At 47.0% G+C, this 69769-nt stretch overlaps 1 protein-coding gene across 1 annotated transcript; it reads right to left on the reverse strand.

Moving 5' to 3' along the window:
• Positions 1-211: 211 nt before the first annotated feature.
• Positions 212-55742, reverse strand: STUM (stum, mechanosensory transduction mediator homolog). The gene is made up of 3 exons (XM_066237162.1): positions 55348-55742; positions 11248-11427; positions 212-5697 (listed from the first exon to the last, which is right to left on the reverse strand). The coding sequence occupies exons 1-3, from the start codon at positions 55541-55543 to the stop codon at positions 5663-5665; spliced, it is 411 nt and encodes a 136-aa protein (XP_066093259.1). The 5' UTR covers positions 55544-55742; the 3' UTR covers positions 212-5662.
• Between the last annotated feature and the right edge of the window lie 14027 nt (positions 55743-69769).

The following is a 69769-nucleotide window of genomic DNA, read 5'->3' on the forward strand; positions in this document are numbered from 1 at the left end:
AGGGGAGGGGAGGGGAGTGAAGGGGGTATAGGGGAGTGTAGGGGTGTAGGGGAGGGGAGGGGAGTGAAGGGGGTATAGGGGAGGGAAGGGGGGAGGGGAGGGGAGTGAAGGGGAGTGAAGGGGGTATAGGGGAGTGTAGGGGTGTAGGGGAGGGGAGGGGAGTGAAGGGGGTATAGGGGAGGGTAAGGGAGTGTAGGGGAGTGTAGGGGGTGTAGGGGAGGGGAGGGGAGTGTAGGGGGTGTAGGGGTGTGAAGGGGAGTGTAGGGCTTGTAAGGGAGTATAGAGGGGTATAGGGGAGTGTGTGGGGGGGTGTAGGGGAGTGAAGGGGAGGAGCATGCCAGGTGGTTGGGAGGCAGTGCTGAATCTACAGACCCTGGTAAGAAGAGAGCCAAGACCAGGTGCCCCAGAGAGAGGAAATTGAAAATCAGGGCCTCTGGATGGGAGTGTAAAGGGCACGAAGTGCCACCAGCCAAAGTCCAGATGAAGAGTCCCAATCCTGATCCTGCAGACAGACTCTGTCCTGCCTTCACCCAGCAGTCAGAGGGGCTGAGTGTGCACATGAGTGTGTCTGTACTTCTGCCTGCCTAAGGGTGACAGTGTGGTGAGGGGTCCTGTGGAGTCTGGACCAGCCAGGATGGCTGGCATTTTGGCAAATCCAAGCAGGAGGGAGGGAGAAGGATTGGGGACAGATATTCCACAGGTAAATCAAAGTGAGAAACAACTTGTACCAGAAACTCAGATACACATACAAGAGGGACCCAAGTGGGACAGGATCAGGAAGGGACAGTGGAATTGGGGGCCAATGTTTCTGGTTTACTAGAAAGAGTCCCTGTGGCAGGGCTGCCATCATGCGTCCACGAGGCCTGCAGAGTAGAAAACAAGTTCTTCCCCTCCCTCTCTCTCTCCTTCCACCAGGTTGGGCTCCTCCCAGCCCTTTGCTCTGACAGAAGTGGGAAGAATAAATAGCTGCCCAGGCCCCTCCTTGTTCCCAACCTATAGATGGTTAAACTGAGGCAGAAAGTAGTAGAAGAGGCTGGAGCTCACGCTCAGGGCTTTGGGGTCACTCTGGTTGGAGTTCCCCACCTGTCACCAGAGGGCTTCATCCTATCTCATGGGATTTAGGGTGGATTCTTGAGAGTCTGAGCAGGAGTTCCCATACTTCTGAGATCCACTGAACATTTTGAAGCTCTAAGAATCTAACAGGAAGAAAACTGATATATAAAAAAAAAGATACAGAGCCTTGAGGGATGCCCACCCGTTCAGGCTGACCGCAGCCTCCCTTCCCCTGACAGCCTGGCCTCCTCCACTCTACAGGGAGGGGTCCATCCCAGTCCTTAGAGAACGGTCTCTCCTCTCCTCCCTCTGCTCACCTTACTGTGTCACCTGGGGAGCCTGGGGACTGGAATGATCCCCAGGAAAGTGGCGTCTTTGATCTGTTTTACTGAGGCCGTGCCCAGAACTTGGCCCACATCAGTGCCCACGGAGGGCTTGCTGAACGCCGAAATACGAGGCCAGCCCCCAGGACCACAGAGGAAGCCCAGCCTCTGTTCAGCCTCAGCCCCAAGTTCCAGGAGTGGGGTGGCGGAGAGAGTGGTCAGCAGATGGCATCTCTTCAAACTGTTCCCCAAGCCTGAAGCCCCCAACCACATACAAGGTTATGGTCTCCTGGAAGGGTCAGTGTTGCTGGGGTTGCTTTAAAAGTGTTCCCCCACCTCCAACCCCTCTGTTGAAAGCCCTCCAAACCAACCGGCAGAGGGAGTAATAAAAATAACGGTACACAAGGCCTGAAGCCACCAGCTGGATAAATGACAGGTAAATTACACATTCCTGAGCAGTATACACAGTGCAGGAGGCTTTCTCTGCCAATACCACTAACAGATAAAAACAGCCAGTGTCACTAATGCCCTAGGTGGGCTGGGAGCCAATGGAGCATGAGCTCCCTGGCTGGGCCCCCACCCCGGCTCAGGCCCAGGGGCCCTGGTGGGGCTAGATCCTCGCACAGACAGTGTGACTCTCACAAACTCACTGTCTGGGCAGTGACAGTGCTTCACTAAAACAACACTTTCTCTTTTTTTTAAAGATCCTAGTTGGTCCAGAGGACACTGTCAGGTCAGCCCCTTGCTGTCCTCTGGGAGCCCCAGACCTTTGGAGGAAAACCTCTGGTCCTGAGGACTCAGTTCTGCGTTGTGCCTGCCTCAGGGCTCAGTGTTTGGGGTCTGTGTTTGGTTTTTCTTTCTGCAATCTGTGTCCCTGTTCCTCCAGGGGACATGCTGACCATGTGGCCTTCTTTCTACTCTGTACCTCCTGTTTGTACCGTCCTCCCTTCTGGTCCTCAGACCTCACCTGAGGGCTTCCCAGGGTGGTGACAGCAGGGTGCTCTGTGGGGCAGGGTGGAAGCCTTCTGCTCCTTTCTGAAGAGGTTTTTTTGTGTCACCCTATTACTTTTGAGTGGGACAGCCCCCCTAGGGGTCTCTTTCTTGGGCCCTTGTGATCCCTCCTCTGGGACAACGTCTGGACACAGGCTCTGGAGTCCGCCCCATGAGCCCTGTGTTTGGGAGCATATGGCTTTCTCTCTTGGCACCTCAATTCTGCCATCTGAAAAGTCAGCCAACTGCTATCCTCTGACAGGCTGTTGGTCATAGAAGATTACATGCACCACCTGTGCTGAGACAAGGGCCCAACATCTGGAGGCTGTACTTGACATCGAGGCTGACACTTGGGTCTAGGCAGCAGAAGGAGGGCATCTCGCTCTACGTCCCTTGCTTACCTCCCCCCAAGTGCATCCTAAGACTGGCTCCAGGTCAGGCCTGCTGCTGGTCAGGCTGCGAAGCATCTGCCTGCAGCCCCCAGCAACACGGCAGGCAGGGGCGGGATGTGTATGTGGGGGGACAGGACCAGGGGCCATCTGCCACCTGTTGTTCCACAGGGACCCTGGCCTTCCCAGCCTGAACTCCTGGCTCTAAAATGGACTTAGAGCTTCAGATCCAAGTCAACAGTCTCCATATCCACAGGACACTCCCAAGCCGCCAGGTGGCTCATTTGTGTCCCAGGATTCTACCTTGGCCCAAGGGAATTGCCACTCTGATCCTAGTGTCACAATTAGGTCCTGGGAGTATTTCACTTACTATGAAGCTCTCTGCACCCTTGTGACCCCCAAACACCCATGGCCAGGGAATATCCTGTGGGATTCTGACTGATAAAAGGCCAAACCTACAATGTGCCCTGTGACTACTGAACCCTGATCTTGTCATCAAGGCAAGCCCAGCTCTGTCACCAAAGGGCTGTGTGTCAATCAAGTGCTTGTAGGCACAAGAACCCTAATGTTCAGGAGGCTGGTGTTTAATAAATTAACTCCAGTATCTAATACTCTTGAGTGGCGAGCTCAGACTACTTTGGAGTGCACTCGCTGCTGCTCCCTATCTAATGACCATGATAATGCTGAGACCATGGTCTAATTAGAAGATGCTATTTTGAGCTGATTCTGCCCACGGGGCAATCATCACAGGCTCAGGATGTTCAGAAGACTGGCAGGGGTCTCTGTGTCCCTTCCACACATTGGTTACATAAATGGGCTTCCTCCAGAACCATGTCTTCTCCAATTTGGAGATGTCTTTCCAAGTCCACAAACCCCAGTATTAAGCCATTCTACACCGGGACTCATGGTGACACTTGTCACTCAAAAAAACAAATCCCACCTGTGTCTGGATCATGTTACTAAACATCTCTACTCCCTTGGCAGCTGCCTCCAGCCCCAGCCTGGACAATAGGTGCTCCTCTCTCACTGGGAGGGCAGCCCCCACCTGAGACCTGTTGTCTCTCCAGGGGGTCACGGAAACTCAGGTTGCTGCTGGGATGAGGGCCGTGGGCTGGCAGCCCTGGAGGGGTGGCTGGGCCATTGCTACATCACTCCATCCGCTGAGGCTATTCTGGCTGATTCCAGGAGAGGCTCTGAGCCACCGCCTCCTTGAGACCAGCTAGCCCGCTCTCTCCAGGGCCTGGAAGATGCTGTCTTCACACAATTAAAGGTCTGGCTTTCTGATCAAACCAAACCTGGTCCCACACCCTGAAAACACAGAGGCTTCTGAACATGAAAACAGCAGCAAAGGCCTGGACTAGCGTCAGGAGGAGAGGACAACGGAAGAGAGACGCTGTCAGGTGTTCGGAGGGCAGCCTAGAAACTAAAGCCCAAGGTTGGTTGAGTGGCTGAAGGGTATGATAGGTAGTTGTCCAGGCCACAGGGACCCTGAGGCCTGTTTCCCCGGCAGAACTGTAATTAAAAAGCCCAGTGGAAGGGCCTGGCGGGGTTTTAAGAACAGAGACTCTGCAAACAGTGGCCCCCAAAGGGGCTCACAGTGGAGCCAGGGGACTGCCCAGCTGCAGGCTCCCTGGGTATTCCCATTCAGCATGGAAAAAAATAGCCAGACAGATCACTTCTCCAGCCCTGGCCAATTCTGACTGAGTCCCTAACAGACGGGAAAAGCCCCTCAGGGCGGAACACTTTCAATGGCACAAAGTCCAGCAGTGTTGGAAACTTGGCCTGGGGCCAGTCCCACATTTTAGCGATTCCTACCTTAGAAGGAAAACAAGAACAGGCCTGTAAATGTCGTCCTTGTCACTATCATTTTGGAACTTCCTCCTTATTTCAGATTGCTAGTGACCCACAGTTGCCTGGACAACATCTACCAGTTGCTGCCTCCTGTGGGATCTGACTATAAGGATCACAGAGGTGTCTTAAAGGGCCCGACGGTCCCTTGCAACTGGAAGAATCCCTGTGCCGCGTGTTTGATGGTGGAGAGCTGTTCCAGACTGCGGGGTGTTAGAAAGTGTAAGAAACATATCTCCTGTTCTTTTTCTCAGACCCAAATTTTCTGAATTCAGAGACCCATTCATTCCAAGGATTTCAGAAAAAGGACTGTGGGCTAGAAATGGTGTCACATGAAGAGGGAAGGCTGCCAGGCTGTGCCCACACAGACCTGTGTATAAACATCTGATGGTTCCAGCAGTTTGCCCCAGGAATGGGGTCACTGCCCTCCTTCTCTGGGAACCAAAGGTCAAAAGGCACACAGGCCTGGAAATTTCAGTGACAAGAGGTGGGGGATGTAGTAAAGGAGAACAGGGCCAGCTCACACTAATGGGACTCCATGTGTCCCCTGCCCTGCCACCAAAGCTGAAGGCACAGTAGGCCTTTCCACTCTGGGCTGGAGTCTGTCCATTCTCACTCCTGCCCTGGTGCTGCCCCCACAGAAGACCACTCTGGCAGGGGCTGGGGACTCACGGGAAGTGTCCACCACAGTCCTGCCCCTTGGTGAGCCCCTGCTCACCTGGATGGGGCACTGCTGCCTGGCCCCAAAGCACTGCTGTGCCCTTGCAGTGGGCAATGCCAGGCAAAGGAGCAGGGGTGTGTGTGTGTGAAGGGGCAGGAACATTCCAGCCTCTTTGTCAGCATCCCTGTCTCTTCCCTCCTCCCCACTCCCCTTGAGATGCTCTGGGCACCAGCATCTGCTGTGAAAAGCAGACACAATTCCAAAATAAATATCTTTAAATCTCCCCTTTCCATTCCAAACCCAGGAAGCAGAAGAAGACAACATGTAAGGTCCTTGTGCCCACTGCTGCTGGATGCAGCCTTCACGGGGCCACCCTGGACTTCTTGGGACTCTCGGGCTCACAGCTGCTGTGGGATGCCCTGCTCCTTGTAGCCTGTGAGAAAGAAGCAGAGGAGAGATGGTGAGACACCCACTTCCTTCAGGATTTCTCCATGTCGTGCCCCCAGATTAGAATCTGCTCATGAGACCCTATTCACACAGAGGTATAAACAGCTGCTATAGATGGGGTCCAGCTTTTCCTGAGAGCATTGCCTTTTTAATGGGAAACAAAAGGATGAATGGAGAACTGTGGAGCTTGGCATTGTCTGGGGATCTATGAGAGGAGGCTATCTGTGGTAGGGTATGGAAGGTTATCAACACGCCCCTGAATCCATATCCCTGCACACAAGTGGCCCTACCAGACTGGGCTGGCATGATTTCCACAATGCAGAGCCTGTGGGGAAGGTGACAGACAGCCGTCCCCAAGTGGTGGTCATCTGGTATGAGTGGACAGAGAGAAGAAATGAAGGCAGGAAGAAGACAGGATACAGATGGGAGTTCCCGTGAGTGTGTTCTACCCGCTGGACATCTGGGACACAGGCTAAGGTAAATGAGGATGTTGCTTGAGCCTTTAAAACATCGGTGATAATTATGAGGCCATTGGGAAAATTGACCACTATTGATATTAAAGAATTATTGCTAATTTATTTGGGTATGAAAGGGTTCTGTGGTTATGTTTTCTTTCTTTCTTTCTCTTTCTTTCTTTCTTTCTTTCTTTCTTTCTTTCTTTCTTTCTTTTTCTTTTTATTTTACAGAGACAGAGAGAGAGTCAGAAAGAGGGATAGACAGGAGCAGACAGACAGGAACGGAGAGAGATGAGAAGCATCAATCATTAGCTTTTTGTTGCGACACCTTAGTTGTTCATTGATTGCTTTCTCATATGTGCCTTGACCGTGGGGCTATAGCAGACCGAGTAACCCCTTGCTCAAGCCAGCGATCTTGGGTCCAAGATGGTGAGCTTTGCTCAAACCAGATGAGCCCGCGCTCAAGCTGGCAACCTCGGGGTCTCAAACCTGGGTCCTCCGCATCCCAGTCTGACGCTCTATCCAGTGCACCACCGCCTGGTCAGGCTACGTTTTCTTTAAAAAGATACCTACTGAAATATTTAAAGTTAAAATTATGAGTCTGGAATTTTGAGTAGTTACCCCCTGTTAGCCAGTGACTTAGCCTGAAGAAGAGCTTCAGTGGACTTAATTGGTTTTTTCTCTTTATTTATCATATTATTCATCAATTTTAGGTGCTAATAATCCAGTGCTAGGGGTTGGGGGAGACGTAGGGACTGATGAAGTAAGAGTGGTCATGAATGAGTTAACAATTGTTGAAGTTGGGCCTTTAGGGATTTATTAGGTTCAGCCCTCTGTGTTTGTCTATGTTTAAACATTTTCCAAAATAAAAAGCTAAAAATAGAAACCAGTTGACCAACCGACAGAGGGGGTATGTGAGGCAGTCGGGGGCGGGGCCCAGGCAGCCCAAGTGTGAGGCTGAGCACCCACCAACAGACTCACCTTGGGAAACTGTGAAGAGCGCAGAATGGGAGGCAGCATGAAGAAAAGAAGAAAAAGAAAAAAAGAGTCTGAAAACAGGACAGAGGGGCTGCCTGAAATATACAAAGGGGAGGATGCATGAAGTGGCCTGGGAGATGGAACGGGGTGTGCTCCATGTTCGCAGTGACCAGCCATGAGGCCTGCAGTTAGCCCCACTGGAGTGGGCACAGTGAGGGCTCTCCCACCCAGGGGTCACACTTGGTGAGACTGACAAGAAGCCCTCAGCAACACCCTCTTTCCTTCCATATCTCAGCCAGGCCCACTCTTCTGCTCACCTTCTGCCCCTCATTCTTTTCTTTACCCCCAACACATGATTGCCTGGAGGTGAATTCTGGGTAGACCTGAGGGTCAGCTGTAGAACAGGTTTGATTACAAGAACCTAAAGATACCCAAGTGACCGCTGGCCCCAGCTCAGCTCTGTCTGAGCCATGTGGTTCACCTTATAAAACAGGAGCCACATATATAAAATCTAATCCTTTGCTAAAGACCCAGGTCCAGGGGTGGCAAACAGATTTTCACCTTGCAGACATCTTGGATCAATTGGTAGTGACTGCCTGAAGCCCTGTTTTGAGAATGGTAAGATTGTTCAGGGGAAAGTGTCACATTAATTAGTAATGTCTGCCATGGGCATGGCAGTAGAGAGAAGTTATTGTGGAACTACCAAGTATTTATTGATCCATGACCAAGACAGGGTGTTGTTCACTGTTATGCGTGTATTATTAATGGAAATAGGGTAGCTTACTACTCTGTTTGTTGTTTATTATTAATATAAATAGTTTATTATTTATATTAAGAGTAGTGTTCTTGTAAGTTCCTGATTTTAACTTCTACTTTGATCTATTTCTCTTATTCCCCTCTTAGGAGTTGTTCTTTTCTTTTCTTTTTTTTTATGGTATATTTATAGATGACATACTCAACAATGCCATGTGAAAAATCATCCTGTATGGTTACAGCTAAAAATTTTCCTTCATTTTTATAGGAAGGGGCAGGAGTGACCAGAAAGAGCAGCCCCTATCCAACCATCTACCAGGAGAACAAGTCTATTGCGGTTATTCCTTTCAAAGTTGTCATCCTGAGACATGCACTCCATTGTTGCTCGGAGCCATCCAAGGCCATGGCACCATCTCAAGAGTGGCAATTATTCATCCTTTGAGGTGGGTTTATATTTTGGAAAAAGTTTAAAGACACCTTATTACTAAGATGGGTGAGCAAGTCTGGTGGCCAGGGAGGTGAGTTGGTAGCAGTGAGTATGGCAGATTTTCTCATGCAGAAGCCCATCCCCCAAGCAGTGTTCTAAAATGTTCAACACAAAGAGAACCATTTCTGGAACCAGTGTGGAGATACCCAAGGCACTGACTCTGACCCACAGTGGAGGCTTGGGGTGGGGACAGGGGACAGGAAAAAGGGTGGAGGTGGGGGGAAGTTCTGGCACTTGATTATTCTGCAGCCCAGTCATGGCTCCCAGAGCAGCCATAGAAGAGAGGGTATGTCTGAGTCAACAACTGAGGTGATGGAAGGGGAGGGAGCAACTGGGTCCCCATCTGTACTTCTCAGGTCTCTGTTTCCTCATTTAGAGCATGGTAAGGGAAGCTCTTTAGGTTATCTCTAAGATCCAGACCCTATGGTTCCTGGGTATTAAAGACAACCAAAGACAATAATACCAGAAAGTTCTAGCATCAGATTAGGCACCAGCACACAGAGACCCACCCTGTGACATAGGCATGTTCCATCTGAACTTACTCAAGTGCCCGGTTAGACATTCGGTATGATGAAGTGGTAAAGGGGTTGGGGCTCATCCTGGATGGAGATGGGCAGCCTGCCCAAGCCTTCTGACTGCTGCTGAGGGGTGTCCAAGAGCAGAGCCACCTCCCAGACACCCCACAGGCCCCTAGGGAAGTACCAGCCCACAGGAGGGCTGGCAGCACCTCTTTCCTGCCAGCAGCACCTCTTTCCTGCCAGCATGTCTTATACCCCTCCCCAAAAGGAAGTGGTCCACAGACATGCCCAAGGGGGGGAGCTGGATGGGCCTACCCTGGGCTCCACCTGCTCAACTCCTGATGCCCTCCCTGTTGGGCACTCCTCGGCTGCTGGCCAGGCCCGCTGTCCCCTGCCTGCTTCTCTGGCTGCCCCTATCTCCCAGCATCTGCCTAGCTTGCCTTATCTAGGATGCTCTGGTGGTCCAGCTGGCCTATTTCCAACCCATCCTCTGCTCCAAGAAGACCTTCTTCCAGGCAGCCTGTCTGACCAGTCCACTGGTTCTGCTGATCTCGCTCAGACTCTGGTACCTGCATTTCCTCTGGCCCGGTGACTTGATGGGTCACTGACCCAAAGCCTTGCCTGGTACTGGCATCTGTATGTGCCCTGGGTCTTGGATTCTCACAGGATCCTGAACTCAGTCTAAATCAGGGGAAGCCTTCTGAAGCCCTGGCTTCCCCTCCTGCCTCTGCTATTCTTTTTTTTTTTTTTTTTTTTTTAGAGAGAGGGATAGATAGACAGGAATGAAGAGAGATGAGAAGCATCAATCATTAGTTTTTCGTTGTGACACTTTAGTTGTTCATTGATTGCTTTCTCATATGTGCCTTGACCGTGGGGCTACAGAAGACTGAGTAACCCCTTGCTCAAGCCAGCAACCTTGGGTCTAAGCTGGTGAGCCTTGCTCAAACCAGATGAGCTCACGCTCAAGCTGGCAACCTTGGGGTCTCGAACCTGGGTCCTCGGCATACCAGTCTGAGGCTCTATCCACTGCGCCACCGCCTGGTCAGGCAATTTAAATGTTTTTTTTTATTTATTTATTTATTTTTTTACAGAGACAGAGAGAGAGTCAGAGTGAGGGATAGACAGGGACAGACAGACAGGAACGGAGAGATGAGAAGCATCAATTATTAGTTTTTCGTTGCGTATTGAGACACCTTAGTTGTTCATTGATTGCTTTCTCATATGTGACTTGACCATGGGCCTTCAGCAGACTGAGTAACCCCTTGCTTGAGCCAGCGACCTTGGGTCCAAGCTGGTGAATTTTTGCTCAAACCAGATGAGCCCACGCTCAAGCTGGCGACCTTGGGGTCTCGAACCTGGGTCTTCCGCATCCCAGTCCGATGCTCTATCCACTGCGCCACCGCCCGGTCAGAACCTCTGCTATTCTTATCTGGGGCAGCTTACCTTTGGCATTGACTATGGCACCTATGAAGGTTTTGTTCGGTGTAGGGCATGATGAGGATTGTGGGATGTGGATGCCCTGTTAGTGAGGAACTATGGCCTCATGAGATAGAACATGTGAGAATGCAGGGAACATGCACGGGGCACAGGGTGACATGCGTGGCTGCTTAAAATAGGTGGTGTCTGTTCTAAGATTTTGCTACGTTATTTTTTAAAAGTTAATCAAGTCATCTTTGGTAAACTTGATTCCATAAAGTTAAGCCCCTTTCCAAAACAGTTTTGTGCCTAGATCAAGTTTGTGTGAAATGATTGGTGAAGGTCATGCAATAACAATCAGGAAGTAAGGCTTTAGCATCAACAGACGAAGAGCTTAGTTTAAAGAAGGAGAAATTAATGCTGTTTTGGCTGTAAAAAGCACAGTTACAGGGTTTCCTGTGAACAAATACACCAAGTGGCCTTTCCCTTCTTTCCAGAAAGTGCATGATGGAGGGACAGGTAACGGGGGGCATAGAGGACCTGAGCTCCCTTGGGCCACAACCCTGCTACCCAGTGTTGTCAGCTGGCCTGTAGCTTTGACAAATGCAATGCCTGGTGTGTCTGAGCTCAGCAGGGGCTCCCTCCCTCTCTTACTCACACTCTGGCTTAGTCTCTGCCAGTCTACACTCAGGAGTCCCTGCAGATATTGGGAATGGGTGTTCAGGGAAGACCCCCCCTGTGCCGGCTAGCCACAGACACTAGTGAGGGAGGTTCAGGCTCAGCAGATCTCCCTGTCAAGTGCCCATGCCCTGCAGGATCACAGATGCCCAGACCATGCTGGCCCCTGCTCTTCCTCCCGCCCCACTCCCCGCATCCCGGCCCAGCCCAGCCTCCGCCCCCAAGGAGATGTGGCACCACTGGCTACTCACTAGCAAGGATGACCATGTCCATGCCCCAGAAGATGCTCATGATCCAGCCCACCATGACAATGGCTGTGAGGACCTGGATGAGGGCCGCTGCGATGTTCAGCCAGAAGACACAGCACACGTGCCTGTCCGGGAGGTCAGTGCGGGCTCCGCATAGCACGGTAAAGGCCGAGATGAATGTCCCTGTGAGAGGCCGGAGGGGACAGCCAGATTAGAGTGCTGGGACATGCGCAGCATGTATACTTGTCACCGCTGGGCCCAGTTGCCCATTTTCTGGGAGCTAGAAGAGAAGCAGTTTGTGTTCAGCATTCCTTCCTGCTTAAACCTCAGCCCAGCTCTTGTTTCTACACTAGAAAGACCACTGTACCACTTGAAGAAGGCATAGCATGCAGCTCCCAAAGTACCTTTGGGGGAACACTGATATCATGGCAAATGGTCCCTACCATTAAGGAACAAGGTACGGGGTGCCATGGGATAGGAGTGGTGTGACACAGGGGAGGGTGGAGGGTTGTGGATCAGGGCTGCTCAGGGCATCTGTGGAGGGCTTTGAAGTCTGGATAAGGGGCTCACCTCAGTCTGTAGAGAAATGGGCTCTGACAATTTCAGCAGGAGAGTGAATACAGTGGGAGCAAGGTCTAAAAAAACGAACTTGACGGCAGGGTGTCGTGTGGATTGAAAGTGTCTGAGAAAGAGGAACTCAGAGGAGGCAGCTGGGAAATGGTGGGGCCATAGACTGAGGGCTCAGCAGAGGACACAGGAACAAACAGGGGACTCAGGGATCATTAGAAAGTGTGTCCCACCATCCTATGCCTTGGCTAGCACATCATGCATGTGGGATATGAGATGAGCACGATCTGACACCATTACAAAAAGAGAACATTACTGAAGTAGAAAGATGGTATGAGATGAACAAGAGCACGTATGTGTGTGTGTGTGTGGGGGTAATTAAGTAAAAGTAACACAGGTTTCCTTACCACATACCTACAATGTGCTTTGCTGCACTACGCCCTCTCTACGTGCATTCCCTCAAATTCTTCCAACCACTGGAGTTGGTTATCAGTATCCCCATTTTACAGATGGGGAAACAAAAGCTCAAAGAGGCTAAATGACTTGACCACATAGGACAGCCCAGATGTAAACCCAGATCTGTCTAGTTTAGAAGACTAAGCTCTTCTTAGTCTAGCATGTTGTATCCTTACATGAAAAATAAGGAAATTTGCTATAGCTGCTGTGGGAAACAGAATGGTAGTTCCTCAAAAAATTAACAATAGAAGTGCCCTGTACTCCAGCAATTCCACTCCTGGTATATCTGTTGGGGACTGAAAAATAAACAGGGTATTTTGCAGTCTGGATATTTAGGGGACAGACATGTTGGGCCCAACCCCCCACCTCACCTGCCTAATTAAGTTAACGAAGGGCTGTGCTTCTTTGCTTTTTCTGACCACCCATGTTCCCTGGAAGAGACTGGAAGCTAGTTTCTTCTTGATGTAAAGTTAGATTGACCAGTATGATGGGGTTGTCTTTGAGTTGTTTTGGAAACTTAACTGAATTGCTAATGGCCTACATTACCCAGGAATAAAGACGGATGTCTTTCTGGGGGCAGCCATGTTTGGAGGCTCGAAACAGCAGTGACTGTTGGTAGGCAATGGCATCCTCCCGAACCCATCCTGTATGTATATATCTTTAAGTCTCTGTCTATCTTTAATTCAATTTCATACCTTTTCCCACTCTGAACCCTGGAATATACTCATTGCGGCTGTTGGCGCCCAACATGGGACATCAAAAAAAAGAAAGTCAAGGTAACAAAAAAACCCCAAATTGCATGCAAAGTAAGTAAAGCTTTTAAGTAAAGTTTAGGGGGGAAAGTATAATAATAAAGTAATTTGGGAGTAAATAACTATGGGACAAAAAGAGTCAAAAGTAAGGGACCTTTTTCTTTTTGTACAAATGTTTTTATTTGAGAAAAAAACTGTCTAATCAGAATTAAATAGAAATAGAGGAATGTAAATATAAAAATTTGGAGTCTGAGAATAACTCAGAAAATGAGAATATCACGGCTGTGGCCATTGTAATCTTGGCGATTCCACAGCCCTCTACTCCCAAAGACTTCGTCTCAGACCCTTGAAAATTCACACTCCAGCCAGCTTTGAACCAGGCTCTAAATACAAAGGACTATATCGAAATAAGTGCTAATATTGAGCTTTTTTGCCACAGCATTTGGGAAGCGGCTTCCAGGACAAAAGGTGCGCAGCAGGAAAGGTGCACCCCAAATACAAGGCTCCAGACGCCACCAAGTTCCCAGGCGCGCAAGCAAGAGTAGCTGGGATGGCTACTGCCGTCTTGCACCTGAGCTGCCGCCAGCGCTGGCTGGCCATTGTCACCCTTTTTTTTTTTTTTTTTTTTGTATTTTTCTGAAGCTGGAAACAGGGAGAGACAGTCAGACAGACTCCCGCATGCGCCCGACCGGGATCCACCCGGCACGCCCACCAGGGGCGACGCTCTGCCCACCAGGGGGCGATGCTCTGCCTCTCCGGGGCATCGCTCTGCCGTGACCAGAGACACTCTAGCGCCTGGGGCAGAGGCCAAGGAGCCATCCCCAGCGCCCGGCCATCTTTGCTCCAATGGAGCCTCACTGTGGGAGGGGAAGAGAGAGACAGAGAGGAAGGAGGGGGGGGTGGAGAAGCAAATGGGCGCTTCTCCTATGTGCCCTGGCCGGGAATTGAACCCGGGTCCCCCACACGCCAGGCCAACGCTCTACCGCTGAGCCAACCAGCCTCCTCTGGTTCGATTCCCAGCCAGGCCACACAGGAGAAGCGCCCATTTGCTTCTCCACCCCCCCCCCTCCTTCCTCTCTGTCTCTCTCTTCCCCTCCCGCAGCCAAGGCTCCTTTGGAGCAAAGATGGCCCAGGCGCTGGGGATGGCTCCTTGGCCTCTGCCCCAGGCGCTAGAGTGGCTCTGGTCGGGGCAGAGCGACGCCCTGGAGGGGCAGAGCATCACCCCCTGGTGGGCAGAGCATTGCCCCATGGTGGGCAGAGCGTTGCCCCTGGTGGGCGTGCTGGGTGGATCCCAGTTGGGCACATGTGGGAGTCTGTCTGACTGTCTCTCCCCGTTTCTAGCTTCAGAAAAATACAAAAAAAAAAAAAAAAAAAAAAAAGCACAAGCCACAGAACAGAGTGCCAGTGCAGGACCTGTGGTCAGCTTGGGGCCTGTGATGGCGTGCCAGGCCCAGAGCGCCGCGGTGCTAGGGCGGGCTGACCTTCATGCAGATGGGGCATGGCTCCACCTGTGCGGACCAGCCCCAGACGGCGAGGGGTGGGGGTGGAGGGGTGGGGTAGTGGGGGGGGCAGGAGCAGGGGGGTGAACAGGAAAGCCTTCCTCTCCCCGTTAAAGTAGGTCTGCCATTCAACTAGGGTTAAAATGGAGGGATCTCGACTACTATTTACAGCAGCTATTAAAATTTGAGAATGATTAGAGGATTGTAGCTAAAAATATTAAAGAAAATTAGATAATAATAAGATTTGGCTGTAACTTTAAAAAGCATCTGAGTCTTCTAATTCTCTAAACTATCACTTTGTTTTTTCCTGTTCCATGAGTAAATAGAAGACTTAAGAGTTTAGGAAAATTACAACCATTATTCTCTAACTTTCTCTAAACTGTTTCTTTCCTATTCCATGCCTGGAAAGAGAGGGTGAAGGGAACGCCTGTTTAAGTATAGCTAAACAGAATTTCATGCAGGTGCCTCAAAATTTTTTGAAAAAAAATTCTGTTTGGTTTTATCCTTCTTAGCCTCCCTCTTAAAAAATAGCTTTAAGTAAAATCAAGCAGACAACTTTTTAATATAATTATATTCTAAAATCCCAGGTTTCACTCTAATTTGTCTAATTTTTGTTTGTGAAGTCTTTATTTAATGTCTAAATATAATTTTTTAAAGCCTGAATTAAGTTCTTGCATGCAAAAATTGAAAATGCTGACTCTAATATTGAAAAAATAAAAGTTTTATCCCTAAAAATTTTTTAAATTTTTATTAAAACTTATACAAAATGCTCATTTAAATTTAAATTTAAATAAAATAAATGTGAATTCTAAAGACTTGCTAATTTGGCCAAGCTGCTCCAAGCTACTGCTGCTACAAAGCTTAAAGCAAGGTAAATTTGCTTAATAAAAATATAAAAAAAAATTTTACTGTAGAAAAATAATAAAAGTCACACTAAAATTTTCCAGCCTTAATATATTATACTATTTAAATTGCCTATTAATTAATAGAGTAAAAATGTTTTAATAAATATAGGAATATTACTTTTTAAAACATTCATATTTTATTAAAAATTAACATAAAAACAATATTTCTTACAATTTTTAAAATCAAGGTATTATAAAATATACCCACCAAATGCTTAAAGGTCAATCACAAATAATATAAAAAAGGGGGGAGTCATATCCTGGAACTCCTGCAAATCTTCTTTATCATGCTTTTTTACTTTAAAATTTTTCTTTTGAATGCTGATGTGCAGGGTCATTCAGGAGTGAAGAGACTCTGAGATCCTAAAGGAGAAGCCAAACCTGTTTCTCCTGCAAACTTGTACCCTCTTTTATTAATCCAGCTAATAATGCTGTTTTGTCTTTTCCCAGTCAACTCTAAAGATATGGAAAAAGTTTATATAGGCCAATGAGGACCCCTCATTGAAATCTTCTAAGCATGGCTTTTAAGGTCTATAACGACCAAGAGGAACAAAAAAGGCAGACAGAACCCAAAAAGAAATCAGACAAAATACCAGCTCTTGACATACACTTAAAGGCTCCAACGCCCTGAAGGGGCCTCATAAGCCTCCATCAGGGCCCTGCTTCAAAAGTGATATTAAGGAAGATCATTAAGCTAAAGTCTGCTTGGCTTCTTGGCCCCCACCAGGGACATGCCTTTGCTGTGGCAAAAAGGGACACTGGAAGGTAGGCTGCCCCCTCGCTCCTCTAAGAGAGGGTTCAGTCTCTTCCAGCCCTGCCCCAGCTACCTGTGACCTAACCTTGCTCACTCTGCTGGGACTTGCCACTGAAGGCTGAAGGTGCCCAGGGCTGTCAGCCCCATCTCACGTCACTGTGGAAGAGCCTAAGATATTTCTTCCAAATAATAGGTAAACTGATCTCATTTCTTATGGACACAAGGGCCACTTACTATGCTTTGCCTGAATAATCAGGTTTTTATTCATCCCTCGAAAATCTCTGTTATGAGTGTTAATAGTCTTATTTTCCACTACTTTGTTTAATATATAGTGTCTCCTTTAGTCCTCCTGCCTCAATGCCCTATGCCTATTTTAGGTTGAGACCTACTCCTAATTTAGAGCTCTTTCTCCTTTTTGCCATCTTCTGTTATGAATTTTCCTCTGCTACCCAACATAATGTATCCCAAAGTTCTCCTCACCACCCCATGGCTGCAAAGCTCCAGAGGAAGGCCCCCTGGGTTCATCTTTCCAGTTTAAAGAAAACAGAAGCTTCATCTCCATACATGCTTCAAATGGCTCTTCCAATCTACCTAAATGATTGCCAGCTAGAACCAATAGTCATTGGGACTTGGACTCTAGCTACAAAGTGTGGAATGTGACCACAACTCTAGTACCTTGTAGACTTTTCCTGAATGTGTGTGACTCCTGCTCCTTGGGACAGTTCTCAAACTGAAGTGGGGTTGGGTTGCATTTACAAATAATATAAAGCTGTTTACAAATATAAATATGTTGATGATGGTGTCAACATAGACTTAACAAAATTACATTAATATGTTAAAGACATTTAAGACTGTAAAAATTTTATTGAAGTTTAAAAAATACAAAAGGGGGATCTGTTGAGGACCGAAAAATAAACAGGGTATTTTGCAGTCTGGATATCTAGGGGACAGACGTGTTGGGCCCAACCCCCACCTCACCTGCCTAATTAATTTAACAAAGGGCTGTGCTTCTTTGCTCTTTCTGCCTGCCCATATTCCCCGGAAGAGACTGGAAGCTAGTTTCTTCTTGATGTAAAGTTAGATTGACTAGTATAGTATGGTGGGGGTTTCTTTGAGTTGCCTTGAAAACTTCATTGAATTGCTAATGGCCTATGTTACCCAGGAATAAAGATGGATGTCTTTCTGGGGGCAGCCATGTTTGGCGGCTTGAAACAGCAGTGATTGTTGGCAGGCTATGGCATCCTCCTGAACCCATCCTGTATGTATATATCTTTAAGTCTCTGTCTATCTTTAATTCAGTTTCATATCTTTTCCTGCTCGGGACCCTGGAATATACTCGTTGCGGCTGGGCTGCAGCATATATCCCCAAAAGAACTGAAAACAGAGTCTCAAAGAGATATTTGTACAGCCTTATTCATAGCAGCATTATTCACACCAGCTAAAACATGGAGGCAACCCAATTGTCTATAGATGGATGAATGATAAATACAATGTGATATGCACATACAATGAAATATTAGTCAGCCTTAAAAAGGGAGGAAATTCTGACACATGCTACAAGATGGATGAACCTTGAGGATATAATGCTAAATGAAATCAACCAGTCACAAAAGGACAAATACTATTGATTCCACTTATATGAGGTACTCAAAGTAGTCAAATTCATACAGACGGAAAGTGGGATGGTGGTTGCCAGGGGCTGGGAGGAGGGGGCCGAATGGTGAGTTATTGTTTAATAAGGAACAGAGTTTCAGTTTTACAAGATGAAAACATTCTGGCGATGGATGGTGGTGATGGTTGCAAAATAATTTGAATATACTTAGTAACACTGAACTGTGCACTTAAGAATGGTTAAGAAGGTATATTTCATGTTATGTGTATTTTACCACAAAAAAAGAGAATTGGGGGGGGTATTTATCTGTAATAATTGTCAGAATATCCTTGAACCTCTCCACCCTACCTTTGTCCCAGCCAGGGTCTTTCACAGCAGTCCCTGAAGCAGACAGGGCCCTGACCTGTGCCATGCAGTGTCCCTACCCAGTGGGATCTGGCTGAGACCCTGTGACACTGTCTCATTGTAGCTGTGACCTCACCTCAGTCTTCCTGCCTCAGAAAGGAAATACATTCTTTCTTAGATTGAACCATATGACATTGCCATTTTTGTAGGTCAAAAAAGAGCTGAATAACACCAATTTTGCATGGCTCAGCCTAATATGTATGTATATGAAAATGTTGAGTATGAGGAAACTCTGTTCCTGGACTCCTGGAGTTAGGAGGTCAACTAGTCCGTCTCCTGTCCAAAGACGGAATGTCATCAGAATTACTAAACTGATTAGAGGCCAACAGGCCTGTTCATGGAGCCAATAGGCTCCCATGGAGACAGGAAGGCCTAGTAAACATGCTGTTCTGCAGACATGCAGGGCTCTGTGAAGACAGCAGCATTAGCAAAGACCTAGGCTTGTGAGCTGCGCAGAGATGGGCTGGCCCACTTGTTCTGTAAATGAGGAGACAACCTTAGCACATGGTGGCATGGGAGGGACTTTTGGACACTACTCTCTCTTCTACTCATATTGCCATACTCGTGATAACTCTAAGAGGTGTATAGGAATATAAGCACATTGTATATTTATTAGCTTGTACTATATGTACTTTTATTACCTGAAGTTGCATTAAGTTAGATACATTTTTATTAATGAACTTATTAACTATTATTAATTTGAATAAATATTTTCCCTAATTAGGAAACAATGGTACTAGGTCCCTTTTGCCATATAAACTAACATATGCCACAGAAGGTGAGAATTAAGTGTATAGATTTATAATATAAAAATATCATATTGATCAGTTCAGCAGGAAATTAAAAAAATGATTTTAGCACATTTTCATATGAAGAAGTGTTAATTATTTTAAATGAGTCTTACCCGCTAAATAAAGAGCCCCGCCCAACAGCAACATGCTGGGTCCTGGGAATGCAGAGTCCAGATAGGCAGTGGGGACTCAGCCCACCCCCACCCTGGGAGCTCACACTCTGGTGGGGACACTGGGTCACAAAAGCAACAGTGACAAATTCTGTTTGCTTGTGTCAGGAGAGTCTTCACAGCAGAGTAAGTGATTGAGGGAGAGGTCTGGAAAGTTGATGGGAAGTGACCCAGGGAAGGAGGGGGAAGGTCATCCCAGAAACAATCCAGAGTGACTGTCCGGAAGTTCAGAGAGTGATGGGGGACCGAGTGGCGAAGGGCAGCTGGACACAGTGGTGAAAAACAAGGCTAGCTCATACTTAAAAAAAAAATTTAAAGAATGAGGCAAAGGTGGGCAGGGGTCAGATTGGAGCAGGACCCAAGAGCAAGGCCTCCCCTTCCAGGGAACTGGCAGCCACTGGGAAGGGTTTTCACAGGGAATTATGCAACCAAGTTTGAATTTTAGAACCAATGCTGTGACCCCCAACAGGAGGATGCTCAGGAGGGGTGAGGAAGAAGGCTGGGATGAAAGACATTGCAGAAATCCCCATGGGATGGGATATGGTGGGAAGTGAGAAATGGCAGTGGGAGAGACAACCAGAAGGACCCCACAGAGAAAGAGGGTCGTGTCCCCAGGATCAGTGACTAGGTATGTGACAGGGAAGGAGGGGACAAGGGCACAGGATGGGTCTGGTTTTCATACTACATGGTAAGGGTGAAGCCATGAACAGGTGGGAACCCCAGAGAAGCCATGTCCCTCAGCTGAGGAGAGCCAAGCTGGGGACAGGGACCTGGGAGGGGTCAAATAAGGCTGTGGAAGTCACTGAAGTAAATGTGGTCACCCCAGGAGAGCCTGGACTTCAAGGAAAGACCCTGGGGACATCAAGATCTTTGGGTGAGCAAAGAAAGTGACTAAAAAGAGGATGGAGGCCCTGGCCGGTTGGCTCAGCGGTAGAGCGTCGGCCTAGCGTGTGGAGGACCCGGGTTCGATTCCCGGCCAGGGCACACAGGAGAAGCGCCCATTTGCTTCTCCACCCCTCCGCCGCGCTTTCCTCTCTGTCTCTCTCTTCCCCTCCCGCAGCCAAGGCTCCATTGGAGCAGAGACGGCCCGGGCGCTGGGCATGGCTCTGTAGCCTCTGCCTCAGGCGCTAGAGTGGCTCTGGTCGCAATATGGCGACGCCCAGGATGGGCAGAGCATCGCCCCCTGGGGGGCAGAGCACCGCCCCTGGTGGGCGGGCCGGGTGGATCCCGGTCGGGCGCATGCGGGAGTCTGTCTGACTGTCTCTCCCTGTTTCCAGCTTCAGAAAAATGAAAAAAAAAGAAAAAAAAAAAAAAAAAAAAAAGAGGATGGAAGGGACTAGCCAGAAAAGTGAGGGAGGTATCCCAGACACAAGGAGGGGAGTCTCAGGGCAGAGAAGGGGGAAGTCAGGGCCACCTGCTACAGAGATGGTGAGAGGACCTGGTTGAATCACAGGTTTGATGAGGCCATAAGCAGGCAGTCTGAGAGAATGAATGGTGGAAGCAGGATATCAGAGGTGACAGAAGAGAATGAGGTGGATTCCGGGATATGGTGAGAACCACTCCTTCAGAACGGTCATGGGAAAAACTTAAGCTTATTTATCTGCTGAGGAGAAGGCACTCAGACCACAAGGAGCAGAACCATTTGTATCTTAGAGGGTGAAGGGGATCTCTGTGAGTCAAAGATAGTCATCCCAGAGTTCAAGGCTGTGGAGCTCTGTAAGGATAGCTGTGTCCTCATTCAGGAAGTTTTTGGTAGACCCAACATGTCCTGTCCAGCAAAGGAACTTACAGAGAGGAGACAGGTTATTAAACAGAGAGAACAGTACAAGGCAAAACATAGCTGTAGTATTTTCATCATCTTGACCACCCTCAAAATTCTTCCAAACAAATCTGCCAGTGCCTTTGACCCATATATCTGGGACCCGTGGCACAAAGGGTCTGTGAACTGTCTTCATCATTCCAAACAGCACATGATGTCCCATCAGCCCATCAGAACGCCAGCTCATACGCACTCATTGGGAAGCACATTATCTCAATGCAGTAAGTAACTTGGGGGGGGGGAGCTCCTAGTGGCCATGATCAATTAGAGATGAAGCTGTGAATTTATTATGACTTGAATCTTTCCAAGCATGCGTTTCATGGAAGAAAAATAATGACGGGTGGGCATCTGTTCCTCCTGGAAAGAGAATGTATGAGGCATCTGGAACCACATTGCCCTTGCTCCCACTGCCCCTCCAGCCCAGGTCACCTTTTTCTCTTTCCTTAGTCAGAAAGCTCAGGGTGCACCTTCTGTTCCCCCCTAGGCCTCAGACAACTGCTGAGGGGCTGCCTGGGGTTCAAGGATTGAGGAACCAGGAAAAGGCAGTAGGGGGGCGTCTTTAAACAGACAAAGGGCCTTAAAGTGAGACCTCAGTGGGGGACAGTCCTTAGTTGTTACCATGCCATGAGGTAGGCCTTAAATTTTCCAACTGAAAAGGCTCCATGGCACAAAGAATAGTGGCTGCCACAAGTAAATCTGTCACCCTGCCTTCTGAAGACAGAGGAAATGAGACTAGCTCCTCTTCTGTCCCTCTCCCTCCATGGACATCAGGCTGGTTATCCTGCTAGAGGCTAGGTTGACTGGGGCTGATAATTCATTTGAATGGTGCTGGGTGTTGCACCAGGCTACCTGTGGTTGTTAGCAATCTCCCCTGCCTTCAACCTCCCCTGCCAGACCCCTGACAAGCTCCAAGAGGTGCTCCCAGTCCTGGACGGACCATGGGGGGCAGGGGAACTGTAGACAGGGCTGCAGGTCTTCCTTAGGGGACCCCAATGAGGCCCTGGAATCTCCCCAGGATGTTGAGCCTGAGCAGAAATATAACCATGTGGACTTTCTCAGTTTCCAGTTCTGAGTCATGTCACAACAGATTCTGGGCTTAGATTAAATGCCAGAGGCTATGCTGAAGAAGTAGGGATGGGATGGGGAAGACCATGTGTAGTGACCAGGACAGGGGAGCCCGGACCAGCACTGAGGGCCTGGAGGCCGGGCTTTGTCTGCCTTCTGCAGGACAGGTGCTAAGAGTAGTCACTCAGGTGGAAAGACAGGCCAGGGCAGCCATGGTGACATTGGTTAGAGGAGACAGCACAGCTTCCATCTCCTGAGAATTTGCAACCTGGCAAGATAAAATTTTCATGGATGGCTAGACACTGAGATTAAAACAGAGAGGGGCTCTGCTCACAGCCACAGCGGCCAGGGAGCCTTTATGAGATTGCCGTGATGAGAACCTGCAACACAATCAACCTCAAAGGCACTCTCTGCAAACGGCTGCTGCGAGAACGGAGAGCAGAACCTAGAGTCCTGCATCTACCCCTTGCCTTGCAGGTGTCCTTCATCCTTGGGGGCTAGGCCGAGACCTCTAGGTTCATGGGTGACCCTCATTCAACCACCCAAATAACAAACAACATTTAGGAAGCACCTAGCATGTGCTCAGCACTGAGCTTGTTAGTGCATTGAGTCGTTCTCTCCTTATTAATTCAAGTGTGGGGACAAGGCTGCCCTGTGAGAGGCCAGATGTGCCAGGCCCCAGGTGGCGCCCATCTCTGGAAGTGCTGTGCTATGCGGAGCTGTCCCCAGGTGACCCAAGCTGTGGTCACATACATAAGCATGTGGGAGGATACCACTCTGCAGCCTGCCCCTGAGCCCCTGAGCCCCTGAGCCCCTGAGCCCCCAGCCACCAAGGCCTGTGGATGATAGCAGAGCATTTCCAATCATGCCACCTTGTCCTGGAGGCCTGCATTCCTGGGCTCAGAGTTGCTTTTTCTTTAAAATCATACCTCATTCTTTTCATTCATTCATTTTTGCATGTATTCAGATATCATTCACAAAGCCCCCACTGGGTGCCAAGAACTGGGCTAAATCCATGTGGACCCAGACAAAAAGGAGAGTCCCAGCCCTCAGGAATCCCACAGGATTGTGAGAAAGACAAATCAGGCACAGAACACAGTACTGCGTGGCCGCTCCTGCGATAGGGGGCAGAGGCCAGCTAACATGGTGGTTCCAGAGATGACCTCTGCTGTCAGAATGCTAGGGCCCAAATACTGGCTGCACCACCCATAGGGCCGGAGACCTTGACAAATGACATACTTCTCTAGACCTCCGTCTCCCCATCTTTAAGATTAGATGCTGATAGCAGCCTGCCACACAGGGCGAATGCGGCAACCCCATTAGTGCGTGGAAAGTACTTAGAACATAGCGTGCACTGAATGAAGGACACGTGGGAACAAAAGGAGGTCCCCATCTCAGACTCGGGAGGCAGGTGACCAGGAAAGTCGTCCCCCGCGGGCAATGCTGGAATAGAACCCTGGCGAATAAGGAGTTATTCACATGAATATGAGAATGAAATTGACAATCTCAATGAACTCCTGCTCTCATAGTGGCTTAGAGTCAGTGGCTCTGCTCCTCCTCTTTCTAAGAAATGTGTCATAATCAGTGAGTTCACTGTTAGCCTCATGAAGCCACAGGCTCAGTACTCACCCAGATGCCACGGTATTATGCAGCCAGTAAAAATTATAAGTAGGATAACTAGGCCGCAAGTCAGGCAGGTGGTTTAAGTGAAATTACAGAAATAGTATGTCTACTGTGCCGGCGACTATTTAAAAATATTTATGTATGTGGACAAGGACTAGTGTGTATGAAGCAAAATGAAAATAGTTATACTGTGCAGAATTATAAGTACCTTTTTTCTCTTTTTTTTCGTAAAACAAATTCTCTTTTCAGTAAAAAATAAAAAAGTGTCAGGCACTTGTGAGATTCCAACTTGGCAAGGCTGTTCATCAGACAGTTCTTAATGATGACAGAGAAAGCCAGGTAGGAGGGGACAGACGGTATGCAGAGACCTGATAGAAAATAATGTGTGTGAATATGCTGCGGCTGTGACAAAACACCCTGAACCTCCAGGGAGTGCCTCTGGAATAAAGCCCCCAACCCTAGGGCATCACTTCCAGTGAAAGCAGGCGAAGGAGGGTCTCAGCCCAATGGGGGGCGTAGGCTCACCTGCTGGAGGTGGGGAGAGAAGATGGATGCTATGGGTTCTTGATTGGCTGCCAGGAAATGACTCCAGGCCCAAGAGAACTTGAGGAGCCTTTGCAGATTCGTTCAGGTGCCCCAAGCGACGACAAGAGCAGAAAAGGAGGTGGCATGGCTGAGCTGGCAGCCCAGCCTCCCGGAGGACCAGGGAGGAAGGAGGGGAGGCAGAAGGAGGCCTGTGTGGGGCTCGTGCTCAGTTGCTCCCTATCTGGCTGGGGACTCCAACAGGCCCAGCAGAAACACCTGCTCCTTCCTGGTGCTATGTCCTGCAGGGTGGCTTGTGTGTGTACTCCTCTGCCAGGGACAACTTCCTGCCAGGGCCCACAGGGTCGGGCTCCAGGGGGCTTTCTGCAAGCAGGGCAGACGTTGCTGCTCAGGCCACAGGGCATTCCACACCTGCAGGGAGGGCTTGTCCATCATGATCTTTATTTTGGAAGCAACCAACTCAAACAGGCTTAAATAATGAAAGGGTTTGTTGGTTCACATAACTGGAATAACCCCTACCTCTCTGTGTTGTCCTGGATGTGACAGGAGGGACAGGTGCTTAGAACAGTATAGGGCACCCAGTTCGCACCACCAAAGTGTGTGCTTTAACCATTGTTACACTAGAAATGGGGTTTGCATTTCACTCCTCTTTATATTCTAGGCACCAGTGTCATGCCTTGAACATAGCAGGCCTTTAGCAAGGGCTTATCAAATGAAAGCCCAAGGGTCTGTGTGTCTACAGAACTGGACAAGCTATGTTTGTAGGTTTCTGCTGTCCTCCTGTCCTTTTTTCAGGTGTCACATGGTTGACCTTGAGTAGACTGTGTGCTCCTTGGGGGCAAGCCCAAGTGGTGGCTTACTTTGTAAGCAGCACATCTCTACCAGGCTCCCATAGTTCCCCATCCTACCCCCTTCACCCATGCCAGTGCACACACAGCAGCAGAGAAATGTGGTGCCCATGAGAACTATCTTAGCTGACAAGCTGGTTATACAAGCTGAGGGGATGATCTCCTCCCTGGTCCCTGCAGACGATGGATGGGCTGAAGTCCCATGAAGACAAATAGTCTGCCTGCACATCCTCTAAATGCTTGGGCTGCTTAGGAAACACCACATGGCAAAGGAAAGTGGAGCTGCATCCTGGCTTCCAGTCCTACTCGGCCACTTACCCTGCAAGACTTCAGCCTTCACGTCCCCTCTCTGAGCAGCCCCACTCTGGAATGTTGTTATTACTGTATTGATGTTGTTATTACTGGCACCCAGCAGAACTCAGTCCCCAGGATGCTGGGGTTGGGCACCACTTTGCCATCTGAAAATGAAAATGACCCAGCTTCCTGGGAGCTGTGCAATTTAGGAAGCAGCTTCTCATCCTGCCAGCAGGCCTGGTGGGGTCTGGGAAAGGGACAAAAAAGGGACAGCAGCCCTCAGGGGACAGCCTGACAACAAGAGACCAAAGTGCTGTCCAAAAGGAACTAATGAGCAGCATAAGGACTCTATGTCCCGGGCTGTCCCACAACCCCAAAGCGGATACAAACAAAAGACAAATCAGGAGAAAGTTCCCCAAGGGTTTGGGAATGAGACCACAACCTCTTCCCCTCAGTGAAATGTCAAACATTTCAAGATACGTGAGCAATCAGTTCACACAGACAATAGCCTCAGCGTACGTGCGTTCATTCCAGAAATGCTGTGACTGTTTGGCACACATGCTCAGCACATGAGCCCCGCTGAACACATCAGGATTCAGATTTGTAGGTTTTGGTCACAGTTCACCCTGACCTCACAGAAGTCAGAATACTCGGCTTAGTCACCCACTTCATTCACCTCCTTTGGCTGCAAATTGGCTATTTCCGGAAATGAATGTCACCCTCCTTCAGTGAGTCTTCTGAGAATGATTTAAAATTTTCAAGAGAATGTGCTGCTCACCCTAGAGCAGATCCCAAGGGACAGGGGAGTGTGCTCAGTTTGTTCTGAGCCACACAGCCCTGCTGGGACCAATGACACTCAGGGCAAGAGGATTATCCATAAAAGTGCATCTTGGAGAATGTGAACTTCCCTGAAATGCTGTGACTTCTTTTGCACCTGGAGTCAGGCCTCCCCTGCACTTCTAGACTTGGAACATCTCCTGCTGAAGTGCCCCAGCCCACCTCCACAGGGCTCCAAGCAGAATGTACAAACAGAAGGCATCTGGCATTTATGCCATACACTCTGATGGAATGTCAGGCACGCCAACCAAGGTCCTGGAGACGTCAAGGTGTATATGTAGTATAACCAGCTGATGGACCTACCACCATTGGTTATTTGTTACCTTATATCTATATTTATAATTAATGGCAGGCTTGCATCATTCCTGACACCAGTATATTAACCCTGTTTTTCTGTTTCATTACCAAAGATGGCCAGTTGGAGGGTCCAGCAGAAAAACACAGCTACTCATAGCTGATGTCTCTTAGGATGCTCTGGGCTAGAAGTCACACAAAATGAAATCAAACTAGCTTAAAGGATATGAAGCTTTTATCATCTCAAATGACACAAAGTCCAAAGGTAGTTCAGAAGTTGGATAATTAAGTAATTCAATTGTGCCACCAAGGGCCCAGGCTCTTTGCATCTCTCTGCACTGACACTTGTGCCAGAGTGTGCACAGCACTACTAGTGTAGGCTTCAACCTCAGCCTGGGACCCAGATGGCTACAGCAGCTCCAAAAAGCTCAATGTTGACATGACAATGTCTGGAAGAATAAGGATAGCGTCTTTCTGTGGCCCCCTTTTAGACCTAAGGAAATAATTCCCTGATTAATGATCATTGGGTTACCTGTCATTTCTGAACCAGTCACCTACCAGAAGTATGGAGTTCCAAGGCTGGTTTGAACTAGTCATCTTGGTGCAAAGGATGCTGGGAGTCAACGTCACTGACCACCACACACAGCTCTTACCAAGGAGCCATGACCTTCTCTCTTCACCTCTGGACACATCCCCCTACCACGCAACCAGATGCTCCAAGTCAACCCCAGAGACCATGGTGAAATGTCAAAGCTAGACATCCAGAGCTCCTTAGAACAATCATTTTTTAAATGCCCTACCCAAGTGCCCATCAACAGATAAATGGATACACAAAATACGGTGCAGCCATACAATGGAATATTATTAAGCCTTGAAAAAAGAAATATTGACACATGCTACAGTATGGATGAACCCTGAGAATATTATACTAAATTTGCATAAGCCTGTCACAAAAGGACAAATATTGTATAATTCCACAGAAGCAGAAAGTAGAATAGTGGCTATCAGGGGACAGGGACAGGAGGAATGGGAGTTATTGTTTAATTGGCATGCAGTTTCAGTACGGGATGACGAGAAAGTTCTGGAGATGGATGGTGGTTGCACAGCATTGTGAATATATTTAATGCCACAGAGTTGTACATTTTTAAAGTGCTACTATGGTAAGTTTTATGTTATGAATAATTTACTACAATAAGAATAATTACTCTTGACATCTACTAACTCACTAGTCATTGGCAACTTCTGTGAGAGGTGAGCCTTTACCTGGAAGCTCTGATTGTCTGTAATTTCTTAATGACTGAATTTAATCTCATCATGATTTTTTAAGGTACAGGAAGAATCCCTTTTTCTTCTCTGCCTTAAATGCCAAGCTGATTCAAGAGGTCCAGCCCATAGGGAGGTAGGCTGTGAATGCCAAAATCACGTCTCCAGGCCCCCGAGTGGCACTCATAGCTGAGGACCCCAGAACACACAGCGTGCCTAGCCCTGACCCTGGACCAGCTCTGTCCCTCTAGCACTGTTCCTGCAGCCACCTGGCCAGCAGCTCTAGGAGACTGTGTGTCATGCCTTTAATGAGGTGCTTCTGAGACCCGGAGTGAAACCAGACCATCAATCACCTGGCAGAGAGGCTGGGAGAGGAGCTGGGAGTTTTTCCGGGGATGCTTGGCTGATTGCTGAGCTGGGAAGAGAATCACGGGGTCAAACAGAGCGCTTCTGCGGCAGATGGGCTTCTCAAAGCAGAACTCATTAGGTGGAGGAGGCTGATCTGGGGCTTTGCAACCTCAGGCCGCTTTCCAGTACTCTGAATAAGCAGGAATGTGACAGAGGGGAGGCCAGGTGCTGGCAGGGCGGGACTGGGCCTGCCGGATGCCAAGGCAGGCTCTGGGGAGGAACTCGCCTCCAGACATGTCCTATTAGGGCAAGAAGACTGCAGACAGGAAAGCTGAATTTGTGCTAGAAGTGCCACTACAGGCCCTAATGGCCTGACAGGGGCCTGGAAATGGGTGACTGAGTGAGGCATGCGGCACTGTAGAAACAATTGGTTATTTTCTTCCTCTCGGAAATGGCACTTTTGGAAATCTTGTCCTCTGATAGATTCCCAAAACTTGCCCCACATTGGCAGGGGCTGTGTAGTCGAAGGCTGGCCCTTGCCTGCTCTCACCTACCCTGACCACAGGTCTTCATTGTCATTTAACCACCCCACTCAGTTCCCCACGTCCCAGGCACTAGCCGGGCCTTGCTACCAAGTTCAGTGCCCTGGCTCACCTCCGTCCTACATGCCTCCCACACTACCTACCATGGGTGCCCCGCTGGTGTGGGGCCCAGAGAGCCAGGCAGGTCGATCTATCTCTCCTGGAACCTGCAGCTCCCAAGTGAGGGTAGCTCCTGGCCCTCTGCTCCCCTTCCCTGAGTCTCCCCCATCCTATGTGAGCCATGGCGCAGAGTGACAACCCTCACCTTCCCTGAGGGCTTGCTCTGTGCCCTGCCAGTTCAAGGGCTCCGCCTGCAAAGTCCCCTTGAGTCCTCACAACCCCGCGTCCCCCCAAGGTGGGTGCTCCTTGCAAAGGAGGTGGTGGAACAGGGGTCAAGTGAACTATTGCTGGTGCCAGGGGGCTGAGTCAGCCTGGCTCTGCCTCTACCCTTGGGCTCCTTGGGCCCCAGGCTCTTCTTTGGTCCAATGACGGTGATGTCAACATCCCCTGCCTCACGGGCCTCTAGGCCAGCCTAGGATCAGGCTTCCATGCTGAAGTAACTCAGAGGGGGCGACTTAAACAATTATTGATTTCTCACAGTTCTGAAGGCTGGGAAGTCTGAGACCAAGGTGTTTACAGATGATCATTGTCTCATTGTGGGTTTTTTGTTGTTGTTTATTGATTTTACAAACGGAGCGAGAAGTATCAACTCACAGTTGCTTCACTTTAATTGTTCATTGGTTGCTTGTTGTATGTGCTTTGACCGGGCAAGCCCAGGGTCTCAAACTGGCGACCTCAGCGTTCCAGGTCGATGCTCTCTACCCACTGCAACACCAAGGTCAGGCTTATTGTGTTCTCACATGGCAGAAAGAGAGCTTGAAAGCCTCTGGTGTCTCTTATAAGGACATTGATCCCATCAAGAGGGCCCCACCCTTATGATCTCCTTTACCTCTTTAATTACCTCCAAAAAGGCCCATCTCCCATACAGACACATGGGGTTAAGGGCTTCAACATAGGCATTAAAAGGACACAGTTTGGTCCATAGCAACAGGCTCAAAACGATGAAGAAGGGAGTAGCTAATCCACACACAGCTCCTGCCGCAGAGCCAGCACACGGCCACATGGACAGGGAGAGTCCAGGTGTGTGCCTCAGACCTGTGCTCTCCATCCTGACTCAGGGGACACTCTCCACATGTGCTTGTAATGGTGGGACAGAGGAGACACTCCACAGCTTCCCTGCTTGCTTGTCCCCCGTAAGTGTGGGGCACACCTTTCCCTGGGGGCTAGGAGGCCTACAGCCCTGGGGCACCCTGATTCCCAGTCTCATGCCTAGTTCACTCAGGGCTTTAGCAGTCCTGTCCCAGCCCCAGCTCAGAGGCAGTCCTGGAAACATTTAGACCCCCGACTCCACAATGGATGTCTAGCTCCCCCACATCCCCCAGAAAGGTGCTCCCTGATCACACAGAGCAAAGACTAGAAGGAAGGAACGAGACTCCTGGGCCCAAATCTATTAATACTATTAATATGTATTAATACTATTAATACAAAATACTATTAACCAATATGAGTAACTAACTCCCCAAGGAAACTTCCCAATTCTGCCTCGGATTTCTATCAAGGACAATTTCTCTAAGAGGCTGTCCATTTTCTTGGCCTGCAAGCCACTCACAGCCACAATGATCACCTTCTTCTGCTCAGTTCTCTCCATTCTGAGTAACATTTCCACCTGTGACTCCCCTAGACACACATTTGTGTAAGGTCGCCACATCCCTCACCCTCTCTGGTCACCTGTTACTTTTGCCTACTTCATATCAGTTCCTATTTTTCTGGAAATAGTACCTATAGCTTCCTTTGGGACCTTCCTGTCCCTCACATTCAGGCCATAAAGTTTGGGTGGGACTAACCTTGGCACGCAACTCCCAAGGCCGCACATGATACAGGCCTGGCCAATCCAGGCATTCCACTCCCTAGACCATAGTGATTAGCTCAGAGATGGGCACATGACTCAAGCCCAGCCAATGAGATTCTGTTCCAGGACCCCCTTAGGGATCCATGAACTGGCATTGAAAAAATTTTTGTTTTTATTTCCACTAACCTAACTCAATTTTAGCATTTCCTTTTATTATGGATGTTGGCAACAACCACAATAATATTAGCAGAATACTGACCTTCATCCTGAAGAGAAATCACAGATATTTCCATACTACACTGAAGCTGAGAAGTAGATTTCTCAAAATACCATCGACACTCATCACTATTTTTAACTTATGGTACTTCTTAGACCCACTGCTGGATATCCTTATTTAATGCATTAATACAAGAGCATGGTGTTTCTAGATACAAATTTTTAAAAATATTTTGAACTGACTTCCAACATCATTGGTTTCTACTGTAGGTTTATGTATTAAATGCATTAAGAGAACATTATTCTGAGAGGGGAACAAGGCTTTACCAGACTGTTAAAGGGTCCATTGGCACCAAAACAAGGCTCAGAACCTCTAGATTTGGGCCTAGGATCTCCTCTGGGCTCAAACCTGCCGCTCTTCAAATAGAAACTTCATATAAAAACCATTTAATGGGATGCTGGGGATGCAGGTGCCGGGGAAGGAAGGAGGCAGGAGGACTGAAGAGCCTCCCAGTGAGCCTTTCAATTCACTGGTCCAAAGGAAGCCAGGTGGAGGGAGTCAGCTTAGTGACTGTCCATGGGGGAGGGACATTTTCCCCTTGGAATGCACTGGTCTAAACGAATGGCTTCTGCATGTGTTCAGGGTTCTGAGTTTTTCTACCTGTTGGGGGCACTGTGCTCAGGTGGTCTCTTCTACTCCACAGATTTTTATTGTATTGCATATAGTACTTGCAGGCATCGTTGGATGTTCTGACACCGCCAGTGTGCTTTCAGTGAGCCCGGTTGCTAAGAAACAAATCCCAGATATTTCTTTAAACAACAAGCTCCATAAAAGCACATGCCTCCTCACTCGACTCCATTGTGTCTTCTCTTGGGCCACTTAGGTTAAACTAACAAGCTTGTTTCCAAGAGCCTCAATTTAAGCCTCCAGGAAAATCTAATGAACTGCTGCAGCGATCCAAACAGAGCAGCCACTTTCCAAGCCTGGGGTGAGTGCCTTGGGCAGAGGGGGGCACTGTCCTGGCTAAAGATGCCTGCAGGTTCTGAGTGGGGGTTCGTGAAGGAGGCTTCCTAGGAGGGACCAGCTCAGGCTGAGGGAACAAGAGGGACCCTGATGTGTGAAGACACCATGAGGGACCAGAGGGCTGTGGCCCTCCAGGGGGCCCCTTTAAGGATTTCTAGGAACCACTGACCTATTCTCTCTCTAGGTTCCAAGTTAAATAGGCTTTAGACCAAAACCAACCACGTCTTCTCTCCAGTGTTCCCCGTGTTTCTACCAGGAGGGCTCTGGGGGACACCACCCTCTCCGAAAACCCTAGGACAGAGACAGCTGTACTGGCAGGCTGCCACTGGTAGCAGCCACTCCTGGGTTCCTTCTACCCACCCACCCCAGCCCCGGCTTCGGGACACCACAGAGTGCCACACACCGAGGTGCCCACAAGTTTCTCTCAAATGTTTTTTTTTAATGCAAGTTCTTGACCCCATCCCACTCCTACTAATACTAAATCAGACTCTCTGAGGGCAGGAACTGATATTTGTCATTTGTCAAGCTTCCCAGAGCATTCTAATGCATGCTGAGGTTGTAGGGCAGGGGTCGGAAACCTATGGCTCATGAGCCAGATGTGGCTCTTTTGATGGCTGCATCTGGCTTGCAGACAAATCTTTAATAAAAAAAATAATAATGTTAAAACTATAAAACATTCTCAGGTGACAAAAGACAATTGGACTTTGGGTGATGGGAATGCAGCATAAGCAAATGGCAAAATAACCTAGAGCTGTTTTCTCTGAGCATATGTACCCTGATTTATCAATGTCACCCCATCAAAATTAATAAAAAGAAAAAAGTTTAAAAATAAATAAATAAATAAAACATTCTCATGTATTACAATCCATTCATTTCCTACCTGTTCATGGCTGCGGGTGGCTGGAGCCAATCACAGCTGTCCTCCGGGACAAACCAAATTTTTATTGGATAATGTGTAATGTACATGGGTTGTTGTATGGCTCTCACGGAATTACATTTTAAAATATGTGGTGTTCATGGCTCTCTCAGCCAAAAAGTTTTCCAAACCCTGTTGTAGGGCCACTCATCAGCTATGTTCCTGGCCGGTTATTCTGTTCCTGGATGACTGAGTGCTTATGATGAGGTAGGCATTGGACCAGCCCTGGAGGTGCAGAGCTGAGGAGGACTGGTCCTGCCTGGACAGGCCCACAGTCTGGCAGGCCCACTGGTTCACACAGCATAGCTCCCCTTAACCTAATTAGGAGGATTGGCTTCACCCCAACACAAGTTCCAAGGATGATAATAAGAACATTTATTTTTTAAAATTAAAGAATAAGCAGAGAAACTGAATAGACATTTCTCCAAAAAAGACATACAGATGGCCAATGGTCACATGAAAAGATGCTCAGCATTGCTCATCATCAGGGAAATGCAAATCAAAACCACAATGAGATACCAGCTCACACCTGTTAGAATGGCTGTCATCAAAAAGACAAGAAATAACAAGTGTTGGTCAGGATGAGGAGGAAAGGAAACCCTCATGCACTGTAGGTGGGAATGTAAATCGGTACAACCATTATGCAAAGCATTATGGAGTTTCCTCAAAAAATTAAAAGTAGAACCACTTCTACTTTGGATATATCCCAAGGAATAAAATCACCATCTTGAAGAGCTATCTGAGCTCCCATGTCTGTTGCAGAATTATAATCAAGATATGGAAACAACCTAAGTGGATGAATCGATTTGAAAATGTGATGTATCTATATCTATACAATTCAGCCTTTAAAAAGAAGGAAACCCTGCCATTTGTGACAACATGGGTAAGACTTGATGGTACGATGCTAAATGAAATAAGACACAGGAAGATAAATATTGCACAATCTCACTTACATATGGAATCTTAGGGGGAAGAAAGCCAGGTTCTTGGTAATGGAGAATATTGTGATGGTTACCAGAGGCTGGGGCATGATGGGAAAGGGGGGATTTAAAAAAAAAAAAAAAAGTCTTTTAGAGCCAGGAAAAAAATATTATCCTCACTATGTTCCAAGCACTATTTTAAACACTTTATGTGAAGTTCCCCATCTAACCTTCAAAAGAGTCCTATGAAATGGGTATTGTTATTATCCCCACTTTGCAGCTGAAGAAACTGAGGCACAGAGAGGTTAAGTAACTGGCTCAAGGTCACATAGTTATCACGTAGTAGAGTGGGCTCTAGGCCAGCAGCAAAATAAAGAAGTTATACCCAGAAAATGGTCACCAGTATTTAGGGCAACACCCCAAAGATGAATAAATTAGTTTTGGGTCCCTGACTCTACTTCATCAAATGTTCTTTGCTCTGGAACCCTCTGGGGAGTATAGTAAATGGTTCTGCTTCTACTTACTGTCCCCTCCCAGAGAAGGAAATCTTCCTGTTCCTGGCAGAGGGAGTAAGGACCAGCCCTGGCCCTCCTGCACCCTGGAGCATGGAAGAGCATCTCAGAAGTCAACTCCCTGGGGCTCAGCTTCCCACTGCATCGCATGCCTGGACCTCAGGGCAGGGCCCTAAGTCAAGTGGCATGTGCTCCTCCCCAGAACAGGAGCACTGGCCGCCAGGGGGAGCAACAGGCAGAAAGACACCAGTCCTGGGGCTGCTGCCTTCTCCTCCTTGCCAACCACCAGCCCAGCCAAGCTGCCTGCTACTGATGCATTATTTTTTAAAAAGCTTTGAATTAGCCCTGGCCGGTTGGCTCAGCGGTAGAGCGTCAGCCTAGCGTGCAGAGGACCCGGGTTCGATTCCCGGCCAGGGCACACAGGAGAAGCGCCCATTTGCTTCTCCGCCCCTCCGCCGCGCCTTCCTCTCTGTCTCTCTCTTCCCCTCCCGCAGCCAAGGCTCCATTGGAGCAAAGATGGCCCGGGCGCTGGGGATGGCTCTGTGGCCTCTGCCCCAGGCGCTAGAGTGGCTCTGGTCGCAACATGGCGACGCCCAGGATGGGCAGAGCATCGCCCCCTGGTGGGCAGAGCGTCGCCCCATGGTGGGCGTGCCGGGTGGATCCCGGTTGGGCGCATGCGGGAGTCTGTCTGACTGTCTCTCCCTGTTTCCAGCTTCAGAAAAATGCAAAAAAAAAAAAAAAAGCTTTGAATTAAATGTGTGTTAAGGGAAGAGGCTGAAGCAGTGCTGCAGACACCGTTTTGGTTCTGATCCTCACTCAAGACGTGACAGTGAGCCACTTTCCGGCAGCTTTCCGTTGCCAAATTCATCTGGGATATTTTGGAGCAAAAGAAATGCCTGGGAAGCTCTCTGAGCAGCCTGGAAGGCATTACTGCTGGCTGGCACCTGGTTCTAGACAAGTCAGTCCTTCCAGGATTGCCAGTCACATCCCAATGTCCCAGGGAAGCCCCAGCAGCAGAGGTGCCCACCTTCCATCCCTTATTTTCAGTGGGACTCAGCCTGGGTCACCCTTGGAATGAGCCTTACTCAAAGCCTCACTACTCTAGAAGCACGAAATCTCCTTTAACGTCTGTCCTTCATCACTCTTCCTTTTTCAATAAACACAAAGTCAGCAGCGTCAGCAGTGGCTGCTGTCGCCACAGAGTCTGCAGGCTGGACAGTCACCTGGCCTTTTCCCACTGTGTGAGGGGGAGACAGTTGATGGAGCTGGTGCTCTGTGCCTTTTGGACATTCACAGACCTCTGAACACACCCTCATCCTGTGCCCATTCTGGGCACTGGGTGTGCAGGCTCACACTGGATGTGCAAGTTCACATGTACACTCACACACGAGTATGAAGGCTCACAAGCACACACACACAGGTGTGCCGGCTCACAGGTGCACACTCCAGATGTGCACACACAGCCTCTTCTGGGCCTCACAGTTTGGCTTTCAAGGAACGGAGATCAGCGCTTCGTCAGGCAGGAAGACTGGCACGTCCTCCTCTGGTGGCCCTGTTCGCATTTCCGGCACTACAAAAATTATAACAGTCAACACAATGGCTTTCTAGTAATTGTTATTCCTTGTGATTCATAATTCAGTATGATTCAGACCCCTCAGATGTGCCCAGGTGCTCAATTACGCAGTGCCTGGCACCCAGTGCCCAGCCTGCTCACCAGAGAGGCCTCGGTGGAATTATCTCATGCTGACACACTTCTGCCCTTAACTCCTTTTACTGGTTATTTCATTTCCAAAATGTTTTTAGCTATTAGAAAATTCTCTTGTCTTTGTTCTGCTTCACTCTCGATCCCTTTGTATATTCCATTTTCTGGGAAATGAAGTTTAACGATGAGTCAAAACAAAGATCTAGCATCACTGATTAAAAAACAAACAAAAACTCGGTGCCATTGGGATCATCTACCTCTTTTTCTAAGTACAGCTGCTTTTCCTCAAGTGCTGGCATTCAAGACAGCTATACTACTACCTATGTCATAGTCAATGTTTCCTTGTTTTGCTTAATAGCTAATGTTGTTGTGTTTTTACTTCCTATTATTTCCCATTGCAAATGTCCAGCATTTTCTCCATATCGTTCATTAAAATGGGATTTTTTTTCTGACAAATCTGGATAAAAGGAAAAAAGAAACCTGTCTCTTGACCACCCCTTGAGCAGATCCAGTATGTCTGGTGTTCGAAGGCTTTGTGAGAGGCGGTTTGGGGAGAGATTGCAGGTCACTCTGACTGAAGCGGAACCATTGATCAGCAGAGCAGGAGCCCATGACCCACCACCTTGCTGGCTCCATCCGGGAGCCTCTTCTCCCTGGGCAGGACCACTTCCCAGGGGCCTCTCCTGTCAACTGTGTTGTTTATAGAGAGCCAGATCTGGGCCATAAACATGAGTTCTTGGAATCAGATTTGCAGCAATTGAGGGCAGAAGCAATGGGCTGGCTGCCAAATCCACCACCTACTTCCCCCCAACACTGCATATCACCCTCAGCCTTCCATGTGCAAAAATCCCCACAAAAATCATGTTTATGGAAATTATATTGCCATAGCAACTGCAAAGGTCTCACAAGTATTTTTAAAATAGCAAATTATCAAAACCCACTTAGAAAAATCTAAAATCTGTTTCTTTATGGGCATTAGTGAACATACAGATTCTAACAAATACTAAAACGTGTTTTGTGACATAATGGCCAAAAGTCAGTAAAAAGAGCTCCCGACCCAGGATTAATGGGGCAAAGAGCTAAATTTGTGAAAGTAAAGTTTGATTTTTTATTTCTTTTTCCTAATGAGAGGTTGCACTTTGATTTATTCTGGAAAATGACACCAAGATTGTCTGGTGCAGAAAAATGTGGGTAAGAGACCTGAATTGCTAAAATTCTAATTTCTTACTTTTTGTTTTCACATCGCTGATATTATTACCTTCCCCACTCTATAATTCCATTTTTAATTCTTAGGTTTTTAGCAGTTGCATAAGCTTCTGCCACTGTGATTTAGCCTGGCTGAACCTCTAATTATAAAACCTGCTTCTCAGAAGTCTGCACCCAAATCACACAGGAGAGAGGGAAAAAGAACGGATTCAAAAGTATCCAACTAGAACTGTTTTGCTTTTCAAAAATTTAATTGGTATGGCTATCAAAGGGGATCCTTTTAAGTAGATGAGGCACTAATTTTCAGTGTCTTTTGTAAAAACTTAAAACATACGAGGCGTAGTTTGATGACTTTTCTCATAACAAGGAGTCATCGGGGCTTCAACAACTCAAACAGTAGAGGTTCTTGTGAGTGGAAGGGGGAAAAAAAAGCAAACTATGAGCAGACCATTTTATTCTTTAGCTGGTCTCAATCTCCAAAGAAAGGGGAAGTGGAAGCAGAAGGAAATGGAGGACAAAAAGCAAAACTACTGGGTCCTTGGGAGTGGAGGGTACACTGGACTGAGATGGTGATTTGCTTTCAGTATCTTTTTTATCGCAGGAAGGGTAAGGAGGAAACAGGCTGGGCATCTTCCAAAATGGTCATGAAGACGGAAAAATATCCCATAGCTGCTTAAGAATGAGGAGCTAGTTCTGGAAGAGTTGGCCGGTCTATGGACTCATCTGGGTGGAGGGAAAGAGGTGGACTGAGCAGTGAACAGGTAAGGAAAGTCAGGGCTCCAGAGAGAAGAAGGATAGTGGTTCCTGGGAAGGCAATGCTTCCAGCAACCTAGGTTTCCTGGCAGAAAAGGGGCAGAACCCTGGCTTATCGCTGGGGAATGTGCTGGGCAGGTGGGCAGCCTAGAGATCTCTGAGCCAAGCGCCAGGGGTCAGAACTGCCCAGAGCGTAGCTGGGGCTAGTGCCTGTTGTTGAACAAGAACATGAGCAACCACAATACAGGAAAATGCAGGAGAAGATTCCTGGTTTGGACCCCCATGAAGCCCAGCATTAGCTCCAGCCCCCCTGCCCTTCCTTTTCCCTGCCCTTCCCTCCCCAGCCCCCACCCCCGGCCCTCGTGAGAATGTGGCATCTCACGAGCACTGAGAGCCATTTGGAAGCTGGGTGCCCACGCTTTTCAGATGGCAGGAGGCTCCGGAGGCTCCGGCTCATGTACTGGTTGTTCCAGAGCCTCCAGAAGGAAGATGTGCCAGACACCAGCTTCTTTAGGAAATCTAATGGGAAGGGGTAGGCTGGGTGGGCAGCAGTGGTGCCAAGAAGGTGGGTCAGGATCCCACAGCCCAGTTGGGGTGTCTCTCTGTGTCATTTGGATTGCAACAGGAAATAGGCTTGAGCCCAGGGTCTGATAAAGGTACTACTCACAGAAGTCCAGGAAGGACCAGGGAACCCATGCGGAGAGGAAATGGTGAGGATTAGAAATAGCGGAGGCCATCCCCAGCCTTGGGCCTGAAGGGACAGGGAGAGGGAAGGGGCTATTGTCTGTGTCTGAAGAGGGATGAAGGGGTGCTTCAGGATAGAGGCCAAGGCCCAACTTCTCTCTCTTTCCTTCATTCCTGCCAGTACCTTCTTCCCTGATCAATACACCTGGAGCAGGTGAGGCAGGCCATAGAGGTCAGCCTCCTGCCAGAGCAGGCCAGGGAAGGATGGAGAATGGATGGGGATAGAGGGTAAAGTAGATGAAAACGTGCTCTCCTGCTCACCTCTGCAAGGGCAAGACTCACTCCTTCAGGCCTGAAAACGAGATCAGGCTGTGTGGCTTGGAGAGGAGCCTCTGTTCCCTTCCTGACTTAAAGGCACATGGTACATAGAACCTTAATCTTATTTCTTTTACAGTCTCAGAACAAACAAGGAGGCAAGAATAACAGCACAAACAAGGAGGCAAGAATAATAACCACTCTTGCTTAAGATGGGTACAAAGTGAAGCCTGGACAGGGACAGAGAGATCCAGCGGAACAAGGGTGCTGTTATGACAGAGCTGGAATGAGAGGTAAGGGTACGGGACCTCAGCCTGGCAGAGGCCCCTCTCTTCCCAGCTCATTGTCAGTCAGCAGGTATAGCTGGGGTCTTGCTGCATGTTCTGCACTGGCCAACACCCTACAGGGAGACACAAAAACGGTGTAGCTGAAGAGATAAGACTAACACACATGATAAATTAGAAAACCCCAAATTAAACTGGTTGGTAGACCAGCTGACCCAAAAGAAGGTATGCTTGATTTCAACACATTTTTAATCTATTATTTTATTTTTCATTCTTAGTTGGTGTTGTCTTCAAACTTGTATGTTTCCCCTCATGATTGGTGGTGCTATTGATTCCTTGTTGTCTTGGGTGGTGGATAGGGATCCCTACACAGAATATGAAATGATGGGATGCAAACAGTACTGGGGAGACATCACTGCTCACCCACCCCTCCCCTGGGTCTGCCTTTAAAGGAGTGCTTTGGTTGATCTCCCAGCATCCTGACACAGGGTAGGTCCAGCTCGAGAGTCTTCAGGGGAACCCACACAGGGAGATCTAGAACATCCTGTGACATTAGCTGCACTGGGCTTAAGTAAGAAGCTAGTAGAGAGAATAAAACACACAGCATTCCCACCCAAGAGTGAGCCCAAGCAATCTGGTATCTTGCCTAAGCCATGGCTTTTCTCTGCTTTCCTTTAGCCCAGATCAGTTCCCAAGCCCCTCTTCTTGGGGTGGGTCAGACTCAGAGTCTGGCCATGGGCACTGAGGCCCAAGACCAACCAAATCTTCTGATCAAGCCTAACCTGTGTGGTTGGTATATCCTCCACTACCCCCTCCCTTTCTGCCTTGAGCCTTAGAACCCCAATTATTTGGACCTAAGATGGTTATGTTTTTTCCCTTTCTGAGTGAGGCCAGAAAAAGATTCCACTTGTATGTTCAACTCACATGACCCCTCAGAGTAGCCAAGGCTAAGGGACAGCTCTGCCATGCTCTCCTGGCATGACATGGTCATTGATTGTTTGAGGTTGGTTTCTTTGAGGTCCATGAATGCTGCTTGGACTTCATCCTGAGATGAAGAGGAATAACCAAGAAAAGAAAGAATTCTCCAAATAGCTCTGTAGCATTGGGATCCTGTCCAGCTCTAACTGAAGCATTTAAATTCCTGATCAGCCCCAAAGGGTGGCTACAAATGCAGCCCATTTAGTTCCATCCAGCCACTGCAAGGGAATCTAGTTGTGGCATTGGCTCCAGCCTGCTGGGAAACTCACTTTTGTTATAATCAAGCCTGCGCTGGTGGAGAAGAGGGACTACTCATTTCTTGAACGGCTGCAGTTAGCTTGGTATGACCATGGGTTTTTTATTTTATAGGTGAGATCTTTATTTTTTTAATGTTTATTTTACTGATTTTAGAGAGAGGAAGGGATAGAGAGAGACAGGAACATTGATCTGTTCCTGTGTGTGTCCTGACTGGGGATCGAACCGGCAAGCTCTGAGCTTCGGGACAATGCTCTAACCAACTGAGCTATGCGGCCAGAACAACCATGGGCTTTTAATAGGGGTTCCTGGAAAACCTTTTTTGGTGCCTTGGCCCTGCCAGTCAATGGTGCCTTGTACGATGACTTGCTTCCAGAGGCTCCACATGGCCTCAGAGTTGCAGCAGGCAGATAGACCTTAAGTGATGAGAAAGAAGATGTAACTAAGTTGAAGTACAGTAATTTGGATTTAGGTACAATCGCTGTGTCTGAACTGTATGAGTATATTTGACTTTTAATCATATGATTTTTTAACCTTTTTATTTAAAAATACTTTCAAACTTACAGAGAAGTTTTAAGAATAATACAGAGAACTCCTGTCCTCCCCTTACCTAGATTGCCAGTTTTTAACACTTTACATTTGTTTTATCATTCTCTCTCTCTCCCTATTATTATTTTTCTCAACCATTTGTGAATAAGCTGACTGTATCATAGCCCTTTGCCCCTTAATATTTCAGGATGTCTCCAAAGAATAAAGGTATTATCTTACATATTTATAGTATGGATATCAATTTTAGGATATGTGATATGGATATAAAATTTTATCTAATCTACAGTCCATATTCCAATTTTGCCAAGTATCTCAATAATGTTCTTATTGGTATTATTTTTTCCTCCAGTGCAGGATCTAATCCAAGGTCATGCTTTGCATTTAGTTGCCATGATTTTAGTTTTTCTTAATCTTTCATGAGAATGATATTTTTGAAGAATACAGGCCAGGTATTTTTTAGAATGTCCTTCATTTGGGCTTTTCTGATATGTCCTAATGAATCAATTAAAATTTTGCACTCCCAGTCATAATACTGTCCAAGTGATACGTATCCCTCTTAGGATATCACATCAATTCATGTGATGTCTGTCATTCCTTATTCATTAATGCTAATTTTTAACAATTTTCTTGAAATATAATTTATATATTACCACCTTTACCCATTTAATAATTCAGTGGCTTTTGTATACTCAGAGTATATTCAATGCAACCATTATTATAATTAATTTTAGAATGTTTTCATCACTCCCCAAAATCCCTGTAACCATTAGCAGTCACTCCCATGGTCCTCCCAACTGCCCGCTACTCCCCCAACAATTACTTTCTTCAGGACTGAGGACTCTATCCCTTACTTCCCTCTGAGCTAGGAATGCTGAGAAGTGACATGAAAACCTGTGTCCCTTGGATAAGGACTCACTAGGCTAAAAGAACCAGGACCTGCTGACCTAGAAGTCAGTAGGCATCCATATTCTTACTTCTACCAATACCTATTCAAAAGGTGCTAGGCGCTGGGTGAGAAAAGCATAGCCCCTACCATCAAGGAGATGATTCAAAGACAAAATTAAGACAACAACAGAAGAACCAGAGTTTAAGGAGAGCAGAAGTGTCCTAAGTGGCTTGGCTGTCCCAGGAAGGAGGAGCTCACCACACGGGACTGATCAGGAACAGCTTGGAGGGGCATTGGAGATGTCCCTTGAAGGCTGGGTAGGAATTAGACATGATAGCAGGTAGCGTGGGAAGAGCAGAAACATATGAGCAGCACCTGATAAAAGCCAGTTGCCCAGTTCAACTAAATAAAGGGAGGGAAAGAATGGGTGAAGTCCATTGAATCCTTGCAAGTCCAATGTTGAAGGTGAACTTAGCTCCAGGGATAATGGGGAGTTACTGAAGATTTCAGAGCAGAAGAATGAAATGATCAGAGCTGAGACACAAGCAGAAATGTGCTTCACATCTGCTAACAAAGAAATCTGTTAAAACAGTAACAGAATGCCATATAGTCATTGCACTGAGCTGGGACCCAGGAAGGCCTACTTCCATCTGAACTGCTATGGGCACTCCCTTTTGCAGCTTAGCCTAAAGGTGACACTTCTTGGAAGGATGCAACACCCACAACTGGGGCCAGAGCCTGTCTGTCCCCAGAGGGAGGGGTTCTCTCCACTTCGGAAATGCCCCACATTGCAAGTTATGCTGGTGCCATGCTGTTACATTTTCATTGAGAAAGTTTTCCTTCTTGGTGAAATGCTTCTTTTTAAAACAAAACAAAAAATAAAATATGACAACCTCCCAAACAGTGTTTGTTCTGGAAGCCTCCAGGCTGCTTGTGTCTGGCCCATCTGTGGCACCAATGTGGGAAGAAGATTCCTGCATTAGCAGAACTCAGAGAAGCAAAAGATTCTCAAGCAATCCTCCCCCAAATCCCTGCCTTAAGGTATTCTTATCACACGAAGCTTCTGAGGTTCAGAAAGTGGTCAAATAGTGAAATTGGAAGACAGGGCAGGGGAAGGAATCTGCTACGCCTTGGAGTAGCAAATAAAGCTACAGCTGTATTGAGACGTATTTATGATAGATCTCAATAAAGCTGTTATCAAGGAAAAGGGCTGGACAGGAGAAGGTGGTCCAGGTGGTGGGATCTGATGTGGTCCCTCACAGAGCATGTGTCATCCTCTACAGCCCTTATCAGATCTTTATGAAGGGCCGGTGCACTCATTTAATTCAAAAAATAGTAATAAATCTTCCAATATAAGCCAGACGCTGAGAACAGGAAGGCCTTGGGCTAGGGTGAGTGATGGTGAGATTTTAAGAGCCTTGGGTAACAGGGAAGGCCTCTCATCTGTAAAATAAAGGGTTGGGTGTCCCTAAAGCTGCCAGGCCCTAGGAAACTTGGACCATTTTCTTTTTAAGATTTTACTCAATGATTTTACAGGGAGAGGAGGTGGCAAGGAATGAGAAGTATCAACTCATAGCTGCTTCACTTTAGTTGTTCACTCATTGATTGTCATATGTGCCTTGACCAGGCAAGCCCACGGTTTCGAACAAGCAACCTGAGCATTCCAGGTCAATACTCTATCCACTGCACCACCACAGGCCAGGCTGGACCATTTTCTTTGTTGAGGTTTTAGGACAGGTTTTAATTTCTTCTCCACAAATACCAAATTATCCTTGACCTTAGGGTCAAACCTCTCAGTCAACAAAGACCAAAATGTCTACGGAGTGCCACGTTCCACCAGGGGACCTCACTTTCCATTAACACTTGTGGCTTCATGAGTCTGACATGGAACTGCAAATGTTACTTAGTTCAGTGCCTCCGGACTCTCTGCAGCTGTTGCTCATTTCCCCAGTAGCCATGTCTGCTGGCAAAGCCTTCTCTCACCCCTGTGGACTCATTAGATGGGCCCTGGCAGCCATCTTTTCCTCTGTAAAGCACATACCCACTGTCTGCACTTAGCACAATCCACCTTCCCGGCAGACAGTCAGCTCCGGACACAAGGACTGTGTCTTCTTTCATTTTGTGTCTCAGCTCGAGCCCAGACCTGGCTCACAACAGGAGCACAGTGCATGTCTGGCGAGGGACATGCCATTGGCACTCAGGAGTCAGCTGTTTCTGCTCAGCACTCGGTCTACCCTCGGCTGAAACACAGTATCATCTGCTGACCGACCACGTCCACTGTCTAGAGCAGCTCAGTTTCTCACATCTCAGAAGAAACATAAAGGCTATTTACATTAGTGAACCTAACCTAGTCACCCCTCAAAGTGTTGCTGCTCAAGCTGCGACCCAACCTATGATGAGATATGTCCCATGGGAGCAAGTGTCACTAGGCTTCCAAGAGTAGGGGAGCCTCCAACCCCATGACAACACTTGGCACAGGGACATTTATATGTTGGATTATAAATGATCCTGCAGTGTGCACGTGGACGGGGAGTGTGGACATAGGGAGTGTAGACATAGCAGATGCAGATATCTTATAGCACTTCATCATTGTCAAAATACCACCATATTTTTATTGGAGCATCACAACCCTGTGAGGATGTTTTTTCAAAGCAATATTTATTTTGTTTTTCTAATTATAAAAGCCATACATTTCATGCTCATTTTAGAAAAATCTTAAAAATACAGGAAAGTATAAAGAAAATAATCACCCATATTCTTACTACCTGTTAACATTTTAGTGTATCTTACTCCAATATCATCTACCCACCTATTTATCTATCATCTACCTTATAATTCCTTGATTTTAAGATGCCATTGATCATAAAACACACCAGTAATTTAGCAATAAGTTTTTGGAGAAAAAAAATGAAAAAGAAAAATTATTTCTCACAATAGCAATGAGAACACACACAGCTAATTCAAAAATATCTACAATGCAGAGAAAGAAGGTGCCATAGAATAAAAGAAATAATATCTGAGATCACATTGACAGCACAGTGTTCAATCTTCTTTCCCTTACACCCTAAAAACTGCCATCACATTATCAGAAACTCTGTCTACACACCATTTTAATGGGTGTGTAACATTATACCTTAACGATAACCACCATTTTTTTTTTTTTTTTTAATGGGGTGACATCAATAAATCAGGATACATATATTCAAAGATAACAAGTCCAGGTTATCTTGTCGTTCAATTATGTTGCATACCCACCACCCAAAGTCAGATTATCCTCTGTCACCTTCTATCTTGTTTTCTTTGTGCCCCTCCCACCCCCTATCCCTCTCCCATTCCCCCCTCCCCCCCGTAACCACCACACTCTTATCAATGTCTCTTAGTTTCACTATTATGTCCCACCTACGTATGGAATAATACAGTTCCTGTTTTTTTCTGATTTACTTATTTCGCTTCGTATCATGTTATCAAGATCCCACCATTTTGCTGTAAATGTTCCGAAGTCATCATTTCTTATGGCTGAGTAGTATTCCATAGTGTATATGTGCCACATCTTCTTTATCCAGTCATCTATTGATGGGCTTTTTGGTTGTTTCCATGTCCTGGCCACTGTGAACAATGCTGCAATAAACATGGGGCTGCATGTGTCTTTACGTATCAATGTTTCTGAGTTTTGGGGATATATACCCAGTAGAGGGATTGCTGGGTCATAAGGTAGTTCTATTTTCAGTTTTTTGAGGAACCACCATACTTTCTTCCATAATGGTTGTACTACTTTACATTCCCACCAACAGTGTATGAGGGTTCCTTTTTCTCCACAGCCTCTCCAACATTTGCTATTACCTGACTTGCTAATAACAGCTAATCGAACAGGTGTGAGGTGGTATCTCATTGCCGTTTTGATTTGCATTTCTCTAATAGCTAAAGAAGATGAGCATCTTTTCATATATCTGTTGGCCATTTGATAACCACCATTTTTTAACTGTTCCTCTATTGTTATCACTTGAGTTTGTTTATAATTTTCAGTGTTATAAATAACACTTAATGACACATCTTTGTGCATAAATTTTTGTCCATGTTTCTGATTATTTCTTCAGGATGAACTCCTAAAAGTGGAATTACTGAATTAAAGGGTAGGAATATTTTAAGACTCTTGATACAGTTGCTAACATGCTTTTGAGAACAGATGTCCTTATTTACATTCATATCAGCAGTATATGAAAGCCCCTCTCCTTCCTTAGCATTGATTCTTTTTTTTTAAATCCAAGTAATAAATGTACACAATTTTTTTAATAGGGAAAAGGAGGCTTTTAATAAAAAAAATACTCCCCTCTCCCAGCTCTCCCTGCTCGGAGCACAGCTTCCCAAAGGCAATCACTTCTATTTCTGGCTTTCACTCATTCATTCATTGATCCATTCAACTTGTATTTATTGAGCATCTATTATGAACCAGGCACTGTTTTAGACTACAAGGATACAGCAACAAGCAAAACAGACCAAAAACAAAAAAACAAAAACTCCGGCCCTCATGAAGCATACATTCAAGTAGGGGTTACGGACACTAGAAAGAAAAAAGGTGAAATATACAGCATGTTTGACAGTGAGAGTGCTCTTAAGGAAGAAGAAGTAGGGAAAGATAGAGCATTTGAGGAGGGGGGGAGCTTGAACTTTAAGGTCATCTGGGAAAGTGTTATGGGCTGAACTGTGTCCCCTCAAAACTCATATGTTGAAGTCCTAAGCCCCGGTACCAAAGAATGTGGCTGTATTTTGAGATTATTTAAGGAGATAAATAAGTTAAAATGAAGTCTTCAGGATAGGCCCTAATCCAGTATGACTGGTGTCCTTATAAGAAGAGGGGATGAGGACACAGACAGACACAGAGAGAAGATGGACATCTGCAAGCAAAGGAGAGAGCCCTCGGAGAAACCAACCCTGCCAGCACCTTCATCGTGGAATTCCAGCCTCCAGAACTGTGAGAAAATCATTTCTGATGTTAAAGCCACCTCGCCTGTGGTGTTTGGTTATGACAGCTCTAGCAAACTAATATAGAAAGCCTGCCTGAGTTGGTGACATTTGAGCAAAGATCTAAGGATATGAACAAGCGAGGCACGTAGATATCTGTAGGATGAGTACTCCAGGCAGAAGGAACAGCAGATGCAAAAGCCTTGAGGTGAGAAGGTGCCTCTGACATGTTCAAGAAACCACAAAAAAGCCAGTAGGGCTGAAGCAGAGTGAGCATGAGAAAGAGCAGTAGTAAATAAAATCAGAAACACAGTGGGGGCTGATACTATGGAACCATTCTATCCAATATGGCAGCCACATGGATAGTGAGCCCTTGAATGGGGTTAGTCCAAACTGAGATGTGAGGGAAGTGTTAAATTCACACCAGGTTTTGAAAACTTAATATACAAAAAAGGAATATAAAATATCTCAACAGCCTGACCAGGCGGTGGCGCAGTGGACAGAGCGTCGGACTGGGATGCGGAGGACCCAGGCTCGAGACCCCAAGGTCGCCAGCTTGAGCATGGGGTTACTCCATCTGTTGAAGGCCCGCAGTCAAGGCACATGTGAGAAAGCAATCAATGACCAACTAAGGTGTTGCAACATGCCACAAAAAACTAATGATGCTTCTCATCTCTCCGTTCCTGTCTATCTATCCCTCTCTCTAACTCTCTGTCTCTGTAAAAAAAAATAAAAATAAAAATAAAAATAAATATCTCGCCCTGGCCGGTTGGCTCAGAGGTAGAGCGTCGGCCTGGCGTGCGGGGGACCCGGGTTCGATTCCCGGCCAGGGCACATAGGAAAAGCACCCATTTGCTTCTCCACACCCCCCCCTCCTTCCTCTCTGTCTCTCTTCCCCTCCCGCAGCCAAGGCTCCATTGGAGCAAAGATGGCCCGGGTGCTGGGGATGGCTCCTTGGCCTCTGCCCCAGGCGCTAGAGTGGCTCTGGTTGCAGCAGAGTGACGCCCCGGAGGGGCAGAGTATCGCCCCCTGGTGGGCAGAGCGTCGCCCCTGGTGGGCATGCCGGGTGGATCCCGGTGGGGCACATGCGGGAGTCTGTCTGACTGTCTCTCCCCGTTTCTAGCTTCAGAAAAATACAAATAAATAAATATCTCAACAACTTTTATATTAATATGCACTGAAGAATAATATTTTGGATATACTAGGTTAAGTAGAATATAAGGTAGGGCAAAAGTATGTTTATAGGTATGAGCACATAAAACAGAGTTTATTTTTATATTATTATTTATTAATTATTGTATTATTTATTTGTATTACACCTGTAAACCTACTTTGGCCCACCCCTGTATCCTGTAAAGTTAATTTCATCTGTTCCTTCTTATTTTTATTCTATAGATGCTAGAAATTTTTAGATAACATCTGTGGCTCATGTCACACTTCTTTTGGAAAGTTCTTGCCTAGGGCCTGTGGGTCATAATAAGGACCTGAGCTTTCACTCTGAGTGACATGGGAACCATTGGAGGGTTTCCAGATCAAAAGTGACATGATCTGATTCACTTGTGTTTTAAAAAGATCACTCTGGTTGCCATGTTGAGGAAGACTATAAGGGATGTTAGTAAAGGCAAGCAGACCACTAAGAGGCCATTGAAATCATTCAGAAGAGAATGGAGGCCTGGACCAGTGAGGGAGAGGTGAGATGGTGAGAAGTGGTCAGATACTGAAGATATTTTGAAAGTAGAGCCAAGAGTATTTTCTGACAGCTTGGGCATAGGCTGTGAGAAAAAGAGAAGTCAAGGATGAGTCCCAATTTTTTTGGCCTGAGCGTCTGATAGGATGTCATTTGCTGTGATGAGGGAAAAGCAGGTTTGGGGAAGAAAATCAGGAATTTGGTTTTGGATAAGTTAACTCCAGGATGCATTTTGGTTTCCAAGGGGAGAAGTTGAGAAGTCAGTTGAATATAACACTCTAAAGTTCAAGGGAAGCAGAGGTCTGAGCTGGAGATCTGGATTTGGGAGTCATCACCATAAGGATGTAATTTAAAGCCAGGAGAGTGAGCATGAACATCAAGGGAGTGAGCTAGGCAGATAGGAGATCAAGAGAGATCAAGTCCCCTGGGAAACTCCCCAAGTTTAGAGGTTGATGAAATAAGCAAAGGAAACGAGGGATAAAGAAAACCAGGAAAGGATGGTGTTCCCAAAGACAAGTGAAGGCAGCATTTCAAGGAGAAGGAAGTGAGTATTGTGTCCAATCTGACTGAGAAGTCCAGGAAGATGAAGACAGAAAATTGACCATTGGAGAAGTTAGCAACCTGGAGGTGATTGGTGATCCTGAGAAGTACAATTTAGGTGAGTGACAGAGGCAAAATGTGATTAGAGCAGGTTCAAGAGAAAATGAGAGAATAGGGAATGGTGACAAAAAATCCAGACACCTTATTCAGAGAACTCTGCTATAAAGAGGAGAGGAGAAAGGGGCAATGGCCAGAGGGGGCTATAGGATCAAGTGATGCTATTTTTAAAAGCTGGGCAAGAGTTTCAGTGTATTTGTATGCTTCTGGGGATGAGCTATTAAACAAAGAGAAATTGATGATGCCAAGAAGGGTGGGAATCCTTATGATGTTTCCCTAATCTCCAAGGTATGTTTATATTGCTTTTTCATGTTTCATAAACTTTAGGCATCAGTTATTGACTTTCTACTATGATACATTAGAGTTAGCCTACTTACATCACCCCCATTTCCATTCTACTCTTGTTCCAACATTATCCCAGCACGTCGCTATTGTCCCATTGTCCCAACTATTTCAGTTCATCTACTGATTACCTTGATAACTTTTATTTCTTAGTCTGTTGATTACAGACAGCATCTCTCGATCCCCCACTTTATATAAGGAGGGTACTCATGTCTCTATCCTACCCTCTACAGGTTAATCAGCTGTGGTGGGTGTGCAAGGACAATAACAACAAAAAAATCTTAGCAACTCAGGCTTAGTTCCCATTTACATGACATATCATGCCCTGCTTCTGATGTCCTTTTTATTCTGGGAACCAGGTTGAAGAGCAGCCCCTACCTGAGCCCCCCCTCATGACAGAGGGAAAAGAATAATGGCAGAAATTCATAATGCCTCTTAAAGTATCTGCTCAGGCATGGCTTATGTCATTTTCACTTACATTCGCTTGGCCAAAGCAAGTCCCATGCCCAAGTCTGACATCAACAGGCAGGGAAGGAAGTATTCCCTGCTCACAGGAGGCATGGCAAGCCATGGGAGGACAGTGAATAATTTGGAGCAATAATTCAATTTATCACAATTGCCCTTCTTTTGTCTTCTATCTGCCAATTTCTACAAGCTGTGCTTTTCATTTAATAGTGTCAAGGTGGACAATCTTTATATTCTCCTTTATAGCTATTTTAAGTAATCTTCAGGGCTTTGTGTTTGGTTTTAGAAGTTGAAAACCACAGAGCAGCCTTTATGTCATTATGACTATAAAATATTCTTTGCTGCAGAGTCAAAGAGAACCCATATTGTGCAACACTCGTCCAATGACAGACCCTACACACTTAAAAGAGCTTTACTCATATTCCACCACTTGCTCAAAATCAGGCCACATTTTTATTTGCTCCATATAAGAGCTATGCCTTTCATGAAAAACATTTTTGTTTTTCTGGAAGTTCTTGATTACCTCTCTTTCATATTGTTGGTAGAAGAAACATGTGCCTTCTTCACAATATCCCTGAGATTTTCCAAATTTTCCATTTATTGTTTGGAATCTTTCTATTCTTTTTGAAGCCTGCTGACCTCCTGATCTCATTGGGTAGGTTCCTTCATTTTGCGATCCTAATGTTTTTGCATAATTTTTTGTCTTTACTGCAGTTACTAATCGCCTTCTGTTTTTCTTGCTTACTTTATGTGTGGGTTTTTTTAATCACAATTCTAATTTCTCACAGTATCCCAATAATACTCTCTACTCTATGGACTGTCCTCTTTTTACACCATCCTCGGAGGACCACTTTTCTGGAGCCTTCCATCCTCCCACTCTAATGAAGACTGACTGCCTTTCATGACTGCCCTGGAGTAGGCACATTATTTCTTGGATTTCTTATCTTCTTTCTTGGTTTACACTGTTGTTTTGCTAAAATACATCCTCAATAACTTTCTTTAAAAGGTTGAGTAGGATATAAATTTCCTTGGTCCTAACCTGGATATAAACTTCCAGGTCCTGGCCTGCCTCACTCCTATATAAAATTAAGCTGATGGACCAGATAATTTGTAAGCCCTAGTCCTGGAGTATAACTCTCATTAATATGTATTCACAAATAACATACTATATCAAGAAGAAATTTTAAATGGGGGCTATCTCAAGAAATTTACTAGATAGACAAAGAATAAACTCCTGAAGCAGTAACAATAAGTCAACAATACAAAAGATACCACAGATAGGACATAATAAATATCAATTAAAGATATTTATTACCAATTGATATTATCAATTAATATTAATAATCTCAATATTTATTGATAATAAGTATCAATTAGAAGAGAGAGAAGAAGCTAAGCCAGCCTGTGGTGCTCTTACAGGGGAAGAAAGACTTGAGTTGAGTGTCAAAGAGTAAGTAATATATTAGGAATAGATTAAATATTTGTGAATATTCAACAGTAGATTAATGGCCAACATTAGTCTGACAGAATGGTTAACGGTTAGTGGAAGCTCTTCTCTGTCCCACTTTTCCTGCCACTATTGGAGTTACCAATATTTTTATTTCACCAAGTCAATAAGATAAAATTTTTAAATATGAAACTTTGACTTTGCCCCTGACCAATAGACAGACTCTCTGGCTATTTGGGGGCATAACAATGAACTTTCCTTATGTCTATGAGTAATTGTGTACATCTTTATCAATGCCCTATTTGTTGAATTATGAAGGTACAGGCAGTGGTCTTTATCAGTCGATTGTCACTGAATAGGACTGAGGTGACTCTCTTTACCATCATTCATTTTTTAAAATTTGTTTTTATTGTTCCAGTGGGATGTCAGAGAGATCATAAATCACTTCTGCTTCCCGTCCACTCCCCAGGAAAGAAGACATCCCTCTCTATGGCCTGAGTGTTATCCCAACAGCACAGTTGTTTGGATCAAGAAGTCACCAAGGAATTGTAAAGACTGGGCTTCTCCATGGTAGGTCCTCCATGGACCTGTGACACCTACACAAGAAAAATATGTGCCTTCATTCTCCTAGCATTTGTACTCTTGTCCAATTTGCAAATGAGGAGAGTACTTGTAGTGAAGGAAGCTTCCAGAAGAAAAAAAAGATATTTGGGCCAATGGTCTGCCCAGTTTCCAGAGAGTAGGAGTGGAGTGAGGATGGGAAGAGTTTGGGGCCACAGAACAGATCTTCTCAGCAAAGTCTAAGCTAATACTATTCCCTCTGGGACGCTTTCTCTGATCCCAAACTCAGGAAGAATTAATTGTGGCTAAAACACTGTTCCTGCTGCCATCATATAGCACTTGCCAAGTTTAAACAAAGTTTGCATCAATTGCTCTCAATAATCCATAACATCTTGGCTGATTTACTCATCACATTCCCAGTGCCTGGCATGTGGTGGGTGTTCTGTGTTTGTGGAACAAATGAGTGAATGGATCGAAAGTAACTGCATTTCTTCAAAGGGCAGAGCCAGACACGAATATTTATTTTTCACAGGAGCTTCAGATAAGCCAAGAGGACCTAGAGAAGTGGAGGGTGGGGTGGGGGAGCACCACCTGCAAGTCTTGCCTGGGCTGGTTTGTAGTATAAGACTCCAATGCAGATTGAGGGCAGAGAGATCAACAAATACTCAGAAGAAAGGCCCTGAAAGGTACCCCTCCACACACACACACATACAGAGATCGAACCAGTGTCAGCTCTGCAGAGGGGCAAAGAGAGAGAGGGACCCACCATTTCCAGAGCACTACCTATGAGCCAGACCCCCTGAGCTTGAAGTGATCTTGTTCCATCCTCCCAGCAGCCCCGAAAGACAGGCATCCCTGATTCATAGATGAGAAACATGGCCAAGGATCAGGACCCCTTCAGTGTGCAGAGAGGGAAGGGCCTGTGCACTCACTCAACTCCACAGTGACAACCAAAACAAAATAAAAAGCCTGACCAGTGGTGGTACAGTGGATAGTGTCAACTTGAGACTCTGAAGTCATCAATTTGAGCACAGGCTCACCAGCTTGAGTGCAGGGTTGCCGGCTTCAGCATCAGATCATCAACCTGATCCCATGGTCGCTGGCTTGAGCAACAGGTCACTGGCTTAGCTAGAGCCCCACCCCATCAAGGAATGTTTAAGAAGCAATCAATGAACAACTAAAGTGCTGCAACTATGAGTTGATACTTCTCATCTCTCTCCCTTCCTCTCTCTCTCTAAAAAAAAAAAAAAAGAAGAAGAAGAAGAAAGAAAGAAAGAGGCCCTGGCCAGTTGGCTCAGTGGTAGGGCGTCGGCCTGGCATGCAGGAGTCCCGGGTTCGATTCCTGGCCAGGGCACACAGGAGAAGCGCCCATCTGCTTCTCCAACCCTCCCCCTCTCCTTTCTATCTCTCTCTTCCCCTCCCGCAGCCAAGGCTCCATTGGAGCAAAGTTGGCCCGGGTGCTGAGGATGGCTCTATGGCCTCTGCCTCAGGCGCTAAAATGGCTCTGGTTGCAACAGAGCTATGTCCCAGATAGGCGGAGCATCGCCCCCTGGTGGGCATGCGGGAGTCTGTCTGACTGCCTCCCGTTTCCAACTTCAGAAAAATACAAAAAAAAAAAAAAAAGAAAGAAAGAAAGAAAAAGAAACACCTAGATTTGATAACTGAAATTTCATAAGTCTGTACACCCGTGACTTACCTGTTGTATTACTCTTTTAGTTTCCTTATTTTCTCCTGGCTTCTCAGAAGGGTTTCTTACAAAAATCCCATAGGGTTCTGATCTAACAAAGGAGAGTGTGAAGAGCACACAGCTGGGTCCCTAGAGAGGACTGGGGTGCAGAGGGCAGAGGCCTGGGGTAGTGGCAGCAAAGGTACCTAGTGAGGTGAGACCCAGGAGGGCAGCTGCTGCCTCCTGGGGGGACTCCCTCATTCGGCAGGGACTTGGTACTGGCCTCTCCCACCTGGCACCAATTCCTTTGTTTCCACAAAAGACCATAGGGTGACATTTACTCCACCACTTAAAAAAAATGGAATTAAGATGCAATTCTGTTCATGATATGCACATGGCGGAGAGAGGGACAGGTAGTGTGTTTATACTCCAGCAGGTACAAATTTCTAACACAGGTAAATTAACATCAGCTAGCCTCCTCTCCTCACAGAGTCCGAATGTGCAGCGACCAGGCCCTTGACAAGGAAGAACTTGGGCTGCTGGAGCCATCGTGGAAGGGGGAAGCACAACTGAAGACCCCCTAACCTTCTGCTCAGGTAGATGTGCAGCCCCGAAGCCAGAAAGACAAGTAAGGGAAAAGCGGACACGTCCTGCGTGGGTGGGTGAGACACTCTCAGCGCTGCTAAACTGCCTAAGAGCGAGGTCGTGAGAAAGGCCAAAATACAACAGAAAACCACTTCTAATTGACCTCGGTTCTTGGGAACTTGGAGCCAGAGATGCTGGCAACTGGCTGACACGCAGGAGCAGGCTTGCTCCTGAAGAGGGCACAGAGGTGCCTTCCTCTCAGTCCCGCACGCACATAATTGGAGAGCGGGGACCTGTTGAAGATCAGGCAGGCTGGGAGTAGGGGAAGGCGTGCAGACAGATTTGGGGGTGGGCCTAAATGAAGGAGGGTCAGGCAAACTTCTCATTCCCTTCCTTACGCGCACCCTTCGGCACCCCTGTCTTTGTGACGCGCCCTTGTTTTAAAATTTGTAACGGGTGCCATCAGGGTCCCTCCAGTCAGCCGGAACCCAACGCGGAATTACACGGGCGTGCTCTCCACTTTTAAAGAAACGGAAGGAATAGGAGGGAGTTTGAGGTCACCCCTGGCCACATGCCGTCCAAACCGAAAGGTATCCAGACTCATCATCCCCTATCCCCTTGGTGCCCCGCGACATCGCAGCTCTCCAAAAGGAGGTGAAGGAGGCTGTGGCCAGCAAGCGCTCACCCCACACGATCCGCACCCCGCGAATGCAGGCGGGGATGCAGTGTGTCCTGAGCCCGCTTGTCTCCCTTTCCCCAGCTCTGCCGACCTCTCCAACTCCCAGAACTTGGTCACTACCACGCATGGCCGCAGTGAGCCCTCTGCGCGGGACCCTGCCCCTCGGAGAAAAAGGCTTGCGGGAGGGTGCGCGGCGGAGAGAATGGGCAGGATCTCGGGGAGCCGAGAAGGGACCGATCCCGGCCGCCGCCCTCGGCCTCCAACATTCCCGACAAAGTTTCCAGCTCTTCGGGCGGGACAACCTCGTTCACAGGTGGGAGAAGGGGAAAAGCGGGTGGGGGAGCCCTGCACCCTCCAGGGCACCAGCTCCACGCGCTGCTGCCACCTGCCAGAGGGCGCTGGGAGCGCGGGCCGGCGCACTTGCCGCGGTGGGCGCCATCCGAGGGTCTCTCCGGTGCCCTGCTCTGTCCTCCCCCCCGCCGCGGGGCCCGGGCGCAGGCGTCGCGGCCGCTTGGCTTACCCAGTCCCGGCACGAATGTGTTGAGGAAGAGGCAGATGACGGCCACTGGGAAAGGCATGTAAGGGATAGCGGCACGCAGGGGGCCCTTCTTCTCGCGGACCTGCACCACCACCCCGCTGGAGGAGGACGCCCCCCGGGGGTCCGCCGCTGCCACCGCCGCCGCCGCCGTCTCGGCGTCTTTGTGCGAAGGCTCCATGGCCGGGCGCGCTCCCCGAGAGCCGGGCTGCCGCGGCCGGGGCTGCTGCCCAGCACACAGGGGGCTGGGGGCGGCGGGCTCCGGGCTCCGAGCGCCACTCGGAGCTCAGTCAGCCAGCGTGCTCCGGTGCCGCGGAGCTGGCAGGGACCCCGCACTCTGCGTCCCAGCACGCCCAGCCCTCTGCCGCGCGCTCCGCCTTGTTCCCACACCCCTGGCTCAGGGGCGGAGAGGGCGGCGTGACACTTGGTGACAATGCTCCAACGCCCCTCCCCGCTGGGCCCCTTCCCCGCCCTTCTCTCCGCCCACCCCACCCCTAAAAATACCACTTAAAATCAGGGCGAAGGAAAGAAAGTAGAAGAGGAAAACAGAGGGGGTGGTTATCCAGACACTGGGATGAATGGACATTCCCGCCGTCTCTAGATAAGTGACTGAGGCGGGAGCCTCCGCCACGGGCATTAAGAATTGGCCTTGTGTTTTCAGCTGGCAGGGTCGGGAAAGTACCGAATTTGAGTCCTTTAGTCTGGTGGAGATATTGGACGTTAGGGGGATGGAGACAAGAAACACAGAGCTCTTGGTGCCTAGTGGCCCTCAATTCATTCTGATTTAAATGCAATTGTTTCATCTAGCAAAAGTGATCTTGGGCTTGATAATAGAGCATAAAGCAGGAGACAGCTTTTCAAACAGGTCTCCGCAAGTGGAGGAAAACCTAGCCTTGTGTGTGTGCTCGACATGGTCGTCAAAAAGCCAAAGAGGACACAGCGCCGTCTGGGGCTGACAAGGCTGCAGTTGGTAGAAGTAAGAGGAATTGGCTGGCTGTGTCCAAGCCTGCCGCAAGAAGGCCCCATATTGATTAGATTTTCTGAATAATGTTCCCTCATCTCCACACCTGGAAAAAGTGAATGGATGAAAGCAATGCCTGTTACATAGGGAGGGTTCAAAGCATCAGAAATATCCAGAAATTCAGCAGATAGGGCAAAGAATTGGAAGGATGCAAATCTACTTCCTTCCCACTAATCCTCTTTCTTGAGGGTTAATAGTGGTTGTATGACCTTAAACCAGCCCAGGGCTCAGAGGAAAGATGCCAAAAGGCCATGGATTATTTAATTGGTATTTGAGTAAAATTTTTTTTTTTTTACAGAGGCAGAGATAGACAGGGACAGACAGACAGGAACGGAGAGAGATGAGAAGCATCTATCATTAGTTTTTCATTGCGACACCTTAGTTGTTCATTGATTGCTTTCTCATATGTGCCTTGACCGCCAGGTGAGCAGCGGGTGAGCTTTTTGCTCAAACCAGATGAACCCCTGCTCAAGCTGGTGACCTTGGGGTCTCGAACCTGGATCCTTCCGCATCCCAGCCCGACGCTCTATCTACTGCGCCACCGCCTGGTCAGGCTGAGTAAAATAATTTTAAAAGCAGATGGTCAGCAGGGGTTAGTGGTAATATTCGTGGACACACACACACACACACACACCCACAGTAACCAGCTTAGGCCTGGCAGTTAGAAATGAACAGGACTGAAAGTTTTAGTTTCTATTCAACCACTAATAATATGTATGACTTAGAAGAACTCAGTAAAATCAAAGCAAGATTCCATTTAACACACATTTATTAAAGGCCTAATATGACTTTGCTTTTGGAGAGAGAAAAAAGAGTAAAACCCAGCCCCTGCCTTCAAGGATCTCATAGATGAGGAATACTAACAATCCCAATGATAGGATTACAAATGGCAACAAATGTAACTGTGGGAAACTGAAGGTACTGAGAAAACACTAACCCAGGGGTCCCCAAACTACTGGCCCGCCGGCCACATGCGGCCCCCTGAGGCCATTTATCCGGCCCCCACCGCACTTCTGGAAGGGGCACCTCTTTCATTGGTGGTCAGTGAGAGGAGCCTAGTTCCCATGGAAATACTGGTCAGTTTGTTGATTTAAATTTACTTGTTCTTTATTTTAAATATTGTATTTGTTCCCGTTTTGTTTTTTTACTTTAAAATAAGATATGTGCAGTGTGCCTAGGGATTTGTTCATAGTTTTTTTTTATAGTCCGGCCCTCCAACAGTCTGAGGGACAGTGAACTGGCCCCCTGTGTAAAAAGTTTGGGGACCCCTGCTCTAACCTGTCAGTGAAGCCAGCGAGAGTGGAGGACACATCAGTAGAGGTCTCCCAAATAATCACATGTAATGAGATTTGAGCAGTGGCTAGAGTTAACTTCTTGTAAGAGATTTATTTTACTTTAAACAAATACTTATTTATCCAAGCATTCCCTGCAGATACCATTCTAAGCACTTTCCACATTTTAATTCATTTAATCCTTATAACAACTCTGTGAAGTATTACCTATTAGCCTATTTTACAGATGGGGAAAATGGAGCACAGGGAAGTTAAGAAATTTACACAAAGTCACCCACTAGTAAGTGACAGAGATGGAATTTGAATGCAGGCAATCTGGCTCCAGAATCCATAGAATTCTTCAGAGACCTAGAAAAGAACCCTAATTTTTAAAATATTGTTTCACAGAGCACCCAAACTGTTTTAGGGCCACAGAAACTTGGTTATTCCTGGAAGAAAAGATGTCAGGGAAGGAAGTGGGCTTACAGCCCCAATTTTCCAAATTATTCTCTTAATAACTGGAGGTCAGAAAGACATCCAGGCAGAGCAGCAACAGCATGGAAGCCTAGAAGAGTAGGGAACATTTCAGAAATTGCAGGATTGCTGGGACCAGGGCTCGTGTGGGCAGGGACAGGAGATGGCTTTGGTGAGGTGGGCAAGAACCTGGTAATGAAGGACAAAGAAATTGGGCTGGAGTTTATCCTGGTGGTCATGTGGAATCATTAGAACGTGTTAAGCAGGGGTGTGGCATAAGTATTCCAGTTACTATTATGCACTATGTAACAAATTACCCAAAATGAAGTGGCTTGGGCCAACCATTTTGTTATGATCACACATTTTGTGGGTTTGGACAATGGACAGCACACAGCTGTGACAGCTCTTCTTTGCTCCATTATGTCTGGAGGCTCAGCTGCGAAGACTCAAATGGCAGCAGCTGGAACAGCTGGAACTGGAGAATTCACTTCCGAAATGATTCTCAGGTCTGGTGCCTGAACAAGAATAAGGAAAGCTGGCTCAACTGGGGTTTTTGGTTAGAGTACCTCCACATGGCCTTTCCACATGACTTGGACTTTTCACAATATGGTGGCTGGGTTCTGAGAGGAAACTTCTTCAGAGGGTATATCCAGATAGGGAGCACTGGAGGACCAGTGGAAGCATGGACTTTCTACCCTAACCTCAGAAATCACACAGTGACACTTCTGTGACCTCTACTGGTTGAAGCAGTCACAAACTTGTTTAGATTCAAATGGAGGACACTTCACCTCTTAACAGAGCAATGTCAAAGAATTGGACCCCGACTTTAGAACCGCCATAATGAGATGTGGTTTGGGGGAAAAGTCACTCAGTCAACATTATAGAGGATGGACTGGGGACGGTAAAGTTGTGTCCCATGAGAAGGGGACTCTTCCTGACCTACATGGATTGGGAATGGGGAAGGGATAGTTTACAAATGAAAACCAGATGGTATTAGCAAAGAGGGAAAAACTGAATTTGAGCAGCTGAGGACATCCAAGGAGTGGAGGGCAGTGTTGACCAGCATGGACAATTGTCTAGACAGAAGTTGAATAGTTAGTACATTCAGGGCTTAGTAAAGCAATATGGGCTGCAGATTTGCGAGCTATCAACATACAAATGGTAGTTAAAGCCCTGTATACAAATGTGGAATAAAACAAGTAGAGGGCCCAGGAGAGTCAATAGAGGGTACTGTAAATTAAGCTCAAAGGAGGAGGGAGAAAAAAGTTTAAAATGAGAAACACTAAGAGTGTTTCATGGAAGCCAAAAGAGGAAGATATTAAGGAGGAGCAGTCAGCAATGTCAAATGCCCCAGAGGGGCTGAGTAAGACCCCCAAGTGCCCAATGGATTTGGCACTTAATAGGTTCGGCTCACTGTCTTACTCACTGTATCCATTCTCAAGGAATTTGTCCATTTAGTCAAAATTGTTGGCATAAGATTATTCATAATATACTCGATTATCTTTTTAATGCCTGTAAAATATGTAATATCTCCTTTTTTCAGTCCTGATATGGTTCATTTGGACTTTCTCTCTTTTCTTGATTACTCTTGCAAGGAGTTTATGCCACATCCTTTTGACATTGTGACTGTGGCTGATGTTTGAAGGAGAGTTTAAGATCTAAGCTATTTCACGTAGGAAGAGACCTTCCAATAAAGTTAGAAGCTTAAAAAATACCCCCCCCCAATCAGAAACAAACATGACAGGGGGAACAGAGCGAACAGTTGATGACATCAGCCAAATAACAAATCCAGGCCAGGCATTGATTCATGAAGATAAAATTCAGTTCTTGACCTTGTTCCGTTATCAGCTGAATAAAGTACCTTAGCTTTGGACATCTTTTAGCTGAAAAAATAATAATTTTGCTAAAGTCAACTTCCAAACTGTACAAGTAATTAATATACCCACAAGGATGGCTCCTTTTGGCAAACTGGCATTATAGCAATGGCAGTAGAAAGACAGACTTTGCTTAGAGCTCTGTGTCTTTGAATCATTTCTTAACCTCTCTGAGCCTGTCTCCAAATTGTAAATAATACCTATCTCATTTATGGATTTGTAAGGATTATATGAAATATCATGTGTGAGGCACTCAATAAATGGCAACTGAGTCAGGAGCCTTTTTATCCCAAGTGACAGAAACCCAACCCAAAGTTAGCTTATGGAGGAAAAAAAGGAATTTATAGGTGTAATAGCTTTTGATGTATTAACTTATCAAGGCTGAGTTCCAGTCCCCAGAATTCCCTTTCTAATCTGTTTTGAGGGAGACACATCAAGTAGCTGCTGGGCTGACCATTGCTCTCCCTTTCCTCTAGGTCTTCCTTCATGACCACTCTCGCCGTAGGTGTCCAGCCTGTTTGTCACCCTACAACAGGATGAAATTGCCTGTACCTCTAATTCCTGCAACCCTTGCCTCCCTTTCTGGCCAGCCATCCACCCGCAGGGCCCATTCTGGACCTTGCCTTCATTCCCAGAGCTGCTTCTCTTCCAAAATCTTTACTTCCAACCAGCACTTCAGTCTTGCTTCTTGCTCTACACAATCTTTAAGGACCAAGGGAAGAATTATTACCGCATCAGTCTTGGTGATCGAGAAGAACATGTTAAGATGAGCTCCAAAAGGCCAGGGAGGAGACTGCTGTCTCTTTAAGATTCCTACAGCAGAGTGTCAGACTAGGGCTTTACCTTGGCAAATCCCACTTCTTATGCAAACAGTTGTACATTTTTCTAAAGTTAGTAAGGCTGCGGGTGCAGACCAGGTTACCAACAAAACTGTGGAATGCTGTTTGGAGGAAGAACAGGAGATTTCTGCCAGAAAGGTCTTTCTGATCTAAAAGCAGCTGAAATCGAACAAATGCTCATTCTCCTAACAACCAGGGACCTCTAGTCCCCTGCTGAAGCACGGGCAAAATTCCAAATCATATTGGAAAGCAGGGAGGAACCTGCCCCCAGCAACCTCTTCCCAACATGGGGAAATAACTTCAAGGTCAAAAGGTTGTCTCCAGAGACAACAGGAATAGCCTGGAGCACACCTGTGACACTAGTAACTGTGTTCCTAAATATGGTAGCCATTAGCCACCTCCAGCTACTTAAAGTTAGTTAAAAGCCAGAAAAACTTAAAATTCAGTCCCCTAGTTGCACTGGCCACATTTCAAGTGCTCAATGGCCACATGTGTCTAGCAGCTACCATATTGAACAGTGCAGATAGAGAACATTTCCATCATCTCTGAAAGTTTGATCAGACAGCACTGAGTTATAGTATGATTGGACTGCATATTAAGAAGATAAGATGCAACATCAGAGTGGCTTAACCAAGATAATGGTTTATTTCTCTCTTTCATACAATTCTAAAGCCATAAAGTAGCTCAATTCCCCAAAGTCATCAGGACTAGCTGTGTTTTGCTGGTGTCCTTGGAGTCAGGGACCCAGGTTCCTTCCATCTGGACACTGCCCTTCCTGAGGTGCTTCCTGTCTACATGATCCAGGACTGTGCACCAGCAAGGGGAAGAGGAAGAAAAGAGCTATTCCCTCCATTTAAAGGAATCACCTAGACCTGCATCTGTTGACCAGGATTTGTCATGTGGCCTCACCTAACAGCAAGGGAGGCTGGGAAACTTTCTTCTAGTCAAAAATAAAAAGTTTATGACTATGGAAAGGGTAGTGTGGATGTTGAAGGTACGTAGCAATCACTTCCATGGCAATTGTTGAAATCAATATCTGCCAATGTTCTCTTTCTTGTCACCTTTCTCTCTGTTTTCTCTCTCTCCTTCCAATTTCTTATTTCCTCCCTCTTCCCTTGACCCTACTCCCCATTGCACTCCCTTCTATATAGCAGGTACCACGCTCAGCTCTTCCACACACACAGTTGCATTTTACCTTCCCAGCCACTCTGTGAGGAAGGTATTAATTATGCCCATTTTACAGATGAAGACATTGTGGCTCAGGAAGTTTAAGAATGAGCTGGACTAGATTGGTCCTAAAAGTTCTCTCCACTTGCTTCCTCCTCTCCACCTGTCCCAGGTCCCTCTCTCCTTCTTGTAGTCTCTCCCCGGCCCCTCTCTCCTCACATCACTCCCTTTCTCCCCTGGCTTTTTGGTTTCATTTTTCTTTTTTATCTCTCAGTATAACAGGCCAGCCTCATTCAACCAATTACTCGTTGGTTCCACTCAGCAACTAATTCAGAAAAATCTATTAAGTTGTAATCAATCTATAAATCAGCTCTCCTGATTAAACGTGGTAGGATTAGGTTTGAGTTTCCCTGTAATTATAGTTGAAAACCTGAACAGTAAGTCAAACTGACCAACAGAACAAATGGGGTTATCTCAGAACACCTTACGTCTTTTCTCCTGTGATCGTCTCGCCAAGCCCTGGCCACAGATGACCTGGATCCTGGCTGACTCCCCCGACAAACTGCCTCCAAAGCTGAGGGTATGGAGGCCAGAACAGACCTCTGATCTCGGGCTGGAGGTCAAGATCCTGACCTTCGCAGAAAAAGGGATCTCCAAGGTGGGCAAGGATCCTCCAGAGCTATCATCACCCCACTCATGAACACCCTTCCTCCTCCAGGTCTTGAGTAATAATTCTTCCTCCTTTGGTTTCCTGGGGTTTCTCTCCCTCCACTTAGGTACAGAAGTGACAGAGGGCAGGACTTACTGAGAGATGGAAGTCCCCTACCTAGTCTGGAAACTCTACATACATTTGATTTGGGCTGTTTTTTACAGAAACAGAAGGGGACTGCAGGCAGCAGTGGGCATGACAGTGGGGACCAAAGATGGAGGAGGGTGGCTAAGCAAGACAGATGGTGAAGATGCCCTGGAAAGTGAAGATCCATCTCCCTGTTCTTCTCCCTCTCCAGAGACCCAAGTGGCGTTGGAACAAGGGCACTCCTGCCCTCCAAGGATATTCCTCATGGTCAAACTTGGGCTTCTGCAGCCTCCGCCCCCCACATCCCGCAATACCCTCCCACACCAGGCTGAGAGCACAAAGGCTGGCACATCCTGGGTGTCTGATCAACATGAATTGAGTTTGCCTACTCATTCGGGCACCAATCAATTCACATATCTCCACATGCAATTTGTATTAGTCAGCTGTCCCAGAGAGCCAATTCACTGGTGCCTTTTTTGGAAGCAGTGGGAGTCTTAGAGCTGATGACTTGCTAGAGGATGGGAGAAACCAGAAGGTATCAAAAGAGAAATAGGGAAGAGAGAAAAGACAAAGAGTGACAGAGAGAGAGCTTGCTCTTACCCTAAAAGTAATCAGCACCGGCACAAGGCTGGACCATGTGCCCTTATACTCACGACTCTGGCATTTAACTAAGAAAGTCACATACTAGAAAACAGAACAAAGAAAAGCAACCACAAAGCCCAACCAACCTAGAAGGCAGGTGCTATCTGTCTTGGACATCCTCAAATCACCAAAGACAAGTCACAGCACAGACCTTTACCAGGTCTAGCAATTGAAATCTCAGGTCAAAACTGGGAGGCCTAGCCAGACAGCCCCTCACCAGCAGCTGGGCTGGCCTGCCTCCCAGCTTCTCAGCCCCATTCCTCTCCCACCCCCCATGGGGCAGCTTTTGCACAGTCATGTGGTCTTATGTTTCCTGTGATGACACATTGAGCTGTGAAGCTCTGTTATTGTGGCAGCCGCTACAGACGGGTCTCTCTCAACATTTAGATCCTGGGCGTAGGTTGGTTTCTCTCTTAACCAATTCACACTTATGCCAGTATCTCTAAGGCTTCAGGGGGGCTTCTTGCTGTGCTGCAAAGGCCCCCCCAAAGGGCCTTAGGCCTGTGCTCTGGGCCAGCTCCTCCTGCCCCCTTTCCATCCCCTACACTCCAGAGTCCTCCGGTGCTGCCTCAGAGAGCCCCAGTGTGGCTGTACCCCAAGGAGGTATGCTGGCCACATGCACACGCAATACCAAAGGCAAGAAGTGCTTGGGCCCATGAGAGGTATTGTCACATGGACTCCGGAGTCTGACATTCCATGGAGAAGCAAGCTTACTTCTGTCATTCACCAACTATGCGAACTTGGGCAAGAGACTTAGACTCTCAGAGATTCAGTTTCCCTACTTGGAAAACAGGAACAATAATAGTACGCACCTCACAAAGTTGGCTTGAGGACTGCACAAAGACTGCTTAGCATATAGATGAGCACATGATAAGTGCTCAGTAAATGGTACGTATTACCATTATCATTATTAACACTTTATAGAGGAAACTGAGACAATTTCCCTGATACCAAGTTGCCACTCCCTTTGCAAAAACACAAGCATATGAAGTATAGGTGATTGACCAGGCCCATTATTCTTTGGGTTGGTGTGAGGAAGGAGACATGACCCTAGAACCCTATAGCAGACGACCCTATAGAGTAACAAGGTAAGGGGTCATCTACACAGAGTGATGAAAAGTGGCCTTCCCAGCATCCCAATAGACCAGTGGTCCCCTACCTTTTTTGGGCCACGGACTGATTTAATGTCAGAAAATATTTTCACGGACCGGCCTTTAGGGTGGGACGGATAAATGTATCACATGACCAAGACAAGCGTCAAGAGTGAGTCTTAGACGGATGTAACAGAGGGAATTTGGTCGTTTTTTAAAAATAAAACATCGTTCACACTTAAATATATATAAATAAAATGAAAATAATGTAAGCTATTTATTCTTTCTCTGCGGACTGGTACCAAATGGCCCACAGACCGGGTTGAATAGTACCTTTTGGGGACATACTTCTTTGATCAGATTATTTCTGATATGGAGGTGTGGAGGATACACCCTAGGATGGCCTCCATGAGTGCTGCCCCCTGCTGTTCACACCCAGTGTTCCTCCCTTTGAGCCTGGGGGGACTATGACTTATTCCAGCCAATGGAATATAACAAAAATGAAGGAATTTTGCAGGTGTAACTAGGGTCCTGAATCAGGTGATTGTGAGTTAAACTAAAAGAATTATCCTGGGTCTGCCTAATGTAATCAGGCAAGAGCCCTTTAAAGGGGACTGGTGAGAAGCTCTCCTTGCAGGCTTGGTAGAGTTAGCAGCCATGTTGAAAAGGCCCATGTGACAGGGAGCCAGCAGCCTAGGACCTGAAAACGACCTCTGGTCAAAAGCCAGCTGAAAGCAGAACCCTGACATATAGCAGCAAGGAGATAAGCCCTATCAACAGCCTGAGCGACCTTAGAAGTAGGCTCTTCCTGGTTGACCCCCACAAGAGATGGAGGCCCCTAACACCTGGATTGCAGCCTGGTGAGACCCTAAGCTGAGGACCCTGTTAGGCCACAACCAGGCTCCTGCCCCAGGAACTCTGTGTTGTTTCACATCACTACACTTGTGTGATCTGTGACAATATAAAACTAATCAAATGGAGGGGAAATGTCCTGGAGCTGCAGGGAGGAGTTGCCAAAAACAGGCTCCCACTGTAACACATTACCCTGCTTCTCGCTCTAGGAGGCTCTAGCTGTGGCCACAATATTCAACCCTGACCACCTTGCTGGCCCCACTGTATTTTTGTCTGGAGGTAGAAAGTGGCCATATTGTGGGACGTGCTACCCTAAAGCCTTTCTCTAAAGCTGCTACAAGGAAGGTGGCATCCCTGAGTCACGCTGCCTGGAGATCTCACCCTGCGGGAGAGCCATGCTCTGTAGCAAACGGGCCTGGCTTCCTGGCTTTCCCAGACATGGGGCTGCTGGGAGCTTAGGGAAAGTCTCAGATATTCCACCAGACCTAGTCCAGTCCCTTCCTCTTCCTCGAGGCTCCCAGGGAGTGGTCACCCTAGTATCCCTGGCCCTGTCTGTCATCTGCAGGCCTCATACCACCTTTAGGTAGACCTGGGCTACCTCTGGGTAAGTAGGCCAGACATCCCGAGACTGGACCCTCAGGCTAATGGATGCAGACTTGTGCCTTGGCACTGAGCTAATTGTGGACCCTGCCACACCACCCCTGGGTGGGCAGCTGCCTGCCCCTGCGCATCTAAGCCTGTCCCATCCCTCAGTGGCAAAGCTGGTGGGGTTTGCTTCCCTTCCCTAACATGGCATGTGATACCACCACCCTCTCCTTTGTCCCCACATGCAGCAGGACCTCTGAGCTGAATGGTTCTTATGGAAGGAATCTCTCCAGGTGATTTTTAAGCTTGCTTGCATTCATTTATTCATTCATTCATTCATTCACAGCCCCAGAACCCTTTCTTCAAACAAAAATCATACAAGAAAACTCAGTCTGCAAGGACACAACAGTGGAGCTGCTCTGATTGAATAGAGGGAGGTAGGTGATCTCACGCCCACAGAGCCCTATCTGTCTCCTTCCTAACCTCAGCCTCCCCTGACCCAGGAGCTCCTGAGGGGCTGTATACTTCTTAAAATCTTGTTGAGACATTCCTGCCCAGGGCCCACTCGGGGCTTCCTGTTTGTCTCCCTTGAAGTAACCTGGACAGGATGTTCTGCCCTCTCACTCCAACCCAGCTGTCAATCAATGAAAGCATAAATAATCTTCCCAGTCTATAAACTGAGTCCCTAAACATTCAGCCACTGAGATAATTTCCACCTGGAAGACTACCTCTACCACTCCCACTGACCTCCCTCTAAAGTGGCCAAGCATGTGACCTTACTGTCTGGGAGACAAATGTTGTTCTTGGCCAGACAAGAAGAGCTTTTAAACAGAGTCAAAGTTGAAAGGAAGCTTATGGCGTATTCCCCTCTCAGTGACTTTAGGATTGGCCATGTGATTTGGCTTTGGCTCATGGAATATTAGCGCATATGAGGTTTGATAAGCACTTGCACATTGGGGCTTGCTCTCTTAGAATGTTCCTTCTGAGAAGCCAGCTGTGGTGCTAAAGGAAGCTGGCTAGGCTACCAAATGATAGGACACCATGCGGACACAGGTTCTGGAAAACGAGGGGATGTTTTGTATGTTCCATCCACAGGTGGGCTCTCAGCTAAATACAACCACAAGCATGACCTAAACTGTACACATGGAGCAGAAGAACTGCCCCAGTGAGCCCAGCCACCCCACAGAATCATGATAAAGAATAAATTGTGGTTTTAAGCCACTACATTTTTGAGGGGGTTGTTATACAGTGATAGATAACTGATAGAATTTAGGGGGAGCAAGTTTCTAGGTTTGTATAGCCAAGATTTTTTATCCCAGGTTAGCCATCTGCAAAGAGCACAGACCAGCTGGCTCAGCTGAGAGATGGCAAACATAGTTACTGGGGACACTGGGAGCCCTGCCACTTAGAATTGAATTAGAACCAGTGACTGATGGGGAGGAGGTAGTAGCCTTTGGCTTGAGCAAGTCAAAGAGCCCTGCCTGGATGACAAATTATGCAGAACAGCTTGGCTTTCTTGTAGAAAATGGAATTATGCTTCAATTCAAATTCCTTGCCACTTATAAATTATTTTTATTACCCTACAAACCGCCATCCAGACAGACTTGAATGCTGTTCAATTGGATATACCAATTGCTCTCCAAAGCTGTGAGGTTGCAAATCATGTACTGTCCCCAGTAACTTGAGAAGAGATGCTTTTTCTTTGGGGTCGGGGGAAGAGGTTTGGGGACATGTTAGTGGTAATAACTTAGAAATAAAAAAAAACAAACCCAGCAAGATCAATTGGAAGTTATAACAGTGTCCTGAACAGGGAGAATTAATGTGAAATGTTCTAGAATGGATGCTGTCCCAGTCTCTTTTTCACACATTCACTCCAGGAGCATTACTGAGCACCGACAGTCCCTGACTTCCAAAGCTCACTGTTCAAGGGGAGACTGACAGGTGACCAAACTTGCAGGCATTCCACATCTCATGGCCAGATAGCTGTGGTAGCAAGCAGCTGCCACTCTGGGCCTATCCTAGACTAGTTGGGTCACTGAGTACCTAGGAAGAGGGACTATCTTACTCATATATCTGTCCCCTAGCCTTTCCTAAATCTCAGTGGACCAGTGCGTGGCCTGCAGTTTTCCTTTCTGTTTCCAGCCTCTCACAGAGTGTGGCTCCCATTCTCACCCTCAGTTGGATCCCATCAAAACCTCCAGAAGTCCCCCCTCTTGACTCTGGCTTTCCTTCTTTGGTACCATTTCTCCACATGCCTTCATGTGGAAGAGCAATTTGTATTCATGCCTGTCTCCTCTCTGGGCTGATTTATCAGCTCTGTAAACACAGCACAGCTTGCTTGCTCACAAAAGCCTGCTCAGAATGCCTTCCACAAAGTAAGCTATCTATATGGCAACCACCGTTACTTGGTGTCGATATTTCTCCACCAACCACTAGCTGTGTGACCTCAGGCACATTTCTAACCTCTTTGAGCTTTAGTGTGCTCACCTGTAAAATAGAACAGGTGCAAAATACACCAGGTACAAAGCACATGACCAATAAGTGGTAGTTTTTTTATTAGTATTATTAATGAATTTCTTAAATTGGGGTCCCAGTAACAGCTACCTGGATACACTTATGGGAGCCTCCCCTAAACACAGGACTCTTTCCTTCCATTGTAAACTGTCATGTTTAACCAGCCAGCGTGATTTCCTTTCCCCTTTGGGAAACTGCTCCCCTATGCCAGGGACCCAGCAGGTCATAAACCAGACCTATATTTTAAAAAAGAAAGTCTAGTGGCAATGCAGAAAATGGATTGTAAAGATAGAAGCTAGGGGCCAAAAAGCCTAGTAAGAGATCATGCAACAATCCAGGCAAAAGATAATAAGGCCCTGAATGGAGGGGACAATGGGGAGAAGCTAGAGTGGACAGCCCTGAGAGATATTTAGGAAGTGTGGTCAATAGAACACGACAAATAATTGTGGGAGGCAGCATGTTGTAATGAAAAGAATATCAGATCACCCATATTCTTGGGTGAAGTCTGCAAGCCAGGAACATCACCAGAAACTGATTCTGCATCTTGATCTTGGACTCTGTGAGAAATAAACACCTATAGTATTTGGCAATGGCAGCCCATGCTAAGACATATGCATCGGTCTTTGTGGAGGCTCTCTGCTCTATTGCATTGGTCAATTTGCCACTGAAGCCACATTGTCTTAATTATTACAGGTTCATATTAAGTCTTGATCTTCCTCTTAAAACTATCTTGCTATTCTTGGCTTTTTACTTCTTGCATATACATTTTTAAATAATTTTATCAAGTTCATTGTTAAGATTTGATAGGGATTGCTTTGAATCCATGGCAGCTAGTGAAGACTGCTTTTTTTTTCTCTCTCTCTAAGTACTTAGAAATCAACTAACTTAATTTCTGTAGCATTTTCTTATGGATTGACATCATATTCACCAAAGTATAGGTGTTAAAATATGTCTGGTTTCTTTTAAAGAGATCTGGCTAAGTTTGCTGAGTCCTGGTCCTCTTTCCCATTTGCTCTGATTTCTCCAAAAGTGGACATTCTGCACACCTGTAGGACTTCAACAGCACACTTCACAACTTGGGCAGTGGCCCCTGGAAACCCAAGAGCCAGCTGCCATGTGACGTGTGGGTTTGTGCACAGCACAACTGGCTCCCAAGTTATAAGAAAGGAATCTTACATCAAAGACGTCATAAGTCGTGGACTCTTCTGCAAATCCACTATTATATTCAAACAGAACTTTCTGATTGCCTTCTGGGCAGGCAACCCCAATTGAGAGCATTTT

The sequence above is a fragment of the Saccopteryx bilineata genome, chromosome 1 (genome assembly GCF_036850765.1).
Source record: "Saccopteryx bilineata isolate mSacBil1 chromosome 1, mSacBil1_pri_phased_curated, whole genome shotgun sequence".
Taxonomy (NCBI): domain Eukaryota; kingdom Metazoa; phylum Chordata; class Mammalia; order Chiroptera; family Emballonuridae; genus Saccopteryx; species Saccopteryx bilineata.

Coding starts and splice junctions, on each gene's coding strand:
- STUM (XM_066237162.1), bottom strand. CDS start 55,543: ATGGAGCCTTCGCACAAAGACGCCGAGACGGCGGCGGCGGCGGTGGCA. Junction 11,428..55,347: donor CACATTCGTGCCGGGACTGG/GTAAGCCAAGCG, acceptor GGCCTCTCACAG/GGACATTCATCTCGGCCTTT. Junction 5,698..11,247: donor GGACATGGTCATCCTTGCTA/GTGAGTAGCCAG, acceptor TCTTTCTCACAG/GCTACAAGGAGCAGGGCATC.